Genomic DNA, 70,580 nt, shown 5'->3' with positions numbered 1-70,580 from the left:
GGATGTCTGTCTCAGGATCTGTGCCCAGTACCAGTCACACACCAGGGAATGATTTGGGCTGGAGGAGCCTTAAAGCTCATCCTGTTCCACCCCCTGCCATGGGCAGGGACACCTTCCACTATCCCAGGCTGCTCCAAGCCCCGTCCAACCTGGTCTTGGACACTTGCAGAGGGGAGAAGTTGCATGGGCTCAGAGTGACTGCGCTTCCAAACATCCATCACCTCTAACTGCACCTTCCCATGTATCAAATCCCACTTCTCCCAGTTCTGTGGTTTGCAGCTCTTCTCTGGGAACAGAGAAGACTTCCTGTTCGTCATCATCCAGAACAGATCAGAAATCCAGCTCTGGGATGATTTTGGGGGGTGTGGGCAGCCAGCCCCAAACCCTGCCACCCTTGCTCTCCCTAGCAGCAGTGGTGGGAGCCTTTCCTCTCCTCTACTCAGAAATTTTCACTTGCATTATCTCAGAAACCTCATCTGCACTCCCAAATGGTGTTTGGAAGCAGCCAGAGTTTAACGAGGGTTACAGGAGAGCCTGCCAAAATCGCTGCCTTAAGAAACCAGCCTGCAAAAGTGGAGCAAAACCAGCACAAAATCAAAAAAACTGCTCATTTACTAATTACGATAACAATCAAAGTCGGTCATTAAAAAAGCAGTTAAAGCTGCAAACAAACAAATGCTTGCACAGTTATCCCTAACAGCCTTTACAAGGCCCAAGTTCTCCAAAGCCGTGAAAATGAATAGCTCAGGATATCATAAATTTTATACTGCTCCCAGAGCATTCCAGTATTCCAGAAAATGCATCTCTCATCCCCCTCAGCAGCCCTGGCTCCCATGCAGACTGCAGCCATTCTCTCAGTGTAATTTTATAACGCACACAACTCAAAGCCTCTTTGTAAAAGAAACATAAAAATGATGCATGCGCATATTAAAGACTCGTATTTATCAGACTCCAATGTGAGTCCACGTCCGTGCTTAATGTGGCCATAAATCAGCAGCTCTCCCCGTTGAAGCACAGATGAAACCCTGGGATCAGGAGGAGCTATTTATGAGCGCTGGTGCCGCTAATCCGAGCGGCATTTGGAAAAATATTTGTTAAAAAGATTTCCGGTCAGAGCGAATGGCTGTGAGGATGCAAAGTGAAAGGAGAATAAAAATAAAGAATAAAAATAAAACCCCACCAATTAAAAAGAGCCAAGGACTTCTGGCTTGTGGTGGGTCAGGAGGGGGAAGTGTTTATTTCATATTTAATTAAAGCAGTGCCCTGAGTCTCTCGCGCTCCTCAGGTGGATGTTTGGGTCTTTGAGCAGTCTCCTTAAAGTCTGGACTATAGAAAACAAACTCTGTCAGAAGGGAGGTTAGAATGAGATGATCAGTAAGGTCTCTTCCAGCTCAAACCTTTCCGCGATTCTGTTAAAATATCATCAAAACTGCTTTTCATAGAATGCCAGGATGGTTTGGGTGGGAAAGGACCTTAAAGCTCATCCAGCTCCATGCCCTGCCATGGGCAAGGACATCTCCCACTAGCCCAGGCTGCTCCAACCTGGCCTTGGACATGTCCACAGATGGAACAGCCACAGCTTCTCTGGACACTCTGAGCCAGGACCTCCCCACCCTTTGCTCATGTTCAAAATTTGTATTTCTTATTTAAAATAAACCCACCAAAATAAACCATGTGAAAGTGCTGGATCTGCTGCTTCTCCACGGGGCAGAGATGCATCAGCCTTGGGCTGCCCTTTGCTACCACGAAGCCGCCTCCTGCTCCTCACAGTGGCCAAGAAGTGAGTGAGGAGAGAAGAGAATCCACATTTCCCTGGGGAAGAAGCACATCTCCCCTCACTCCTGTCCCAGCTGCAGGCCCAGGTTTAGTCTATTTGGGGGCTCACAATTAGTCTCCCAATCTCCCCTGCAGCCTCTTGCCGCTCATCTACGTGGCCAGGAACTCGTCAGTATTGAAATTGGTTCATGCATAGTTCCAATGCACTCCTTATTCTGAGCCTGCAACGCTCCAAATTCCTGCTCCTCTGAAATCAGTTCCAGTGCCACGGCCCAGCCATGCAATTTCAGAGAGAGATAAGATATAGATCTGCTGTACTCTGGTGATTCTCTCTCACAAGTGCACCTTGTCAGGCTATAATTTGATATTCTTTTACCATTCCTATGGGGGGGAGGGGGGGAAGCTCTTTAATTTAAAAAAACCCACCACATTTTACCCCTTTTGTTCACTAATGACACAAACAGTAAAATGTTCAGATTACATCAGGGAATGGAAAAGCCTCCTGTAGAAAAGACACTGACAAAAGCTTCATTTTCAGGTGAAATTGCACGAAGCTTCAGGCACCGCATCCTCCTGGTGATGTGGTTTTTTCTTCCCCTGCCTTTCATCCCCAAGCATCCCCGTGAATGTTAATCCACTTTACAATGGGACATTTAAAAGGACTGCAGAGAAATCAGGTTTGATCCGCTCTGATGTCTTCCAGAAATCTCCAAGCAATTTGCAGCTGTGAATAACACACGGGGAGCGTGGGGAGAGCAGGGCTGGCCCCTCGTATGCTGGCTCCAGCTGCAGCTCACATCCTGCAATAAAACTATTTCTGATCAGGATGCTTTGGGTAATGCAGCGATGTCTTTAATGCAGGGATGTGATTTATTTTTCCTAAAGCTGCTTGATGTTTTTTACACCTGCCTCAGTGACCATGAGAGGAAAAGGGACACAGGCAGGAATGGAGGGTGGAATGGTCTGGCATTGAAGAAGCACCAGGTTCAGCATGTGAGGATGCCCCACTTGAAGGACAGATTCTTCACACCTCCAGCACCTTCAAAGCCAGGAATGGGATGTCCAGAAGGGGTGTGTGACTCTTCACTGGAGCCAGGAGAGAACCCGCCCTCACTTAAAAAAGTGGAAATCAGAGAATCAGAGAATCATTGAATGCCAATAAAATCCCAGAATGGTTTGGGATTGGAACTGGGCCTTATAGACCAAATGGTTGGAAGGGACCCTAAAGACTATTTAGTTCCATCCCCTGCCACAGGACACCTTCCTCTAGTCTACATTGCTGCAAGCCCAATCCAAGCCGGCCTTGGACACTTCAGGGATGGGACATCCATGACTGAGCTTGGGCACCCTGCACCAGGGTCTTTTCAAACCGGCACAGGTAGGAAACAGCCTCCATGGCAATGGGGATCCTCAGGGCACCAGCCAAAGTGGAGCATTCCCAGGTTTCAGGTGTGGAGGAGGAATATTTAGGGTGGCCCTATCCCCCAGCATCGTGGGCAGCCTTTGGCATGGAATTCCCACACTTGCTCCCCTCGTGTGTTTGCAGAGGAGGGGATGTTGCAAACAGCAGATGGATGAGCAGCCAGAGAGATTTAAAATCTGGGATAGTAGATGTGGGGTCAGTGACAGATCTGGAGAAGAGCTCCCTGCACTGGGAGTGCAGAGGGGATGGTGGGGAAATGCTCCATGCCCAGCCCCAACACCACTCTGGCTGCACCTCCCTGGCATTTCTTGTCTTGTAAAATCATCGTGTGGAACCCTTTGTCCTTTGGCATCTGGCTATAAGGCAAACCACTGATTCCACTTCTGATCTACAGCTTATCCAAGAGTTTTCTTCAGCCACAGGATGGCCACAGGAACATGGGGCAGAGGTGCAATGTCCTGCTCATTGAGGAAATGTAGCCAGGAGCTGCTTGGACTCTTCCCAAAGCCTCTATGCAAGTTTGAACTGCATGGAATTTTGAATTCCCTCAACTGTCACAAGATTTCTTGTTCCTCATGTCAGACTCTACTTACCAGCATCACCCCGAGGATGTTTAGGACTGAAATAGAAGAGCTATAGCAGGATGTGCTGAATTGAGTCTGGACTGGCAGAGAGCTCCTTGAGGGACACCACCATCACTCTCCCAATCCAATGGGATCTCTGGTAACCTAGGCTCAGCTGTCCTTTGGAGAATGATTTCCATTCCCACCCCCCAGGCAGCACCTTATATCCAGGAAGGGACCAGAGGGGATGCAACAAAACTTCTTGAGTGATGTACAAACCCTCCTGAACCTCTGCACCTTGTTCCAGTCCAGGGTCTGGCTCTAATTAGGCTTTAAGAGACCAAGAGGTCATTTCCCTGTCCAGCCTGGAGAAAGGAGCATCCCAGGTTATCCAAGCAATATCTGCCTGCAAGGTCCCCCTGCCCCTGAGATGTGGGAGGATTGGCAGCTCAGGGCTAAAAGCAGCTTTTCTTCCCCATCTGGAGCTGGAGATTTAAACCTTATCAGTGCTGCTGAAGTTTTTAATGGATATCAATGGGGTAAAGTTCACAAACAAAGCGGGGATCGATGGGTGGGATAATACAGTATTGAACGGGGTGCTAGGAGCCGAGGCACCCCGCGGTGGATGACAGCACAGATCACATTCCCGCAGCACTCCTTACTGCTCACCCCGCGCCACGCTCCGGGGCCGAGCAGCTGGGCAGGGAGCTAATACAGTATTGAGCGGGGTGCTGGGAGGCGAGGCACCCAGCGGTGGATGACAGCACAGATCACATTCCCCCAGCACTCCTTACTGCTCACCCCGTGCCACGCTCCAGGGCCGAGCAGCTGGGCAGGGAGTGCATTCCAGAGCTCCAGGCTTTGCAAACACTGCAGCAGGCACTGCCTGATGGATCCGTTCTGCAGCGCTCCTCAGACGGGCTCTCCGTTGCTGTCGTCCCCCTTTCAGCCTTTGCGAAGCCTGTTTGTGGCTGGAATTTTCTCTCTGAAATGTTGACAGGGAGAAATGCTCTCTGCAGCTGCCTGGGCAAGGAGCATTTCCTTAACTGCACCAGGAATCCCAGAGTCTGAGGGCTGTGTGAGTGGTTTCCCAGCAGGATCACCTGAAGTTTGCCATACCAGACTGAAACCCCGGGATTTTTCTCTCAGGGTGCCTCTTCAAACAGAGTTTGGTTGGGGGTTCCCAAGAGAAGGGGGGCATCAGCAACAGCACTACTTTGATTGTGATAATACTGATCTCCCTGAAGTAACAGGCACAAGGACAGCAGGGTAAGAGCTGGACTTACCCCAGCCAGGTTTAGGATGGAATGAGAAGGTTTCTAACTACCCTTGAGGTGAGCCCTTCTGGAGAGCAAAACTCACTTTTGGTGTGGGTAGAGCACAGCAGGATCCTGCCCACGCTGGGGTGCAGCCCCCGTGGTCCAGCTGTGCTACAGAGACACAGAGGGACCACATTCCCAGTGACCCCATGCCCTGCTGCATCCCACACCCCCCAGCAGCACAGCAAGGCCGAGCTCAGCTCACAGCCCACCCCCAAAACACATGGCAGTGCACAATTCCCACCACCCATGGCTTAATGCCAGGGATTTTACACCTCATGGTCTGTGCAGGACTGCTGGGGAGGGGAGCCTGTCCCAGCTGCCATCACCCACCACTGCTTGTTCTCCAGAGAATTTCCTTTCCTATGGAAGCTGGGAGCAATTTGGTTTCCACACCTCTGAGAAGAAAGCTGCCCCCTCCACCCCGCCTGCTCCAGCCAGGGCTGCGCTATCCAATTGTTCTTTTTTGAAGAGCATTTGCTGTTTCCAAAGGTTTGAGTGAGCAGGAGGTGCTCGTTCAGTTACTCACTCTGTTAGACACGGATCTTAATGGATGGTATTGATTGGAAGAAACAAAGCAGCAGTTTTCTTTCTCTCTATCCAGGGATTTCTGGGCTCAGATGAGAGGAGTTCTCTGCCTTGTGCTCTAAACAACAAAATACCACATTACAAAGTCCCCAGGAGTCTCTCAGGGCAGCACAGCAGTGAGAGAGAGAAATGTGCAAGGTGTTAATGGGATAACAAATTAATAGGGAATGGGATTAAACAGGGACTCTGGCTGCTACCAGGGCTCCCTAGGTCTCTGGTGCCGAGCTCTATACCGTTCTTGGCACGTCAGCCTGGCCAACAGATGAACACAACAGGAACCCACCTGATTCCTGGGGCCACCGGGGTCCCCAAAGGCAGCTGGGACAGCAATGGCATCAGGAGCAGCCAGAAGACAATTTTAGGGGAAATCAGTGCCTGCAGTACCTGGAAAGGGAGTGAAATTCTGTCCTGCAGCACTGGAGAACAGGGATGGAGCAGCCGGCTTGGAAACAGTTCTAAAATCATTACCTGACTCTCTGTTGTCCCATGCAATTTTCACATCCATCTGCCAGTCATTTTGGAAGGTCAAGGACAAGGATATGTGCAAGTTTGGGGACCTGAGACTCACTGCTGCCTCTCTGCTTTGCTGTCACCCACAGACAGCTGGCCCTGGCCACTGAGGCTTCCTTTCCCAGCCATCCCCACCCAGACACTTGCCTAGATCAGCCATCACAGAGGTGACATTTGAACCCAAAACTGTTATCAGTGCCACCTCCCTGCCAAGAGAGCCTGAGTTCTATTTCCAGCTTCAGGATCTTGGATTGGCAGGGGCTCATTTCACCAAGAGAACAACCCATCCTTCTTTCATTGCCCTCAGGGTGCCACCCTGGCAACACTCCCTCTACCTCTCATAAAATATTGATCCCAGGCCTTTGGGATGAGTGAGAGAGCCCAATATCCCACCATCCACAGGGCTTCAGTCCCTGCTGGCATCAGGACAAACCCAAAAGGGGTTTTGCCAGTGGGAAAAGGGATGTGCCAAGGGGGGAAACACTTAACTATGACACTGACTTTTGGTGAGCCATGAGGTTCTGGGGGATAGCTGCCCCTCCCCAGCTCCTTGGCCATGGTGCTGCTGGGCTGAGGGTGGGGTGCTCTGCAAACCTTCATCCAGCATTCCCTGCCAATGCTCTAGCTCTCCCTGACATTGATGAGTTACCTCTTATCCCTGGGTTTTGCCTTTTGAAGGGCCCCCTGTCTTTCCTAGATCATGTTAACAAGACAACCATGGAGAGCCGTGGCCCTGGGGGTCTTCATTAGTTCTTCCCAGATTTATGTTCCCTGCCAGCTCCGTGCAGAGCTTTGGGCAGGGCTGCATAACGCCAGGGTCACCGGGAGATCCCAGAGGTCAGGACCTTGATCCTTTTATTCACAAATGGCAGGGGAGCTCTGCAGTCATCCCAGGGCTCCAGCTGGGAAATGCTGACGTGAGGAAGGGCACCTGCATGCCCACATTCCAGATCCACACAGTGACAGGAGGCACCGTGGGATGGAGCTCCAAGGGATCTGCAAGGCCAGGGATTTGCCAAGCCAGCCTTTGGTCCATCGGGAGAACGTGTGGAAGGTGGAGACCAAACACTCACTGCTCAGGGCTGTGAGATCAGCATGGCCTTCAGGTGGAGCCCAGGAGGGAGCCCCATTTCCATGGATCCCTCAGAAAATGAGATCCTGGGAAGGTTTTTCCACCGCTCTGCACAGGAGGTGAACATGAAGGGTGAGCCCCACTCCCTGTGGATTATACTCTGTGTTCCCAGAAGGAAACTAAGCTGGAGACCTGAGTGTGAGGTTCCACACCTGAGCCTGGACTCCTCCCACATCCAATCCACCCCTGAGTGGGTTCTCCCATCCATTGGATCCACACCTGAGCATGGGCTCCCACCCATCTGACCCACACCTACAAGCGCTGATCTGCAGAACTGGCTGCAATCCCAATTTTCCTTCCCCTCCCACTGCTTTTTCTTCCCGGAACAGGCAGTTTTGCACTGCTCACCTCACCCCATCCCCAGGGCCACCTGCAAGGATGGTGCATCCCGTCCCCTGCCTGCCCCAGCTGACCCCATCTCCGTGGGGCACCTCCAGCCCCATCCTGTTTTTCCCAGCTGCTGCTGACAGTGAATTTGCTCTTGGTTAGCAATGGAAACACCACCACCTTCAGGATTCCCCCACACCTTTCCTCTTCCTCCAGGGAAGCTCCCACACCTCCAGCACACTCAGCACCAGGTCTAGGGATGAGCAGGTTACCAGGAAAGCCACCCCACATCAAACACTCAGCTGGGAACTAAAATCCCAGCTGCATTCCAATGAATACAACTCCATTCACACCACTGGATCCACATTAATTTGGAGCAGCTGGGGCCATGCTTGTTCAAGACTCCTATGAAAAGAGCCTCTGCCTCCCAGCTCCTGCTCTCTTACAGCCCTAACCCATAATTTACTGAGTGAGAGATGACCTAAAGAAATTCCTGGGTAGCTGGAAAATGAGACAGAGAAAGGAACCATTTTATTGTATAGGCTACCACTGGCAAAGCAGTGCTTGCGCAGGTGCTAAAAAAAGGGAAGGGATCTGGGGAGCCACAATAAAACTGTATAAATTCCAGCATTCAGGAGGCATCATAATGGCTAATGATGGAAGGAAGGGGTGCAGTGGGTGGTGCCGCCCACATTTCCCTGAAACAGCATCCTTTGGCAATTCAGTATTTCAAAATTCCCATGAAGATTTATTAAAACTGACAAAGTTGTTCTGGGTTTGAGGAATAATGAGCTCCTCCAAGATTTTCTTTGTGAAAAATTATAGAAAACTGTGAGTCCCATCCATGGCTAAATCTGCTGCAATTAGCAGCAGAGTGAAATCCAGCAGCAGCTCTTTCCCTGTGGAGTGTCCTCAGAATTATGGGATCATCAAGGTTGGAAAAGACCTCTGAGATCATCAAGTCCAACCTTGTTTGCTTGATCTCCTCTGCTTTCCTTTGGATTAGAACATCCCTGGGAAATGGAAATGGCCTGGGTGGGGTTGGTTATCCCAGCAGAGTGACACACTGCTGCCTTGACTGGTGAATTCCTAAAGATTTCATGTGCCTTCCATACTTGAGGATGGAGCTGGAGTGACCAGATGTGATGCAAAGGGCAAAGAAGCAGCCCAAGGCATTCCTTTGGCCTTCCCCAAGTCCTTGTTTGATATTGACAGGAGCACTTTGTGCTTATGTAAGTTTGCTACATGCCAAAGGAATCCAAATGAAGGTGTTATTACTTAATGCAAACACCCTCCCTGCTGTTTCACGAGGTTTAAAAAGGTGATCAAGACTTATTAGGATTAAGGGCTCATTTTAGCTGAATTGATCAGATGGCATTTAGGTGTAATTTCAGCTAAAAATACAGGCAAGGGATAAGCAGATTTTATTTCTGTGTAAAATTGTCTCCTCCTCTCCCTGTGCCATGCACACACGGCTGTGTTTGCGCCTCCCTCAGCAGCTCTGCCTGCTTTGGGGGGACTGGGGCTTTTTGTGCCCTGGCATAAAAGGTTCTTTGGGCTGGCCCTGCAGGGAGGACAGCGCTGCCTGGATCCCATCTGATGGATTTAAACCACTTCCCTTCCCACAGCACCAAAGCTGATGGTCCAGAGCCACGTTCCTTGGACTGATTTAGCTTCCACCAGCGTCGCTTCACAGTTGCAATCACAGATTTCTTGGAGTCGGCACTGAAATGTGTCCAGGCAGTGAGAACCGGAGCTGGAAGATGAGGAGTGGGATGCTGTTTCACGGACCAGCACTGCCATCCCACGGACCAACATTGCCATCCCATGGTGCAGCAGCCTCCCTGCAGCCTCCGCAGTGATGCTCCACTCCCAGCTCGAGGTCGCCAGCTCCCAGCGCACGGGAGTGCTGCAGGAAATTCAGGAAAGCCGCGAAACTTCACTCCCAACCTCGGAGATGGAGAGATTTTCTCAGGATCAGCCTCAGGACAGGTTCTCCCGACACCCATCTGCATCCTCTGGCAGATCCTGATTTCCCATGGCGATCCCAACCCCGCCGTGGTCTCTGTGCCAGCCCCAGCTCTCCCCTCTCCCGAGTTCTGTTAATTCTCATTTTCTCTAGCTTTGCTAATAATTTCCCACGTGGCCCCATATCAAATGCTTTATTGAACTCCAGATAGATTAGATCTACCAAATTTCCCTTGTCTGGAAAACCAATTATCTTATCAAAGGAAGATGTCAGCACAGGCTGGCACAAACTGCTTTTGGTAAACCTAGGCACTTTATCTCATTTTTCTCAGTGCCTTAATTAATGTTTCCTTCAGAATTTGTCCTGCAGTCCCAGGTCTGACTACAAACGGGTTAACACATCCACAGCTGGATGCTCCTGCTTTTCATTCTCCTTATCTTCCTTACTTTCCCTATGATCCAGTGGCTCATAGGGCCTCAATCCGTGCTGCCTGACCCACAAAGCTCATTAGAAAGCTCTGCTGTCCTCCCTGCACACCATGTGTCCCTTCTCCCTGAATTCCTGGACAACCAGGGAATGGCCTGGTCCTGGCAGTTCCCCTTTCTGCCTGCATTTACTTTTTTTTTTCCCCTAAAGAAGCTTTCCAAGGCTCCTGACTCCCTCTCAGACTGAAACTGCACCTTTCTGCTGTCCTGACATTTTTATCCATCCCTCTCATCTCTCTTTTCTGGAGATCATGCAATCCCAGGGTGGTTTGGGTTGGAAGGAACCTAAAATTTATCCTGTTCCACCCCCTGCAAAGGGCAGGGACACCTTCCACTGTCCCAGGTTGCTCCAAGCCCTGTCCAACCTGGCCTTGGACACTTCCAGGGGATGGGGCAGCCACAGCTGCTCTCGACAGCTGTGCCAGGGCCTCAACACCCTCATTATAAATAATTTCTTCATTTCACCATCAATATCTGGAACCAGATTGTTGCTCATGGGAAGGTCTTCCCCCATCTCTGATGTCATGGACTCACAGAAGTTAGTGAGGCCAAGTTCCCCAGGAATTTTAGCCACCAAAAAACAATTTTAGGTTGGTTTTTTTTTTTGGTTTTTTAGTGTTTTTGTTTTTGTTTTTTTTTTAACAGATAAACACATTATGTGATTGAAATGAAGGCAGTGTAAAAAGCTGTTCGCCCACTTTGTCAGGACAGACCAAGGGTGTGCAGCTTAAATTATTCCATATTATTCCAAGGCAAAATCCTGAATTCTGGATATTCTGAGATTATTCTAGTGTGGCAGCAGAGCAATTTGCCATCCCACCAGGGCCAGAAATTGAAATTTTCCCTACCATTTGGAGTAAATGTCCCCTCCAGCTATCAATGGCTCCTTGCCCTCATAGCCTGGGAAGCTGAAGATGCTCACAGAGATCCTCTTTGCTGTTCCTCATGCCTAAAAAAAATCCTTGGAAATATGCAGCCTTCCCAGCAGTCTGCTAGTTTTGTTTTGGCAGATGCTCAAGCAAATGTTACTTTTTGGCATGGTGGGATCCCATCTTTTTGGAATCCATCTTATTGGCCTCGTGTCAAAACGTGCTGACAGCTCGGCTGGGCCTCTTGGAAAAATCTTGGGTTGCTCCCATTTTGTATTTTACAACCCCACGGCAGCTCTTGGATCATGGGGAAAGGGAGCTCAGGATGGAGCCCGATGGAGCCAGGGAGGGGGTTTAGGGGGATGCAGGGTGGGGAGAGACTCTGCTTCTACCACAAACCCTTCTGGGATGGCAGGGGACACCGAGCCACCCCTCCTGCCTTTGCTTCCCAGGCTCCAGTTCTTTGGAGGAAAGCCATCAGTCCCAGCCCATCCCCTGCATCCACTTGTTATCCAGATTTAACTTCCAAGTGCATGATTCCTGGTCAGCTGTTTCATCCCCTCTGCTCTTTGCAGCATTTCATGGCCAGGAGTCCAAGAGCAGCAGGGAAGGGCCCAGGAGCAGGGAAAGGCACACGGTGGCCACAGGGACAAACTGCTGTGATAAGGGCTTGGAGCAAACACTCCTGCTCCATCCCAGCCCTCATTCCCTGAGCTCTGCTCTCCTTCCCTTCCTCTGCACACAAGCAAAGCAAGCAGAGAGCAGGAGGCTCTGAGCACAGGCAGAGCTCCAAGAAACCAGAACAAACCTCACGAAAGCACCAGTCATGTGCCCCAAACTAAATTTGCCTGAAAAAAACAGCCTAATAGTGTCTTACACCAACTTATAATGACTTTCTTTCTGTTATGGTTGTTGCTGTTGTTCTAGTTAATACCTTCCTCAGTTAAAAACCCCCAAACATGACCCCGTGGCAGCCACGACAAAAATATCATTTGCTTGGATTATTCCTGAGGTGGTTCCTGTGCTGGAGGCAGTAAGTGCTTACAATCACTCAGTACATAATGGAGAAATTCATTCCAATAATAACAATAATAACAGCATTTATTATTTTTGAAATATGACTCGGATGAATTCATGAATATAGAAAGCTCTTGTTGCTGGCTGCTGATGGAGCTGAGCAGCATTTTCTGATGGAATTTTTTTGGAGATTTCTAATGCTGTTGCTCCAGATGTGCATCCGTCACCTCTCAGCATCTGACTCCTGGCCCCACTGGGTGTTTGGAGCACAGGGAGGACAGATCAACCTGGGACACCTCACCCTGCTCAGGGCCCTGTGCTGACAGTATCCCACAAAATCCACGGATTATTTGGGTGGGAAGGGACCTCAAAGCCCATCCAGTCCCATCCCCTATGGAGGCAGTAAGTGCTTACAATCACTCAGTACATAATGGAGAAATTCATTCCAATAATAACAATAATAACAGCATTTATTATTTTTGAAATATGACTCGGATGAATTCATGAATATAGAAAGCTCTTGTTGCTGGCTGCTGATGGAGCTGAGCAGCATTTTCTGATGGAATTTTTTTGGAGATTTCTAATGCTGTTGCTCCAGATGTGCATCCGTCACCTCTCAGCATCTGACTCCTGGCCCCACTGGGTGTTTGGAGCACAGGGAGGACAGATCAACCTGGGACACCTCACCCTGCTCAGGGCCCTGTGCTGACAGTATCCCACAAAATCCACGGATTATTTGGGTGGGAAGGGACCTCAAAGCCCATCTAGTCCCATCCCCTACCATGGCAGGGACACCTTCCACCATCCCAGGTTGCTCCAAGCTCTATCCAACCTCGCCCTGCACACTTCCAGGGGCAGCCACAGCTTCTCTGGGCACCCTGTGCCAGGGCTTCAGCACCCTCACAGGGATGGATTTCTTCTTAAAATCTGGTATTTACTATTATTTACAAATGCTTGTCATGTTATAAGAAACCCTTTTCTTATAGGCTAAACAACCCAATAATTCTGAGCTTTTCTCTCCCTTGTGTTTCTCTTTTCTAGGGGCTGGGAGCTCTGTGGGGTCCAGTAAAACCAGGCTTTGCTCTGGCCCACCCTGCCCACAAGCAGAAACCCTACAAATGTCTGATGAGCTCAGCTTGGAGGGTTTCTTTGCCTTGCAGAGACTTCAGGATTGGCACAACCCAGATCTCAGGGGCTCAAATAGAATCTGCAGCAGGTAAACTGGCAACTCAGAGGAAACAGATCTGTTTCTAATGGGAGGAGAAAATAAAAGTGGCTTTGCCTCGTGAGGCTCCCCAGTCAAATGGTGTTGCACTCTGATCTAGCAGCACAAAAAGCCCTGGTGCTGCAGAGGCAGATTTAGGAGCACCCCTGGCTGACCCAATTCCCTTTGTTCTGGAGGTGGGGAGAGAACTGGAAGGGCAAAAGAGAGACAATTTGTGGCTTGAGATAATGACAGTTCAATAGAGGAAGTAAAAGCTGTGCACAAGCAAACAAACCCAAGGAATTCATCCATGGATGAGGAGGCGTTCAGCCATTCCCAGGAAAGCCAGGCTCCATCACATGGACAGGGGAAGGGAAATGCCACCACTCCAAGGATCCCTCTCTTCCTCCTTCTTCCCCCAGCTGTGTGTGGCAAACACAGCCCCATCCCAGTTCCACTGAGGGAAATCAACTCTACCCCAGCCCAATCCAGCACAAAGATATCGCTTTACAACTGGCTGTAATTTGGCACAGATCAGCTCCTTGCATTCCTTCCTCTGATATTTTTCCCTCTGTGCATTCCTGGCCCTGCCTCCCTGTGAATTGACTGCCAAGCTCTCCTTTGGGAGATGTAACTCTGGGTCTGTTTAGATGAGCTTCTCTCCTTTTGTGTTCATCTGCATGTAAGCTCTAAGTGCTTTATTGTTTTCCGAGCACAGCTATTGATTTTTGGGAAAATAACTAAGAAAACATTAATTTATAACTTCCTTGTTGCTCAAAAGGAGCAAATTACTTTTCTACCATATCAGCATAAGTCTAAAAAATGACACAGGCTTTCAATAAATACCCAAAGGTATAAATGCCAGGAGCTAAGAGCAGTGAGGAGGATGGAAAACCAGAGAGGGTTTGTGGAATATTGGTCCTCAATAACCAACCTATGATCATGGAATTTCAGAATGGTTTGAGTGGAAAGGGACCTTAAAGCCACCCCCTGCCATGATCAGGGACACATCCCACTAGCCCAGGTTGCTCCAAGCCCTGTCCACCCTGGCTTTGGACACTTCCAGGGATCCAGGGCAGCCACAGCTGCTCTGGGCACCCTGTGCCAGGGCCTCAGCACCCTCATAGGGAAGAATTCCTTCCCAATATCCCAGCTAACCCTGCCCTCTGGCAGAAGGAAGCTGTTCCCCTTGTCCTGGCACTCCAGGCCCTTGTCCACAGTCTCTCTCCATGTTTCCTGTCAGTTCCTTCAGGCAGTGGAAGGCCACCATTAGGTCACCTGCGACCCTTCTTCTTGCCAGGCTGAACAATCCCAAATGGCCCAGCCTTTCCCCACGGGAGAGGTGCTCCTGGAAGTCCATCAGGATGTTTATTTAGGGTGTGCAAGGAGAGGTTGAGGGAGATGCTCAGAACAGCAGAGGAAAAGGGAATCTGGTCACTGTCTCTTCCTTTTTAAGAGTTTCTTGTTAAAGCTGAGCTAGGCTGGTTTGGGTGATGCCAAGAGTGTGTACAGAAATATAATGTTATTATATAATGATATTATAATATATATTATAATATTGATTTGTTTCATGGTGAGTGGCAATGTCTGCATGGGATTCTTGCCTTCAAGTCCTGGCTCCTCTTTTGAATCATCTTTTTGAATGGTACTTCTGCCAGTCCAGGCCCAGCAGATACTACAGATCCAGCCCTGGCTGGCTGGGCTCCTGGAGCAGACCCCAAGCAGCCACATCGGTGCTCCCCTGTTCTGGGAGGAGAAGCTGTGGCTGCCCCTGGAACCCTGCAAGGGTCTAAGGCCAGCCTGGACAGGGCTTGGAGCAGCCTGGGATAGTGGGAGTGTCCCTGCCCATGGCAGGGAGTGGAATGGGATGGGTTTTATGGTCCTTCCCACCCATCGCATTCCATGATCCTGTGATCCATGTCCCAGTGAACCCAACGTGAGCAGGCAGACCAAAGGTGGTGTGACACTTTCCCCGTGACTCTGGGGATTCTGCTATGGTGTTTGAGTCCCAGAGGTTGCTCTGAGTGTGTTGGATGTGGAGAAGGGAAGGAAAGCCTGACTTTGCCCCAGTCACATCCCTGGGAGCCGGGGCCTCCTTCTGCCTGTGTGACACTGAGGGGTGATTTCAGCCTACCCTGGCTGTGCCACCCAGCCCGTGGAGATGCAGGAGGTCCAGGCACAGGCTCTGCCTCCAGACTCCCGTTTTCTGTGGAAAACAGGCTCCCGTAGAGGGCAATGCAGAGCAGCAGCAGCATTGCAGCTGCTCCCTGTGGTTAGTGTTAGTGTGTGTGAGTATGAAGCACCCAGCGGCCTCAGCCCGAACACCAGCTGTGGACCAGCTGTGACCCTGCTTATTGTCTCCCCAGCAGAATTTTGGGGACCAAAACTGCCACACTGGGCTGGCAGGGCACCAGTGAGGCCATGGCAGTGGCATCTGGAGCAGGGAATGGGCAGAGCCTTGGTGGGATGCTCAGCCTGCAGCATCCAGGGGGTACAAAGAGATTGGCCTCAGCTCATCTGGAATTAAGGGGCATGATGAGGCTGCTCCAGGCTATAAGTTTCTGCTGGAGTACTCTCCATGGAAAAATCTCCTCCTAAATCTGTGGCAAGGGCATTAGGGCAATGGGGAGAACTGGGGCAGGATGGGGAAGTTTCCATGTTATGGATAAGATAAAAACTGGGCTGGAACTTTTAATATCAGCTGCTATCTCTGTCCTGGTGCTGCTGCATCCTCCAGGCTTAGCAGGCACTTCCCAGGGCTCTGGGAAGGGAGGGAGGAATGGACCACCATGTAATCATAGACTCATGTGGGTTGGAGGGCAGACCCTGGAGATCATCCATCTCCAGTGGGCAGGGATGCCATGGATCTGCTGGATGGGCAGATGGATGTGTTCACCCCCAGAGGAGCTGCCAGCGCTGGAGCTTCGTGCTGGCCACCCCAGTTCCCTGCAGGTCACCTGAAAGGATGGACCCGCTGGTGTTTGCCCAAGGGGAGGGTTCCTCACCGAGGGGTGTGCCGGCACACCTGGGCTCCTCACCCACGTCATTGCCCCAGGGATGTTTTTCAGAACTGGAGCCCTCCCGGCATTATTACCCGGGCTCTTATCAGCTGATTAAGCGCTGGGTATCTCGCTGCCTTTCCCGTGGGCACTGTTTGCTCTGCCTGCAGCAGCACAAGCAGCTCTGGCATCCTCCTCCAGCCCTCCCATGTAGCCGGGGGCAGGATCTCTGCACCCTGCCGAGGCTCAGGGGCTGTCCCGAGCAAACGGGAGCCCCCTGGAGTGTTCGTGGCTGATTTTGAAGAGCTGGCTGGTTTTTTAGTGCCATCACGGGCTGCAGGGGGGGATGCACTGAGAGAGGTTTTGGTGGTTTCTAAGCGCAGCTGGTGGAGAGAGGTGGGGATTTGGGTGGAAAATGGATGGAAAATGGGTGCGACACATGGTGATGCCAGCGCTTGTTGGCTGGACAAATCTTGCAGGTCTCCTAGTTTTCTGGATATACAACTTGGCCAAAAATAAGAAAAGAAAGGAAAAGGAGAAGGAGAGAAGAACCTAAAGAAGCTGCAAAGGACCTGATTGCTGCTGGTGGCTGGAGCCAGGAGCCACATGTCTGCTGGATGCTGTGGTGTCCTCACACATGCTGAGCAGCCCTGGCTCAGGGGGATGCACTGGGCACTTTTCTTGGATGCCACAGCTCCACCTCTCCTTACAAATTCTGCTGTCCCAGCACAGGATGGGCACTGGAGTTCACACCCCTTACACTCCAGAGCCAGGAAAGCTCTGGGGGAATCTTTCCAGTCTGAGGTGTGTCACCCAGTCCTGTTCCTGCCCCGCTCAAGGCATCCTGCTGGGGATGAGCAGAGGCTCTGAGGGATTGGGAACCTCCCCACATGCCTGGGTAGGATGTGCTGTTATTTGGGAAGGGTTTGTGTAGAAAACCCTGTTGTTGCTGTTGCAATGTATTTGCAAGGGTTAGGCAAGTGTTCACCAGCCAGCCTGCTCCTCAGTTTGTTATCAAAGCCTGAAGAATTTGTCAAAGCTACTGAAACATAAATTGTGCTAAATTAAGAAAGAAGAGGCTGAGAAACTGAATACCAAGACCACAAGGTCTAGCTAACAGAAGACTGTAAAACCCCTAGACTGTAACCAATCACATACTCTGAGAAATGCAGGCAGAAAACGAGGGAACAAGACAAAGACACAAATCAAGAAATGTGTACACTTAAAAGTTTGTAGAATCTATAAATATGTGTGTAAGGTAAACAATAAACAGCTTCTGCTCAATCATATTGGTTAGCTGTCCAAGAGTCCTGAATCTCCTGCATGTTTCCTCCCTTGGAAATATCCAGAGCACCAATCCCACTCAGCAAAGCTCTTCCTTGCCTTAGAACACCTTCCCTAGCTGTGGATGTGGATACAAAGAGAAAAGGTTAAATGAGCTGCAAGCCACCCCCAAAAGGTGCCTTTTCGCCGTCCCGCCCACCCTTTGTGAGGCCGGCAGAGCAGGGGACTCACCTTTGGCCCCGGGAGGACCTCGCACTGCCCACTGCTGGGAGAGCACGGCCCCGGCCGAGCCTTATCTGCGCACGCCGGCAGCGCAAACAGCAGAGCCATGAGGCTGCTCCGAGCCCTGCCAGGGCAGGACACGGCGAGGAGGCAGCGCAGCTCCTCGGGCTCTCCGGTGCCTGCGCATCGCTCCCAGCGGGGCTCCCCAGCAGCCTGCGCGCCGCGCCCGCTCCTGGCAGCCCGCAGGTGAGTTTGGCTCTGTCCCTGGACACGTTGAGTTGGAGAATGGGGAGGCAGGTGTGGCGCAGCACACTGAGAAGCCCCTTCCTTTGCTCAGGTCGGCTGCATTAATTAATCTGCCGTGAGCCCCACAGCTCCTCGCACAGGTTTTCCATTGGGAAGCGCTTTCCAAACGTGCCTGGTGTTAAATGTGACAAAGCTGGGGTTGGCGTGTGTGCACGTGCATAGGCTTGATTGCAGCTGTAATTTCCTTAGAGACTCAAAAATGAACACAGCGTGTGTTCTCGAGACGCTGTCTGTGTGGAAATCAGGGACTGGCCTGGGGTTATTCCCAGAAACAAGGTGGGTGCATCCCAAAGCAAATCCCACCGGCTCTCAGGGGAAAGCTACAGAGAGGGGGGAGGTCTCTGCTTTGAATCCCGAGGGATTCCAGGAGCTGTGGGGATGGGGATTCAGTGGCAGTGGGGTTTGGCAGGGGACTGTGAGATGTGCAGTATTTGCTCGTGGTGCTTGAACTGCAGTTTGTGATGCAGCACTCGCTTTGGAGAGCTTAAAACTGAAATGAGAAAACTGAAATGGGCTCAAGGGCTGGGCAAACTGCGAGCTGCAGGTGCTGGGATTATTAATTTACTTATTTATTTATTTATTTATTTATTAAAAATCCTTTTTAGTAAATGAGGAATTTTAGCTCTTGTTCAAGCTGAGCCTGAGTGCCCGAGTGCCTGCTGGGCTGGTGGTGCCCCGTGGGCTGTCCTGGGGTCATCCCTTTGTGTACCACAGGGACTGCAGGGGTGTGATGTGCAGGGGGTGTAGGGGCAGGACCCAGCAGCATCATTGCCCCTCTTTGGTGGCAAAATCCCACTGTATTCCCAGCGCCTGTGTCTCACAGCCACCTTGAGTAGTTATCACAGGCATCTGTAGTAATCTCCCTTGTAGTCTCCCAGCCGTCCTCATCCTGCACTTGAAACACGGAAATTGCCCCAAGAAAAGAAATCTCTTTACAAGATGGGCCATCAAGGCAGCAGCCGCATCCCCGGAATCATCCCACTCAGCAGGGTAATCTATTCAATGGCCGGGATTTATTTTTAACATTCAGCTCCGCAGTCCTTTTAACTCGAGCAGGGAAGGGAACATTTTGATAACAGCAGCCTCCAGGTCAAATGTGATGAGAATTCATAACTCGCCACACAGGGGTTTTGGAAAACCAACCAAGCAAAACAATTTCCCGGAATGAGCCGATGAAGATGCGTGTTTCTCTTCACAATGTCATGCACAGAGCAGGGAGGTGTTGGAGTGGCGCCTCATTCTCTGCCCACAATTTGCAAATAAAATGCCTCCCGGACTGTTTTAAATTTGAAGGACTGTTGCGAGCACGGCTTTGCTGGGCTGCTCATAAAGACTTGAGACATCGGATCTGTCGGCCATCAAAGGAGAAATATGAATCCAGTAATGGGAATGTCCTCGTGGTCCCAACTCTAATCACAGCAAAGCCAGGGGTTTCTGCTTCAGGGGAGTGGCATAAAGATTTAAAAAGGAACAGAAGGACTCCAGTCCCTGGCCAGCACTGGAGCAGCAGCAGGGATGATTTACAGGGGCATGGAGTTGCAGGACAGGGGGAACGGCTTTAACTCCCAGAGGTTAGATGGGGTATCGGGAAGGAATTCCTTCCTGTGAGGATGATGAGGACCTGGCCCAGGGTGCCCAGACATGGTGTGGCTGCCCCATCCCTGGAAGTGTCCAAGGCCAGCTTGGATGGAGCAACCTGGGGTAGTGGGAGCTGTCCCTGTCTGAAAGGCACAGGATCACCACTGGGTGCCCCCCAGGATTGGGATGACCCAGGTTAGATTGGAAGGATTCCCCTGAGCTTTTCCAGCTCTGGAGTCTAAGGGGTGTGAACTCCAGTGGCAGGGGGTTGGAACAAAATGAGCTCTAAGGTCCCTTCCAACCCAAACCTCTCTGGGCTAGAAAAAAAACAACAACCAGAATCCTGAAAATCTGGCCAAGCCAAGATTGTGACAGAGCTGCCAGGGAGCGACTTTTTCTTTCTGTTTTCCTTTCAAATGACCAGAGTAAATTGACTGCACCTGTCTGAGAACGAAGCACAGGTGGGAAAGGTGGGAGGAGATGTGGAGCTTGAGCACTGCAGTTTATTTTAATGTCAGTGATGGTGTCTCCTGAGCTCTGTGGGGCTGGGCTGGGCTGGGCTGGACATGTGTGTTCCACCTGAGCCCCACGGGGCAGCACAAGCTGCCTTATCTGCAGGCTCGGGAACGTGGCCTTTCCAAACCGCGGATATTTGCTCTCCATTCCCTGTCTTCCGCTCAAATTCCATATCTGCAGTGAGGCCCCAGGTGCTGCCACTCACAGCGGAGTGCAGGGACAATGAGAGAAACTGGCAATGGGGTTGGAAAAATTAACATAGAATATGGAATCCCAGAAAGGTTTGGGTTGGAGGAGAACTTAAAGCTCATCCAGTGCCACCCCTCCAATGGGCAGGGACACCTTCCACTAACCTAGCTTGCTGCATCATGGCCTTGAGCACTTCCAGGGATCCAGGGGCAGCCACAGCTTCTCTGGGCACCCTGTGCTAGGGCCTCCCCCGCTCACACCCAAAAATTTCTTCCCAAACTCCTGTGCTGTCCTGAGAACCCAGGATGTGATGAGAAACCCTGTGCAGCTGGAATGGAAAACAACAAAATCTGTTATGCAGCATGGGAAGCGGCACTGATGGGAACAGTAGCTGCTTTAATATTTAATTTGATGAGATACAGCTCTTGAGAAATGGATCAGGAGCTGCCACAGCTCCAAGCACAAGCTCAGCACTGGCAGGGAATTTCCATGGGGCTTGCTCCTCTCCAGACTTATCTGTATGCTGGAAGGGTGACATGGAATGAGGCTCATTAATTATCCCAGCACACAGAGCTGTGTTTCCTGCCATTCCCTTCAATCATTCAAGCACTGGGCACTTTCAGGGCCTCTTGGACTTTGGGTTGTCATTCCAGGTGTGTCCTCTCTGCTGGACCCTGGCTCCTGGTCCCTGCAGGACCACTCAGGTGCAACCAGGTGTGATTTCAGGAGGGAATTTCCTTGTGCCAGCAGACAGTGCAGTGCAGATCCCATTCCATCCTGCCTCTTACCAGCAGGAACTCCCCATGGCTGCATGGCCTCGTGTGCTGCTGGGATTGGGAGGGAGGAGCTGTGCCAGGCACAAGGTGGTCTCACCAAACATGTCCCTTCTTTGTCCTTTTAGGTAGATCCCACGCCTTTCCTGGGACTGAGCCTGAGCCAGCAGCAGAGCTGGTTTTCCCCCGTGCTCCATTCTCATACCTCAGAAATCCCTTTGCATGCTCCAGAAGGTTTGGGTGTCCTCACCAGGGAGCTGGGCTTTGCAGGAGTCCAACAGTCACCACCAGGGCAAGAAAAGGTGCTGGAAATGTAGATTTGTCAGGACTATAATCCAGGTAGGTTGTAATTCCTTCCTTGTATGAAACCATCCACTTTCTATCCTCATCTGCTTCTCTCTGGTCCATCACAAGACTCCGTCCCTGCAGGACTCAAATCCCTCTCATCCCTCACAGCTGAAGTGTCAGCAGAAGGGATGGACTGGGAAAAAGCCTGGGAAAAATGCTGATGTTTTAGCTCTGGGTGACACATCCCAAACTGAAATCCCAACCTTCCCCCTGTGACACTCACAGTCTCCTTGGGCAGCTAATTCCATGGGCACATTTGGCTCCACAGATTCCCTGGGACAAGCACATGTTGGAATGGCACTGCAGTACTTGGGAACAGTTTCCCACACCAGTCTGCCCCTTGGATGGTCTTGGGGCTCCTTGCCTTGCCATGGTGACCCTTCCCACCTGCTCTCTCTGGGTCCTTCCCTCTCTGCCAAGCCCATGCCTGCACCATGGGACAGAGTTGCCCATCCCTTCTCCAAGACCTCTCCTAGTTCCCCCTGTCTGGGTGGGGCCAAGGAGGTGAGACCCCAGATCTTCATCCTGGGGGGAAGAGCCCCCTGTACCCATAGAGGGATTGTCACCAGGCCTGTCACCAAGCTGCCTTCACCTTTCACTGTCCAAAGCCACGTCCCTCCATTTTTCAGTCCTGCTGAGCAATAACTGGCTCCTCCTTTTGCTGTTCCTTGTCTCTCCTTAGCACCCATGTCGGAGGCATGCCCCCAAACGCTCCAGGAAAGAAAGAATGTTGAGGAAAATCCAGATATGCCTCTGTTTCTGCTTTGTCTCGGGCATTTTGTACGAGATCTCCCTCTTGTCCAGCTGTGTCTTCTCCTACTTGCCCATGGCCCAGCACTACCTGACACCTGAGCAGGTGCTGAACCTTGGGAAAAGCATAATTTTCCTGGAGACGACGGAGCGCCTGGAGCCGCCCCCGCTGGTGTCATGCTCTGTGGAATCCGCTGCCCGGATTTACCAGGACAGGCCCATCATCCTCTTCATGAGGGGACTCAACAACGAGACAGCCTTGGACATGAACACCAGCTACGCAGCCTTCTCCCTCTTGTCTTCCATGAAGAATGTCTTCCTTTTCCCTCTCCAGATGGAAACCGTCTTCCAGGAGACCCCTCTGCTCCAGTGGTACAACCAGGTGAGTGTTAAAACAAGTGGAAAACAGGAAAAGAGTTATAACTAGGGGTGGGAAAAGGCTTTAAAAGGAATGAGGAATGCAGGACTGTGTGAAATTAGTGACTTTCATTGTTTTGGTTGGGAACAGATTCGTTCTGGCCGCGTTCTGCTGTGTATTCATCTCTCTGTATGGCATACGTGATTGGCCTTATCTGGAGAATCGGATTTTTTTGGCAAAGGAAACATCGGTAAAAATAGATTGCAGACGTGTTTTGAGCAAACAGCCTTAATAATCTTCCCCAACAGAAGCTGGTTGAACAAAATGTGCTGCCTGAGCACTTGATAGAGCTGCCTCACTCTGACGGAGCCCACAGCAGATAAGAGATAGGGGAGAGATTTCAGGTTCTATAGCAGCAACATGCAAAGCCAAGGTGGGATCTGGTGAGCTCCACCTTAGAAAAAGTTCCTTGGGCAAACTTCCCACAAGTAGCCTTGGTCAAACTGCTTGGGCAGGGCAGGCAGATTTCCTCCAAAGTCTTTCTTATCCTGAGAAAAAAATTACTCCAAATGCCAACAAATGCCAATGAAAAGACTCCAGCCTGGTTCAAAGAGCTGGGAGGGATCTGGGAGTGTGTTAAGTGGGTTGTGTCCCTCTGAAATAGCAGGGAATGACTCATGGTGGCATTGGGTTAACACTGTAGGTGCCATCAAACCACCTGGGAAATGTTCCTGCATTCCTAATGCTAACAAAGCACTGCTCTGCTCCAGCTCCTTATCTTATCCCAGTAAAACCCAATGGCTGGAGGCAGCCAGAGCTGTCAGTGACATTTGCAGCAGTGCAGGTGAGGGTTTATGGTGCCGTTTGCAGCCCCGTGGATGGGATGGATCCGTTCCCTGCCTGCGGCATCACATCCCACCTTTCCCACTCCGCAGGTCGTCCCGGAGCAGGAGAAGAACTGGGTGCACGTCAGCTCAGACGCCAGCAGACTGGCGCTCATCTGGAAGTATGGGGGCATCTACATGGACACAGATGTCATCTCCATCCGGCCCATCCCCCAGCAGAGCTTCCTGGCCGCCCAGAAATCGCGCTTCTCCAGCAACGGGATCTTCGGCTTCCCTGCCCGCCACAAGTTCATCTGGGACTGCATGGAGAACTTCGTTCTCAAGTACAACGGCAACATCTGGGGCAACCAGGGCCCCTTTTTGATGACCAGGATGCTCAAAACCCTCTGCAACCTGACAGATTTCCAAGGCACTGAGGACCACAGCTGCCAGAACATCTCCTTCCTCAATCCCCAGCGTTTCTACCCCATCCCATACCCAGCCTGGAGCCGGTACTACCAGGTGTGGGATAAAAGCCCCAATTTCAACCACTCCTACGCGCTGCACCTGTGGAACTTCATGAACCGCAACCGCAAGGTCGTGGTGGCCGGCAGCAACACCCTGGCTGAGAAACTCTACAAAACCTATTGCCCCAGCACCTACGAGGACCTGATCCAGAATGCCAAGCACAGGGATCTCCCAGGCCCTGAGGAGGTTGAGTGACATGGAGGAGAGGGGTGATCCTTCCAGCCAAACACAAATCCCACTTGGTCGGTGTCCGGCTTTGTAGGAGAAAGAAGGAACTTTCCATGATCACTGTTCCTATTCCCTCGGGATGCTGAGAATGGTGGTGGGTATCTATCAGACGTAGCCTCCAAGGACTCCTTTGCCTCAGTTCTGTTTCCTGATAGGTGCTCACGGACCAAGCCTTCCCAAATCTGACGGACTTTGAGCCTGTTCACAAGCTTCTCCAAGGCAAAAGTTCCTAAAGAGAGGGATGACCTCCCAGGAGAAATGTTGACTCTGCTTCTCTTGGAACTAGCGGCCGCTTCCCACATCAGAAAATTTGGAAGCACAACAGATTTTGGACTGAAGCCTCTGGGGCAAAAGAGGAGAAACCCAAACCAGCGTCTTTTCCTGGCGTTTTCCTCACATGGACTTTACACCCTACGTTTTTGAGAGGGACTTCAGTATGAGTGAAAATAAAAGAGTTCACAAACCACCACTCCTCTGAGCTCACTTCTCCCTGAAAAATGAGTCACATTGTCCAAAGGTTTGTGCTCCCACACTTTTACTTTGTGTTCTGCCAGGAAGTGGCTGCTCTGCCCCATCCTCCCAGGTCAATCCTGGCTGTAGAAAGTGTGCCTTGAAAGGGGATGCTGAGACACCAAGGAAGGATAGGGAGGGTCCTCCAGGTTCCCAAATCCTTCTTAAATAAATGGATTCCAAAGGACATGAGGTGGTCACCCATGTCCAGCTGTGCAAAAATCCCATTTAATCCCAACAGGGCTCCCAGTGAGCAATCCCCTTCCAGACACTCTCTTTCCCAGGAGAATGCCAATCCGCCCAGTTCCCTAAAGAGAAGCCCAGCTTGCAGGTCTCCACTGAGTCTCTCTGAACAGCTGGTTTTAACTCAGGAGCCGAAAGGTGGGGATCTGTCTCCGTCATCCAATGTTTGCCATGTGCACAATGCTATCTCTTGCAAACACAGCAGCTGCTGAGCCGGCTGCAGCTCAGAATTTGGGATTCAGCAGGAGAAGGGAGCCCTCTGCACACAGGGTTTGTGTGCTCCTCTGTTCAGGCAAGGAGCTCCTCCTTGCCCTGTGCTCCCCCAAAGTCATCCTAGTGTAAGGCCAGGTGGTGCCAAGCTGAGTGCTAGTCACTGTTGGAGCAGGAGCATGACACAAGGGAATATTTTCCTGTGTCCTCACCCCTCCTGTGCCCTCCAGGACATGCCTGTGGATAGAGATGGACCAACATCCAGGCAACTCTGGGAGCATCTGCTTTGCGGGTGTCTGCTCTCACCTCAGGACACCTTCCACTATCCCAGGGGGCTCCAAGCCCCATCCAGCCTGGCCTTGGACACTTCCAGGGATGCAGGGGCAGCCACAGCTGCTCTGGGCACCCTGTGCCAGGGCTTCACCTCCCTCACGGGGAAGAATTTCTTCCCAATATCCCATCTAAATCTACTCTCTGAGCATGGATGAGACTGTGCCCATGGCTACAAGAAACCCACAAGGCTGGACAGGGCTTGGAGCACCGTGGAATATGGGGGATGTCCCTGCCCATGGCAGGGGGTGGAACAGGATGGGCTTTAAGGTCCTCTTCAACCCAAACCAGTCTGGGATTCCATGATAAAATTATTGAGGGAAATAACACTAGAAATGACTGAAATTGTGTCCTGTCATGGCCAGTGAGAAGACCCAAAATTGTCAGCAGCAGACTTTGTACCTGGTGGCACATCTTCTGCCCTTGGAAAGACATCCCAACAGTGAATAAAAATCCATGGAGCTTCCCTGCCTGGTGAGGGGAAGAGGTGGCTGCAAACCCATTTTCCACATCCTCATCTTCTCGCTCCTTTTTTGCCTCAGCTCTCATCGTGGGCAGCAGCCCTAGGCCATGAACACCCAGGAAAAGAAGACAAGTGAAATAATAATAATGGGGGGAAAAAAGAGTCCTTGGCTCATTAAGAGCGTTTAAGCAGATGTTTAAATCTAAGCAGCCTTAAAATATTTGCTGAGTTTAGACTAAGCCTAATTTCAAGCCCCATTTCAAGCTCATCCTGTGATGTTTTACTCTATTTGACACTCATTAAACACAAACTATCACATGAATATTGTCAGCAGGAGTCACCCAACGGGGTGTCATCTATCAGAGCAACTAAATTCCAGTTGAGAGCATCTTTTCCTTGTCATCAGATCCCAGTGACACGTGGGGTGTGACAGGATGGCACCTGATGGCCAGGTGATTGTGTTTGGGAAGGAAAGGCCCTGAGCTGGTCCCTCTCAGGTATGGTCAGCTGAAGGGACACAGCCCTTGGGGAATCTCCATGCTCAATTTGCTCTTTTCTGCTCTGTTTTGAGTACATTTAATAATAATATTCTGCAAAGAGAGGATAAATTGCCAAAAATTACCAAAAAATTATCTGTGATGCCCAGTCTGTTTCTGTACAGATCCAACTGCTCTCAGCAAACAAAGCTGAAGGTAATGATGGCATTTTGAAGTGAATAAATTTGGAAGCTGATACATTTTTCATAACCTCCATCCCTTCAGAGCACAATCTCTTCTGTGTGTGCCTCTCTAACAGCCATGGAGTGCCTGCAGGGAGCTGGCTGTGCTTCCCCTCACATGGGCCATGGACTGGACACTTCCAGCCCTTCCACTGTCAGCACAGCTCACAAACCAAAATTGTCCCTTGGCATCAAAGCCAGATCCCAGAGGAATGAGACTTCCAAGAGATTTCCAGCAAGTTTCACAGCAAAGGGATGGCCTTGCCTCCTTCAAACAATGCTAATGGTTATCTGCATACAAAAAGGGAGCTCGGAGTTGCTGTGGATCCTTCATTGCAGTCCAGGGGAAGGAACAGGGGGGATTTCTGCTCCCTAATGCAGGCAGAAAATAAAATCAGTCCTAAACCAGATCTGGCTGCTGGCAAATACCCAAGGGGAGCATTGTGACCCCTTTGACATCCTACAGCCAGTGGCCTTGAGGTCAGAGGTTGTTCTCCAAGGGCTGGTGCCCTCCCCTAAGGGACAGTTGTGTCCATGTTTTCCATATAGGAAAAGCAGGTGCTGACCAGGACTTGCTTCCATGCTGGGGCCTCAGCTCCTTTTTGACCCTCTCAGGCCTTTCCTCCCTGCAGGGACCCAGGAGGTGACAAAAGTGGTGAAGATTAATCAGGTGGTGCCAGAGCTGGACCTTCCCTGTCCCCAGAGCACCAGGATGAAGCTGGCTTTGGGCTCAGGGAGTTGTGTGGATGGGGATGGGGTAGTGCTGGGCAGAGCTGCTGGGAGCACAGGGGGGATGAATCCCCTGGTCCCTTGGCTGGGCAGCTCCATGGCCAGCACTTCCCTGGGGAAGCTGCCCCAGGCGGCTGCTGGGCGCTGGCTGGGATTTTGGAAAAGCTGTGGGCAGGAATTAATCCAGTCAGGGGAGGAAGTTGCTCCTTCGTGAGGGATGTAGGCTGTGAGAGCAAGCAGTTCCTTGCTCTGGTACTGCTGGGACCCACCAAGGGGCAGAAGGGTCCCCCCAGCCCCTGCCCAGTCCTTGCTGGTGCCAGCACCCACCAGGGAGGAGGCCACCCTGACAGGGAAGATGCTGAAAGCCCTGCAGAGAAACCCAAACCTCCAGGGGCAGTGCCACCCCATCCAGGGGCAGTGCCACCCCATCCTGGAACAGTGCCACCCCATCCAGGAGCAGTGTCACCCCATCCCGGAGGAGTGTCACCCCCTCCAGGAGCAGTGCCACCCCATCCAGGGGCAGTACCACCCCATCCTAGAGCAGTGCCACCCCATCCAGGGGCAGTACCACCCCATCCTAGAGCAGTGTCACCCCATCCAGGAGCAGTGCCACCCCGTCCTGCAGCAGTGTCACCCCATCCAGGGGCAGTACCATCCCATCCTAGAGCAGTGCCACCCCATCCAGGAGCAGAGCCACCCCATCCAGGAGCAATCTCACCCCATCCAGGGGCAGTGCCACCCCATCCAGGAGCAATCTCACCCCATCCAGGGGCAGTGCCACCCCATCCAGGGGCAGTGTCACCCCGTCCAGGAGCAGTGCCACCCCATCCTAGAGCAGTGCCACCCCCTCCTGGAGCAGTGCCACCCCATCCAGGAGCAGTGTCACCCCATCCAGGAGGATGTGCTGGAAGAAGAGCTGGAGAGCCTGTGGGTCAACAGGGTACGTCTGTCCTTCCAGTGCCACCATCAATGAGCTGCTCCAGGGACACAATTACTGCTCCTAAGTGGATTTTTTTAATTGGGGGAGCAACCCAAACAGCAGTAAAAACCCACCCACCCATCTGGAAAAATCCCCCTCTGAGAGGCAGGTGGGATGGTGGGGGCAGAAGCACAGGGTCACACAGAGAATACACTTCCCTGCTCCCACTTCTGAGGCTGCTTTTCAGGATCTCTCCAGCAAATCTGCCTCTCCAGCAGCTGCCTTTCCTGGGCTAAATTACCCCGGGCTCCTTCTCCTGAGGGAAGGAGGGTGTGGCGGGCACGGCAGCCCCCGGCACGGGGATTTCAGGGGATCATTCACCATCCAAGCCTTGTTCATGCCGAGCATGTTAAGCAGCGGTTCCTGCGAGCGCTCCCGAGCTCCGGCAATGCAACACCACCACCTAGCACGGCTCGGAGCCGCTGCAGGACACGGGCAGCCCGGGATGCTCCAGCCGGCCCTGCTTCCCAGCAGGGCAGCGCTGCTGCGTCGCTGTTGCTGCATTTTTCTTCACAGGGAAAAGCCAGGCACAATTCTTCCCGAGGATTTCTGAGATTCACACTCTCTGAAGCTCCGAGAAAGGGAAAACACAACTCTTATCACTTGCTGTGCCTGTGCTGTGACAAAGTAGAACGCAATATGGAGATTTTTTTAATCCAAAGTGAGGATGTTTTGTTTCCTTAGCCTGTCAGGGCCAGGAGATGTGTGTGTGGTGTCAGACTGTCACAAGACAGTCACAAGGGAATCAGATGATGAGTGCAGCTCCTTGCAGTTGTGTGCAGAGTGAGTGCATGGCAGATTCAGTCTAGAGATGCAATGAATATAGTAGTATAGTATAATAAAGTAATTCATTAGCCTTCTGATATCCATGGAATCCTCCTCATCATTCTCTCTTCCTCACCAACGTCGGAGTTGCCTTTGATTTGCAATACTTCGGGTGCCAAAAGTGCAAAGAAAAATGCAGTGACTCAGTGGCTTTTCCCCTGAATGTTTCCTGGAGATGGTTTTAAGGAGCATTCCTGGGTTTGTTTCACTGCATGGCACGTCCCCCTTTCCCTGGAACATTATTTGGGAATGCTGAGGGGGTGTGGGAGGCAGCAGAGGTGCCCAAAGCCAGACCCACACCTCCCCTTCTCTTCTCATATTTTACATCCCCAGGACATTCCTGGTCACAAAACCCCCTCGAGCTGTAAATACCTCCCAAGAGAAAATGCTGCACATACCCCACAGCCTAAAAAATTCCCAAAAGGGACTCTTCAGCAGTCCTTCCCTAAAGCAAACATGGGCTGTACCTTTGGGCATGTATAGCTGGAAATGGTGGGTGTCAGGGATCTTCCTTGGGATTTGAACAGGGCTTGGAACTAGAAGGATGCTTTGAGAGATAGGTGGTACTGCTGAGGGTTTGTGCCTTGTCCTGGGGCATGACAATGCCAGGCCCATGTGCGTCAGGTTGTGAAGAGAATTTCCACTTGGACCTGCAAGACACTCCAGGCTCTGGTGAGGCATCAGCAGCAGCCCAAGGATCACAAATTCCCTGCTCTCCTCCACCTCAGGCGATGCCTTGTGAAGGCTGACCTAGAACAGAGGCTAGACAGAGTTAAAGAACAAAGTAGGGGTTTATTAAAAGGGCTCCATGGATCCACCTTGGGCAGCACAAGAGCCCAGCCAGGGCTACACACAAGATGAACCAAAATGGTCACAAAATGGGTCCACCAGTCACATGGTCTCTCACTTTTATAAGTTCTGCTCCATTTGCATATTGGAGTTCATTGTCCAATTCCAGCTTTAGCCCCTGCAGTCCCATCCTGCTTGTTTTCTCTCCTCAGTCCATGTTGTTTGTGTTCTTGGGCCTGGGATTTGGATCACTTGTCCTTGGTCCCCAGCTGGAGAAGGAATTGTTTTGTCTCCCTACTCGGTGCGAGAGCTCACCATCCCCTAATATGAAGGTCAGAAGTACACACTAAAGCAGCCCAGAATCTGAAAAATAGAAAAGCCAAAACCTGAGGCATCAGAGGGATGAGCTGGTCCAGCAGGGATGAGAAAAGCAGGCAGTGCAGGAGGCCCAGCAAAGCTTTGCCTCCACAGCTCTCCTTCATCCCAGGTGAGGGGACATCTTGTCCTCTAAACACAAGGACTGGGACACCTGTACCCACAGCCCTGGGATGCTGTGCCCTGACCCAGGGGGTGACGCCCCTGAAATGCCCAGAAAAGGGCACTTGGGCTGGTGCAATCTCTGCAGTTGCTCTCTGCATATTGATCCCATGTAGGCTGACCTGAAATATTCAGAAAAAAGCCCTGACTGCTCCCCAAAACCGAGCAGGGTGTAATACAGCTCTGGCAGTGCTTGCAAATCCCTTTTCCTACATAACCCCATGTCATGTGGGCCCACAGGCCTAGCAGGGATTTCCTGGGGATTCCCTTACTCTCTCCCAGCTCAAATCCCAAAGGCCCCCAGGTCCCTGGGAGGGTCACAGCCTCTGGGGACACCAGCTGTGGTAGAGCTGATCCCCAAAGCTGCTCCTTGGAGCACAGCCTGCCCCACAGCCCTCCTGGTACTCCCTGGAGCACCCTCCAGACCCCCAAAGCCAGAAACCCCCACTGAAGATTTGTTCCATGGTGGAAGTGAGTCCCACCAGGTCCTCTTGGTCTCCAGGCAGTGCCCTGGCCCTGGGTATTCCAAGTGCTGTCCAAACTCCTCTGGGAGTTCTCAGGTGGTGGGTGATGTGACATCCCAGAAGGGTTTGTTTCGAAAAGAGCTTTCCTGGAGACTCCCTGCCCATTTGGGATGACTCAAACAACAAACCAAAGCAATCTGAGGGCTTGTACCCACTGTGTGGGACTGGGGACAAACATGGAATTTCCCACTGTGGTTTCACTCCTTACTTCCTTCCCAGAACCTTGGGCAAGAAATTGTCTTGGGGTTTGGAAACAAAAGTAATAAAGGTATATAAAATAAAAACTTGGAGAAACTGTGAAAAAATGCAGAGAAGGAACAACTTGGGCTGAGAAGGAGGTGGCAGCAGAGAAGAAGAAGAAGAGCTCAAGAGCAGGTGAGAAAGAAGAGTGAGTTTTTTGCTCCAGGAGCAAGAGTAGGATTTAAGCTCAAGGGGAGATTTTAAGCTCAGGGGGAGGTTTTAAATTCAAGGGGAGGTTTTAAGCTCAAGGGAAGGTTTTAAGCTCAGGGGGAGGTTTTAAACTCAGGGGGAAGTTTTAAACTCAGGGGGAGGTTTTAAGCTCAAGGGAAGGTTTTAAGCTCAGGGATTGGTTTCAAGCTCAAGCAAAGCAATACTGAACACAGACAAGGCACAAGTGGGAATCGTTGGAGATCCCAGCAGCCAGGTGTGTGTGGTCAGTGGATGTGATGGACCTGAGCATGAGGAATGTGGGACTGGATCACAGCCACATCCACACTGGTCCTGGAAAATCCCCTGGATGCCAGGGCACACAGATCCCTGTGTGGGAAGCTCTGCCCTCTGTGTGAGCTCAGCAAGGCCCAAAACCAGCCAAGAAACTCCAGGTATCCCGTCCCAATCCACAGGGGTGCTTTTGGACAGCATTTACATTAAAATAATGAATAGAAAACTCACGTGGTACCTCCTTCCCAGCTCCTGCCCATCAGCAGGGCCACAGGGAAGAGTTTTGGGACAGGGAATTCAAACCTTCAGCTGCAGATGTGGCCCTTGGCCCTTCATCCAGCTGCACACATCTGTCCTTTCCCTAATGTTTGTCCATTCATTCTTTTTTCGGGGAAAAAAAAATCATTATTCGTGCAATTGGGAACAAAACAGTAACTGCCAGGGAATCAACTTGGGAAAAGCTCTTTGGAACAAATCTAGAGGTAATTGGAGTGATGTAATGATGAAATAATGGAATTACTAATAGAGGATTTAAAACAACCTCAATTTATGGGGTGAACTGGTGTAATTACAGGGGCGGCAGTGTCAGAATTAAATTACTTCTTACACAGAAAAAAAAAAAAAACTACAAAGATCTTACCCAAGGAAGGCCTGGCACAAACAATGGAAAGATTTATTTTTCCTTATTACAGTAAAAATTAAATTCCAGGCCTTCTTCTGGCAAATTCAAAATAAAAATGAGAATATGGGAACAATTTTCAAGCCATGGAATTCGAGGAATGGTCTCCCGGGTGGTGTCCTGATGCAATGATGGCGTTTGTCCCTCTTGGCTCTGATTTTTGGAATTGCTTTTTAGGATCTCTCCAGCAAATCTGCCTCTCCAAATCTGTCAGCAGTGACCTGGAGCCCTTCCCTGTGGATCAGTGATGCCGGGGAGGGGACACATGGTGGGGACAGGGAGGTGGCAGCGCTCTGCCAGCAGCCACTGGATGGTGCCACAGGACCAGGAACGAGCAGCAGCCGCTCTGCAGCTCCCCAAGGACTGCTCTGGGCTCTCCTTTTGGGAAGACCCCAGTGCCGGGGTTCTCCCCAGGCTGGGACCTGCCTGGTCAGTCACCGAGGAGGATAAATGACATTTCCTAGGTGTGATTTATCCTCTCCCTCCATCACACACCTGAGCAATAACAGGGGCTGATAGTGCCAGGAGCTCTGGAGCCTCAGCAGCTCTCCCTGGACATCCTTAGGGCGTAGGCACAGCCCCCTTCCCTTGGGATGTGGCATCCCACAGGCTCGGGGCAGCTCTCCACACTGGACACACTCCTGATTCTTTAGCAGCTTTCCTTCTCCTCATTTTCCTCTTTCTCCTCTTTCCTCACTCTCCTCTCTGCCAAAGCTCCAGGAGGTGATGGGAGAAGCCTCATTTTCTGCTGCAGGAGGAACCTGGCCTGAACTCACTTGGATAGAGACCCCAGCCCCAGCTGCCGTGTCCTCCCTCCTTTCCTTCTGGAATCAGTGGGAAATCCATCCCCAAGGATGACTCTGCACTGTGGACATGGCAATGTCAGCCTGACCCCTTCCAGAGCTCATCTGTGTAAATGAAGTTAATTTTCCTAATTCTGTCTGTATTTTGGACATTTCTAGCAGTGCATTTATGAACTTGGTCTCCACAAAGTATGAAATTTGGGAAGACATAATAGGAAAACTGGCACACAATTCCTCTTCTCTTTTCCAACCCACTCCACTTCTGGTTCAGACTCTTACCCTTCCTTATTTCCCACATTTCCAGGTGGGTTTTAACATTAGGAAGTAGGACACACCCAAGTGGCGCTGAGCAGAATGAGGGGAACAAAGTTAATTCCTCTTATTAAAGGGTTTGCTACTCTTCAACCCCAGACCTGAAAAACTTTTAAAAGAAGAATAAACAGCAGCCTCTGAAATATTGGGGGGGGGGGGGGGGGGGGAAGTTTTCTGCACAACTGTTCAGAAATAAGCAGGAAAACCCTTTTTACCTGTAAAAAGTTCCAGGTGGCAGTGAGAATTTGTTCCAGGGAGGGGCTGACAGGAAACCCTGGCTGGGCACGGGTGGTGTCACCATCCAAAACTAATGGGAGAACAAATTCCTGCCCCAAAGAGCAAGCAGGCAGGAAAAGGGCAGAAAGCAGGGGCTGTTCTGCCTCGTTGACGTGGCAAAGCTGGTGCCAAGGCAGGTGCCTGCTCCTTCAGCTGCCAGCAGGTACAAGAATCACTTTTCTGTTGGATTTCCCAGCAGTTTTCCTGCCTGAGGTGGTTTTGGTGAGCTTCAAACACCAAGTCCAAGTGATGGTGGAAAAGGGGAAAACTTCTAATTTTGGGAAAGTCCAGAAATAGCTGAGAGCCTTGTATTCTCAGGTGGCACTCATTCTCTGACCAGCGAGGGAGCTGAGATGTGGAAAAGGGGTTTTGTTCCACACTGGGAACCTCGAGCCAGCGTGTTCCACGGGAAGCTGGGATCAAATCCATGCTGCTGCTGTGCCCTGCCAGCCCAGGGTTTTTGGGTGGTGCAGGGTGATTGGTCAGGCTCAGCCCATAGGCTGAGAGACACATCCTTGTCCTTGCTGCTCAATCCCCAGAGGCTTTGCCTCCAAGTCCAAAAATCCCAGGGTTGGAAGGAGCTTAAAGCCCATCTTGTTCCACCACCAGGAACATCTTCCTCTAAAACAAGTTGCTCGAAGCCCTCTCCAACCTGGCTTAAAGCAACTCCCAAAGTTTTGTTAAGTGATGGATGGTGCAATCCTTGCATCCTGCTGGGATTTGGAGGAGCAGGGCCTGTCCCACACTCCAGGTTTTCCCAGCATGGTTTTCCCTCAGCCCTCACCCCTCTGCCCTGCCCTGGGTGTAACTCCATCCCTTCCAAACTGCTCCCCTTAAAATCCCACAGGTTTTTATTTGCCTCCTCCTAATTTTGTAAGTGTTTAGCTCAACACAGCACAGAGGGTTTCCCATGGTCTCCACCAACTGCTGCCACCTCATTTCTCCTGCCAGAAGTGACTCCTTTGGCTTCATCCTCTCTGGAGTCTCTGGGAACAGTAAAACAAGCCCAGAACCAGGAAGATAAAGATCTAGCCAATCAAAAGAAGGAGAAATCACTCAGATCAGTGGGTTTGTAGGTTTTGTTTTTGCCATTGATTTTTTTCTTCATGAGCTCCTGTTACTGGAAATACTTTTATAAATCATCAATATACAAGGGAATATCAGTAAATATTCAACCCACAGAACTAACAAGCCCTGAATGCAGCACAGCTCTCCCAAAGCTGAAAAAAAAATAAATAAAGGAAAATAAAAATCCTATCAAATTTATTCAGCTGGAATATCTCACCCAGAGAGCTATTCTCATAATACTTGGGGCAAGCACAGTGTCATAAATCTTAGTGCCATTAATCCATGGACTCATTCATCTCTGTTCAACTCTATAAAAGCAATAACCTTGTCACTATAGGGAGGACGATTGGGCTTTTAATTGCATATAGATTTCAGGAGAGTTCTTATCTCCTAGTCCAATTTGTAGCCCCAGTTTGTCCCTTGGTCAAACCCCATGCAAATCCAGCGTGCTCTCACACACTCCAGATGTTGCAGGGGCTTGGAAAGAGCCTGTTCAGAGTTGTTAGATGATGCACCCAGCCTTTGCAGGCTCAGCTTTATTAGACAGGCCTAGATTTAATTAGCTCGTCTGAACAGGAAATGCATTTTTCAGAGGATGATCAAATTTATGGAAACAAAATTCCAACAGCTGTTCATGAGTTCCCTGACTCATCTCCTTTGGTTTTACAAGTGCTACCAAATCCATCCCTTGCAGTTTATGGTCAACAAAAAAAAAATTTAAAAATTTTAAATGAAATTAAAAATTTAAAAGTTTAATTAAAATTAAAGACATTTTAAAATTTAAAAAATAAATTAAAATTTAAAATTTAAGTAAAAATGTATTTTAATGATTTCATTTTTTAAAACTGAAAATAATAAAATAATAATGAAAAGTAACTTTTTTAAAGGTGGGAGAAGGTTCTCTTCCCTCCCTCACCAGGAACAGCAGCTGGAAGCTGCTGGGAACTCACAGGGCCATGTGTTCTGCAATATCTGGGACCTGTTTTTTTCCAGGCTTTATTCAGTCAAGAAACTCCAGAGGCCCAAACCTCCTTGCTGCTGTGCCATTGGTCAAACCAGCAAGCTCAGATCAGCCCAGCAAATATGGAACTGCTCCTCCCAGCCCACAGCCAGGCAGGATGGATTTGGTCCAGTGCTGTGTGCTCCACACGTGCTGCTCCTCTCAGCAGCTCCAGCCCCATGTGATGGATCTCAGAGCCCAAATTCACGTCCTTGAGGGTGAAGGGTCTCCCTGCAATGCATGGCGTGGGGGGCAGAGGTTGTGTTTGGGGTGGGTGGCCCCAGGTTTGTCCCCAGGCAGCACCTGGGCAAGTCTCCCCTTCTCTTTGTTATGGATGTGTCTCAGGTGTTTGCGTCCTTCACATAACAGCACTGAGACATGATGAGCTGTCACCAAGACATTGGGTCATCCTCAGGGTGCTTCTGGATCTCTACATCCAAAAAATAATTATGGTATCACAATTATGTTATTTTAGCCTGCTGGGCTGCAGAGGAAAGCTTGGAAAAGGGAACTTTGGCCTCAGTAAAGACACAGAGATTTCCCAAGGAGATAATTTTGCTTTCAGGGCTTACAGGAGAAATCAGCTCAGCCAAAAAGGGGATACTTGGGTCTGTGTCCAAGACAAGGAATTGTAGAATCATGGAATGGTTTGGGTTGGAATGGATTTAAGGTTCATCTGGTCCCACCCCTGCCATGGGCAGGGGCACCTTCCACTATCCCAGGTCACTCCAAGCCCTGTCCAGCCTGGCCTTGGACACTCCCAGGGATCCAAGGGCAGCCACAGCTTCTCTGGGCACCCTGTGCCAGGGCCTCAGCACCCTCACAGCCAAGAATTTCTCTGTATATCCAACCTAAATCTCCCCTCTTTCAGTCTGAAGCCATTCCCCCTTGTCAGGTCACTCCAGTCCATGGCAAAAATCCTCTCTCCATGTCTCCTGTTGGCTCCTTCAGGCACTGGAAAGCCACAATGAGATCATCCCTGGTCTTTTCTCCAGGCTGAACAATCCCAGCTGTGCCAGCCTTTCCTCCCAGCAGAGCTGCTCCATGCCTCTGCTCACCCTGGTGCCTCCTCTGGACTCTCTCCAGCAGCTCCAAATCCAAACCCCGAGTTCTCCATGCAGCAGGAGCTGCAGTTCCGTGGCTGTGGCTGTGGATTCCCCCTGTGCTGTCATTCCCAGCAATGATGTTCACCATCCTCCGTGGTGCTGAGAACAAGATAAGGTCCCTTAGGGCCACAAACACAGGAGCAGCTGTAACACCAAGTGTAGTTACACCACAACCAGGCTCATAAATAAATGATTCTCTGCTCCGGAATGGGATTTTTTTCAGCAGAGTTCACTGCATTTAAATATTTCATCCTGCGAGTTTTCGGCCGAGGCAAGGAAATGAAAACTGATGCTGGAAGATTAGGAGCCCAGCGAGGGCAGGAATTCCTGGATACAGCTCTCTCTCAGTTCCCCATAAGGCTCCTGGCCCTAATCTTGTCATCTACACGCCTGCACACATCAAAGTGTGACCGAGAGATAGCCGGCTCGGGGACTTTGTCACATCATTTGTGTAGCAGAAAAATAAAATGTAACTTTCAAAGCTGTTTCCTTGGGAATTTTTTTTAGTTCTAACTCAGCCGTAAACCTGCATTTCAAATTTTTCTGGGTGTTTTCCTGCCTTTCGCTTTCCCCTGTGTACCTTTCCCTCGGCACCACTTATGTGTTTCCTATCTAAATTAAACATTCCTGGGCTTTTCAGCCCCTTTCCAGTGGAGCCTGAGAACATACCCGCAATTCTTCTGCCCTCCTAAGAACAATGAAGTGTTCAGAAGTGTTTAATCTCTACTCTGAAACTTGCTGCATTCTACTCCTCAGCAAGCTCAGGGTCCCACCAAGGATCTCTGATTCCATCGTCTCCCTGATTTGGGGTGCCCCAATAATTATTAATCTGATTGTCTGATATTTTCTCTCATGGTATGACTCATTATGTCTTATTAAGGAAATAAAACACCCCAATATTTTATTTTTTCCCTCAACCACCCGTCTGTGTCCATACTCCTCCCAAGAACGTGTAGAACACAAGCTGGGGAGCTTTGGCTGAGCAAAAAGGTTGGAGCTGTTGATTTTGACAAGAAGAGAACAACTGGAAACTGTGATTCTGGTCTTTAAGACTTTCTCTTTTTTTAATATTCACGTAAAAAAAAAAAAAAAAAAAGAAAACAACAACCAACAAAACAAGCAAAAAAAATCCAGCAGGCAAAAAAAAAGGCAGAAAAACTAAGTTTATACTGTGAGATACAAACCATGGAAAAGAGTAGCAATGTTTTTAAACTAGAACAGGATCTACCTCTGCAAAATAAATTCTTCTCCTTTAAAAACAAGTCCTTAAAACAAGTTCTTTGCTGGAACAAAAGGGAGGGTCAGTACTGACATCCCACAGGGATTTATCCCAGGTGGCCAACATCCAGCCTGAGCTGCTGGTGGCTGGAAGCTCTTCCCACCTCTCTGTGTGGTGGTTGTTCCCTCCAACCATCTGCCAGGTGTTCCCTCCTCCTCTTGTTGACCTTCCCCAGGATCTCCTGGACCTGTGCTGGGGATTTGGGTCCATGTGGTGGTGGAGAGGTGATGGTTATAGAAAGCTGAGGGTTATGGAAAGATGATGGTTATAGAAAGCTGAGGGATATGGGAAGATGGTGGTTATGGAAAGCTGAGAGCTATGGAAACTGAGGTTTATGGAGCACTGTTGGACATGGGGAGGAGGGGGATGCAGTTTGTGCTCACTGGGAGCACAGCCTGCCCCCTCTAATCCTCAGAGCCACCAGAGATGCCAGCTCAGCTGGTGGCAGCTTGACCTTTCAAAGGCCCAACTCTGCAAAAATGTTCAGCTGTAGACTCTGATCCCTCCAAGATGCCAAACACTTAGGGAACACCAACATTTCACCAAAATAATTTTGCCTGAACTGAATTCCTTCAGAGAACTTGTAATCCTGGTGTGGAGGAGTGGTACTCAAGCCCACTGCAGATGCCATTAAATGGTTATTTTAGAGGCTCTGGAACCCTTTTTTCTCTCTAACTTATCCCTTTTCTCTATTCATAGGCATTGTCTAGAGCTTTTTAGGATGTGTGCTGGTGCTAGGTGGGAGGACCTGCTAAGAGCTCACAGCTGTCTCTTCCCACAAAATTTCTGACACGTCTCCCTCTTCCCCCTTCAAATAAACTCCCTCTCTGGTGGATTGGCTGGAGGAGAAAACATTCCACTGTGGAGTTAATCTTCCCATCACTGGGGGTAGAATTACCACAGGGAAGTCCTGATGTCAGTATGGAGTTACACATCTAGTGCTCCCTGGGAGTCCTGCTCCAAAGGTAACTCTAATTAATTCTAAATGAGAAATTCTCCTGGCTCCATTAAAGATGACATCTGTGGGAACATTGGTGGCACAGAAGTTGGGAGCTATTAATGCAGGAATAACGATGGATTACGCACATTCCCTGGAGAGATCCAGAGAAATAAATACACTTTGCTATCACAGGCTCCAGCAAACATCTAAGTAACAGAAATCAGATTAAATATCAGAGCAGATCAGCGTTAGAGTACAGCCAGCAAAGCAAAGGTGGGACTGGGCAGAGAAGTCACCAGGGAGGAAAATGCCCTGACCACAGGCTTTGTTGGCTTTGGGCATAGCCAAGGGGACACAACAGAATTTACTTCAAATACACAGCGATTATCAAAGGGGAATTTTAACTATTTGAGCAATTAAGAAAGGGCACAAGGCACTGCTCCTGGATATCAGTTTATAGAGAAAATAGGAGCAAAATATTCTACTCTGAGAGCACCACAAGGCGTTACTTTGCTTACAGACCTCCTGGTGCTGTTAATACTAACGGGCAGTTGAGTAAAACTGATGTTCACAACAAAGATACAACCTCAGAGTAGAGAAAACCTGCTAGAAAACACAATCCTATTCACAGACTGCTTGGTTTGCTGCACTTTTTGCTTGTGAAGTTAAAAATCTCTGATAGCACAACTCAAGGCCAGAAGGTCTGCTAGACGTAGTCATATTTCGAAGGGTACGGGCGTCTCCCATCCTCACTTCTAGGAGCTTCTTCATATCCCACACCCTTCCTGGTCTTTGGGTCAGCTTCATACCCCGAGCCAACCTTGTAGGGCCCTGTCCTGTAGGAGATGTTCCGGCCCGAGGCATTGTAGGACACGGCTTTGTAGCTGGAAGAGACACAAGAGGAACATCAGCCTCTGGAGGGGCTGTGACTGCCCAGCACTGCACCCTGTGCTCATGCTGGGTTTTAGGGAACTTTGTGCTGTGCCATCACTTGGAGGCACTCAGAGAGCTCAGCCCACCATCCGTGGAAAGCTGCAAGTCCCTTTCAGGTTCTTTCATAAACTTACACTTTCTTTCCCTTAAGTAAACCATTTGTGGAGTGATGGACCCACCTGCAATAAGCAGATATGTTGGGGTACAAATTCCTGGTGATGTTACTCCATCCCTGGAAGTGTTCCAGGCCAGGCCAGACAAGGTTTGGATCTACCTGGTCTATGGAAGGTGTCCCTGTATACAGCAGGGGTGGAATGGAAAGGGCTTTGGGTCCCTCCCAAACCAAACTGCTCTGGAATTCTACAATCCCAAGTAAGTCATGGGTCAGCTGATGCCATTTACCCCTGCTAATGATCTGCTGTGCAGCCTGCAATTCATGGGTCTGAATCTACCAGCACAGTGCAAATGTCACATTTTGAGGTCGGTTCTCATGTCGTCTCTGTTCATGTGTGAGTCACAGGGTCAGGGAGGGCAAATGTTCACTTTGGACCCACAGAGGGAAACTCACTAGTCATGAACTTCAGGTAGTGGTGGCCTTGGCAGTGCTGTATTAATGGCTGGACTCTGATCTTAAAGGTCCTTTCCAGCCTAAAGGACTCTGTGTTTCCATCACCACGAGAGCTATTGTGACGGGGATGTCACACGTCCACACATCCTGGGCTGGCTGTGGGACAACCTGGGCACCCAGGTTTCCTGCAATACCTTCCCATGCCCACCCAGCCCAGCTTACCGGGATTCTTCTGGGATGAGCCCTTTGCAAGCAAGGCACATCATGATGCCTCCCACGAGAGCCAGGCCCCCTGCCACCCATCCAACAAAGAGGGCTGAGCCAAAGGTGTACCTGCAAAACAGGCGTGGCTGATCAAGGTGTGACAGGTCCTGTCTGCTGCTGCTGAGACACACTGAACACTGGCAGAGACTACTCCCCCTGGCCCTACAGTTGTACCCAGAAGTCCCCAGAAGTTCCCAGAAGTCCCACCTGCAGTCTGAAACCCAGTGGCCTCACTATCTCATTCTTGATCTTCAAGGACACAGACATCCCAGCCCATTTGCTGATCCCCAGCCCAGACTCTATCTTCTAAGAATAATCTTCCGAGCCCTGCAACCATCCAAATATACTTCCAGATATATACTTCCAAAAAATATACTTTGCCAATCCTTCAGCAGCAGCCCTGAGGGAGATTTCCACCATGTAGCACACAGAGCCAGCTGAGCACCCACCTGTTCTGGACGTTCTGCATTCCTTGGTACATGTTGGTGGTGGACATCCAGAAGTTTGTGACCAGCATGTTGGCAAACACGGACACTCCAGTGATGGCACACAGGCCTGAGAGGGGGCAGAAGGACAGACTGAGAGCCACACAGTGCAAGAAGTCACTTGAGGCCTCAGGGAAGCATCTGACACCTCTGGAAATGTGGGTGAGACACTGCTCTGTGGACTTCAGCACAAAGGGGGACCCACAATGTGTTACACTTTTCTTCCAGGTTTTCCTTGCATTTACTACCCAAAATCAGGAATACAGTATTGCACAACACACTCCCAATCAGAACAGCAGGAATCTTTCTCCTGGTGTGTTTTGTAACACAAATGAGTTTAACAAACAGGTCATTGTACAAAATACCCAGTAGTTAATTTTAAACATTTGTTTTACGGTGAAAAACATGGACCAAAAATTCCCTGACAGAATTTTTTTAATGGGAAAACACACTCTCTGTCACTTTAAAGAGGAGATGCCTTTGGTTCACAGCCTGTTTATCATCAGATGTGGAAGACCAGCCCCAGGAGGTGGGAACTTCTTCCATTCATCCAAACAGGGAATGTCTGGGATGGCCATCCCTGACAATCCTGGCAGCAATGTCAACCTTTGGTTTTCCTCAGCAGAGAAATTCACAGAATACTTGAACATGGAATCACAGACTGATTTGGGTTGGAAGGGACCTTAAAAATCAAGGTTAGATAGGAGCTAGGGTGTCCAGAAGAGCTGAAGTCCAGAACTTTTGGCAGAAAACCCTCACATGACAGTTCTGCTTTGTTCTTCCTTCCACGGTGTCCAAGGCCAGGTTGGATGGGGCTTGGAGCCCTGGTCCAGTGGAAGGTGTCCCTGCCCATGGCAGTGGTAGAACTGGATGATTTTTAAGGTCCTTCCAACCCAACCCATTCCATGACTCTTAAATGATAGATGTAAAATACAAAATTAAAGTTGTGTGGCAGAAGGCGGTTTCCTCTTTCCAGCTTATACTTTTTGAAATTGTGTTGAATGTCTCATATCCCAGCAAAAGTGAAGCATTGGGATTTGAAGGATTTTAAACAGGGACGTTCTCCTTCCCTTTATTAGGATATAGATTCCATTTGACTCTTATCTCAAAAATTATGTAGGAAAACATATAAGTGATGTTTTAAGCATTTGCTGTTTTGAGGATCTGGGCATTCCTGCAGCCTTATAGGGTGGTATTTAAAACCTAGAAACCAGGCTACAACAACCCTGGGAATCTTCCTGAAATTATTATGGATAAAGCCTGAAACTGAAAGAAATATTCTGCATAAATGAAGGCCATAATAATATATGGCAACAACATTTATAAAACAAATCAAGAGGTATACTTCCTTTTCCATCTGTGGAATATTTTTTCAGCCTTCCATGTTTTGTCCATGCAAACTTCTGGTTCCCAGAGATTCTTTTGTTCCCTAATCAGAGGTAAAAAACACTTGACCCCAGGAAATCGGAAGTGGGGCAAAGCCAATAACTGGGGGACAAAGACAATAACTTCAGAAATGCACTAAGACTTGCCCAGTTCTCAATTCCTGGGAAATGGAAAGCCTTCCACATGGAAGACATGACAGTTCCCACTTACCAGCAATGATGAACATGATGCCGGAGGTCAGGGTCATGTTGGCTTTGGCAGTGTCCTCCATGCTCCCAATCCGGATGCATTTCAGAGCAAAAATGCACACAAAGAGGCCGAGGAGTCCCAGGACAATCCCCACGATCATGAGGGCCCTCACAGCCTGGAACATAGCTGCAAAACAAACAGCAGGAGCCTCGCTGAGTGGCTGAAATGGGATTTGTCAGAGTCTGGGGGATTGTCAAAGATTGCCTCTGTTTGAAAATAGAAATATTAGAGAATAAAACCTTGGAAAATGGGCACTGGATCTACTCCATATTATCTGGGGCACCTCTGGAAGTATTTCTGTTTGACTTAGCTTCCCAAGGAGTTTGATAGTTTAGGCAGAATTTTTTTTAGAAATGTTCAGTAGCAGCAGTCATGAGATTCATGAAGAGTTAGTGATGAGCTGGGATAAGCATGGATTGTTCCATAACCACAGTGGCTGAGAGAGGACTTTTCTTTCCTCCCCAGTCAGCAATGGAAGCAGACAGCTCCACCCACCTATCCAGGATATTTCCAGCTACTGCATGACTCAAAATGCAGTTCTGTATATTCCTGCTTCCCAGTAAAGCACATGGAAAAGAGGAAAATCACCTTGACACAATATTACACAGGCAGAAAGAGAGGGCATCAAAGCTCTGGCAGCCAACTCCCTCACCATATCCTTCCCAGGGTTGTTTGGAACATCAGTCCTGGATAAATCTGTCCATGTTCATGAATAAAACATCCAAATACCCCCATCCTGAACTTGTGCAGCAGCATGCCATGAGCTGGGAATGCTGGTGGGTCATGCCTATGGGAGTTGAGGCCTGAAGGAGGCAAAAACCCTTCAGACTCCTCTTGGGTGGAATAGAAAAGTAAAAGGAGAAGCAAAGGGAAACTTGCACCTTCAAAACTGTAGAAGTAGTGGGGGAAAGAGTACTTGAATACCAAGGTGATTCTCTAATAAGGTGGCACATATCCCATCTTTTTCCAGACACTTCTCCCCACTTGTGCACAAGTCCCTGGCAGAGACAGGAAGGCGGCAGAGCCCTGGAAGGGTTGATGGGGAATATTTCAAGGGCTGTTGGGATTTGGTTGGGACGCTTTGCAGCCTCTCCTTACCCTGCCGCATGCTCCCACAGCCCCTGGGTCTGGTTTTGGTGCTCCACAAGCATGATTACCCCTCTTCAGGGAAGAGAAAGTGGTCTCATGATGAGTGAAATAGGTGGAAAACACATTCCACAGCCCCAGGGACTTCTCTGCCCTGTCTGTCACCCCTTTGCTGGGTGACCGCGGTGCCCAAGAGTACAGGGGAGCACAGAGCCCTTGCACATGTTGGGAGAAGGGTTTATAAACCCTTCCCAGGAGGTTGCTGAGTGCCTGGGTGGCTCTCCTGGCCTGTGGGGTGTCAGGAAGTGGAGCAGAACCGCGCTGGCCCCACGACACACAAGGAAGCAGGCAGGCTGCCATTCCACAGGCCGGGAATACACCACTTTCTCCCATCCAGCAGTCCCACTGCCTCAGCTCTTATGACTCAATTTGCCCTTATCAGCTGATAACGAGTGCTAACGAGCCAGGGATTTTCAATCTCCCATTCATCAGCCCCCAGGTAGGAGCTCATTAGTTATGATCCATCAGGGAATGGCGGATACGCCTTATCAGCCCTCAGAGGTTGTTCCGCAGCACCTGATGGGAAGCAGAAAGAGGAGGAAATTTCAATCTTCGTTTTTCTTTGCAACCACCAAAGTTTCTTTGCAAATGCTTTTGTTTCAGGGCAGGCAGGAGAGGCTGATAATCCAAGACATCATGATGGAAGCTCCATGTTCCCAAGACAGTGCTTCATTCCTGGGTGTGTCCTGCAGGTTCCTGGGTGTCATCACTGGGCTGTTTTCAACCCTTCAAGAAGTGACCCCAAACAAAGATCCCACAGAGAGTTTATTGGTTCTCAGGAGAGGTGTTCCCAGAGCCTTGGGTGCCTATGGAAGGACAAAACAGGCAGGGCCAAGCTAAGCAGCCAAGGATGCTCCACTTTTGCTGAAGCACTGTCGTAAATCTCCATTTAAAGGAGATGATGGAAAGGGGAGAGAGAGGAGCACAGCAGGACATGACAGAAAAAATGCCAGATAACCATCACCAGCCATTCCTGCCTCCATGAGATTGACCATCTCCACTAAGAGATGGAAAGGAGAAAGTTGTTTCTGCTGTGTCATGAAGACCTCTCCACTTGGCTCATGGGACTTGAAGTGGGAGCTGTTTGGAAAGGCAGCACTGCAGTTTCAAGGGAATTTTAGCATCCATTGAAAGTCCTTTGAAAAGAGCTGCTTTTCCAAAGGTGAATGACCTCTGCTTGGAGGAAGGAGTGGAAGGGCTTAGACAAACAAAGTGGGAGACTAAGGAAAAGTGATATCAGGAGCAGTAGGAAGCAAACAGCCCTGGAGTTACAAAACCTGCCTTTCACACACACTTTTTGCATGAGGGAGGATAACCTGGCTTCCACACATGGGCTGGTGTTCCATAACAAGGGAATAGCAAAAGCACCAACAGAAATAGCTTCTCCACCAAAATAAATGCCAGTGATGTGAAACCACAGCCTGCATCCCTGTTTTCCAGAGGCAAGGGAAACTGGATAGTTGTCTTCCTCCCTGGTGTGAGTGGCAAGAGGTGAGCGAGGTAGAACAACTTTAAGTCATTTAAATGACCATCACATGCACTTCTGTTGCTAGTACATAACAAAAAAGTAGAATCTGACTTTATGACCAGTAATGATTCATGTGCTATAGAAATTTTAGGAAAAGTACATCCAGCAGGCGGTTTAAGTTAAGCAAATTCCAGCAGGGACATTTTTTCTATATGTTTGAGGGAGTAAATCAATTAAATGGATTCATAAAGATAACTCTGACAGGATATCCCTAACAACAGAAATTGTCTGTGAGTGTTCTGCACATTTCTTCATTGCCATATTACTTAAGAATAACTGAAAAATAAAGTCTTGACTGGGATAAATTGACATCAAAATGATGGTCCCCGTTTCCTTATGGCTCATTTAAAACACAATCACCTGCCCAAAGCATTATGGAGAGATATAGTGGTCAACATTTTGTAGAGATAGTTGGATAAATCTAATTTTTAGTCTTAAAAAAAAATATTCCCATGGGAGAGGTGACTCTAAATATCAGGTTTGCTCTTGCAAAGGGGAAACAATTCACCTGGCAATCCTGAAGCTGGGCACACAGAGATATATTTATTCCATGGCACCCCTCAGAGAGTCACAGGTCCTCAGCAAAGGTTGAGAGTATCCCTGAGGATGACATCCCTGAGGATACAGGGCTGGAAACCACAACACACTTGGATCAACAGTTGCAAAAGGCCCGTGCACAGCAGTGCTTGCTTGGACCTTTTTGTGATCATGCACCAGGAGTGAGGAACGCTCCCAGGGCCAAATTTACTGCTGGGCTGGGAGCATTGGAATACCCTCACATGCAGTGGGGTGGGAAAAACAGCTCTTTTGGGAACACAAGCAAGAAAACAGGACAGCAATACGCCTCTGCACTCTGCTTCTGCAGGCACTAACACTGCCCAGGATGGGCAGTAGCTGAACACACCTTTTCCCTTCATGCCCTTCCTACCTGCACGTCTCATGGGCAGATTTTGGACAGCAATACGCCTCTGCACTCTGCTTCTGCAGGCACTAACACTGCCCAGGTGATGGGCAGTAGCTGAACACAACTTTTCCCTTCATGCCCTTCCTACCCGCACATCTCATGGGCAGATTTCTCCCATTCCAGTTCTATCTTTGGAAAAACAGTACATTTCAATTATTTCTATTATCCTATAACACTACACAATTGCATTGAGCCCTCTTCCTTGTATTTCCATTCCCAGGGACAATACCTGGTGGTTAAACATCCTCGTTCCCCTCACCTCAGTGGAGTTGCACTGATTTATGCCAGCAGTGGTGCTGAACCTGTGATGCTCACCCAGACATGCCCCACACGTACTCCAGGTTGTAACCCCCACCAATAACTCCCCCCACAAAAATCATTTTAGCAACAAATATGCTCCTATTTTTATGCTCATAACATAACACTGGAAATGTTATTCCCCACAAAGTGCTTTAAGATACCTGCTCCTTCTTTCAGATGCAGAGCTCCAGGAGAGCCCCTGGGTGACACCTGGAGTGTTTTTGCCCCTACCTGGCAGCCCGAGGATAGTGAAATACGGCCGACACTCCGTGAAGCCGGAGCTCTGCCGCACGCAGCTCCTCCACAGCCCCTGGTACTGGAACACAGCCGTGACCGGGTTGTCATACAGGTCCTGCGTGCTCCACGTGTCCATGGCTGTGGCCATGATGCTCCCCCCAACGCCCAGCAAGGAGACAAGGAACCCCATCACCTGGCAGATGGTGGTGGACATGGTGCGTCCCCGGAGAGCGGAGGCGGCACGGCCCCGAGGGAGCTGCAGTCCTAATGGAGCACCGGAGTCCTCTTGCCTGAGCCACCAGCAGTGCAGCTGCTCTTATCAGATGCTTTCCACTGAGCGCTGTTTGCTCAAAGTGTTTTTGCAAGATAGTCCAGTTTCACTCTCGCTGCCGGCGAGGTTTGTGCCGGCAGGGCTTGGAGATAGGAGCTTTTGTCCTTTAGAAGTGCTTGTCCTTCCACGTTTAAGCAGCCACACTCTATGGAGTGTTGGGTAACCCACTTGGGGCTTGGCCGGCCCCCTGAAACCCTTTGCTGCCCATTGGGCCTCTCCTGCCTGCTCGGCAGGGGCAAGGACCATGTCCCACGGGGAATTCAGCACCTGGCCCAGGCCACCACCTCCCCATCCCTCTGTTGATGAGACCAGACAATCTGTCCCCCATGGAGGTGTCCTCACAAGAGGCACAATGAAAGACAGGGCTCTGTCAGAGGATGTGGAGCCACCAGCCCAGCCCAGGGATGTGGCTGCTCCTTGCAGTGCCCTCAGACATCACTGAACTTCCACTGGATGCTGACCATGGCACAGCCACAGCACAAAGACAAGAGCCCCAAACTGATCCAGCAAAGCTCCTCCAGCCCTGTTCTCCACCCACCCACATCCCCACTGCCATCACGAGGACACACTGAAACCCTTCTGGGAGGGAGGAGAGCACAGGGAGCTCTGGGAAATGACCTTTCTGAGGGGGTGCTTCTCTGTGTCGACTGGAGGGATGGTCCTGGGAAAGGGATGGGGGATGTAGAAAGTGGAAAAATCATTATCACAGTGGAGAGGTGGGCTGGGCTCATGGGAGCAACATAAATCCACTGTGCCACTCTGCCAGTGGAGTCAGTGAGGTACGAGGACCTTCCAGGTCTTACACCCATCCATTCTCATCCAGTATCTCCCTCCAACTGATTTACTTCAGTCCTGACCTAGAAGAAAATTCCTACTTTAAGCTGTCCATACCACAGGCACCATCCACAACAGCACCTGGATGTGAAGCCATGTGAAAGCCACTAGGAAAAGAGGAAAGGCTTATTTATGTCCATGAGGAGCTACAGTGGGGTTATTACACCCTGGATATTGCTCAGGCCTTTTGGAGAACAACCATCCAGGACATCCCTTGGCTTGTGGGGCTCTGCTGGGGAAACCAGAGCACAATTCCATGTCTAGTGGCAATCACAGCCCTCTCAGGTCAGGCACAAGATGTCTTTACTTCTATCAGTTTTATTCAAATGTCATCATTTTCACTCACTTTGGCAAGTTTATATCACAGGAAGGGTCAGTTTTGACCTATCTAAAGTAGCCAGCAAAAATAATAAAGTGAAAGAAAACCATGGAAGGGAACCCTCAAGAACCAGAGATGGTAAAGAGCTGCTCATCCTCTGTGAATGATAAGGAATGATGAGGGAACTCCTCATTTTGGATAATGATTTGTGATAGATCAGTGCTGGAGAATACTTAGAAGCTGAGACAACTAGGGATGAGAAGGACCTAGAAGACAGAAGGACAAAAAGTGATAAAATGTGGTCACTTCTCCATCCCATCCCTTGTGGTCCCACAGCCAGAACTGTGTCCCAGTCTAGAAAATCTAGAACGTCAGGGTTTCATTGAAGCCCTGATGTTCCTCAGCAGCTCTCCAGGATGACTCCTGTCCTTTCCATGCCTCAGGACTCGACTTCTCGTTTCTGGCCATCTAGTGGTGAGAGTCCACATCCCTTTTTCTGGGCTGAACCTGGTCAGAACAAGTCAGAGGGAGTGATATTCCTGTGAGACATAACCCCAAGTATGTGCAAAAATGCACAGAGAAGTGAACCCATAGACTGGTCATAGCTAAAAATAACCCCTGGGGAGGAAAAGGGAAGGAAAGGGGGAGAATTAAATGGGTGAACATATTTTTTTCAGCTTTTTTTTTTTCCCCAAACACCTCTGCCACCTTTTAAATTATTGGTTTTTTCTGCTCAGTTGGACATCTGGGTGGTTGTAGGAATATCAATGGTGGTGGTCCTTCCATCCCTATATTCACATTTGCTTTGGTAGGAGGGGACACACCACTCCTTCCTCCAACCTGGCTGCTGGTTCTGGCCACATGCAGCAGGAGCTGCTCTTCAAACCAACAGGAAGCTTTTCTTCTCCTTGGCCAGTGTTTCACATCCCAAGTTCTGCTGATCCCCCCAACACCTCTTGGAAAGAGGGCATCCAGGGATGTCCCATGTCCAGTTCATGACCTCAGTAACCTTTCCCTGGGAATGGAATTTTCACCTGTGGATGGAGATGCTGTTTCTCATCATGGCTCTTACTCAGGGACATCAAAACCCCAGAGCAATGGTGGAGCAGTCAAAAACATCATCAAAATATCCAGCTGTGCAGGGAAGTCCAGGAGAATCAGCCTAGCTTTGGTTTGCAAGAGAAACCAACGCAAGGTTGGACATTCCCCACTCATGTGCTGTCTCCAAAAATGGAGCCAAGGAAGGAATTTTGCTGCTGATGGTCATGCTGCAGTCCTCAATTACAAGTTAAACACCCAGCTATCCTCAGCACTCCACATGTTATCAGATTTGAAGAATTATTGTGGTTAGGGGGGTTTCTGTTTTCTCATCCCTAAAAGTATTGGCTGAAGTGTCCTCCAGCCATCCCATTGCCGTGTCCCCTGCTCTGACTAGAACATACTTGAAAGAGTGGAAATTCAAAACTCCCACACCTTCCTCAGTGGATGCTTGAAGCAGAGTTCTGGAGACAAAATCCAAATTTGTTTCCTTCCCAGCCCTTCCCCAGCACATTTCCTTTGCCTTTCTCAAATATTCCGATTTTAAACTTACTTTTAATTGTTGTTTCTGAGCTGCCCATGATAGGGAAAAATACATTCAAACCATTTTCCCAGATAACAGAAGATCCCCTGGGAGTTGCACCTGAGCTGTTGGCTCAGAGCACAACCCAGGAAGGGGCTGGGTGAGAAGAAGGCTGTGGGGCAAGTCTACACATCTACACCACAACCTGATGCTCATCTGCAGCCACCCCATGGAGATGACCACAGCCAGGATTGGTTGAAGGATGGGAATCTCTCTCCAAGCAATCTGTGGATTGTCTCCAGCAGCTGAATGCTTGACCAGAGGGTTCCCCAATCCACATGGAAATGCTGAGCTGTGTCTGAGGAAAAGGAATGGCGAGGCTGCAGCTCACCAAGGAGCAGAGAACAGGGCTCCCACTGAGCACTGGGACAACTCTGGTGGTTTACCCAAATGAGGAAAAGAAGGGGGCTTTGTGGCCACTCCCTTGTGCCCCTTTATTCCAGCTCATAGTTGCTTTATCTCTCCAGGCGTTGACTCTGTGTTATCTCAAAACCGGTCCCTGGGCCCAGGCAGCTCCTGAATGTTATCACCGCCTCTCCCACAGAAATCACCTCCAGCTCATGTTTGCTCTCAAATTTGCAAACACAGCTCACACCCTGCCAGCTGCTCACACCTGTCCAGCCTGCTCAGGCCCAGACTAAGCAAACCCACCCTTCTCTTCCTGCCCCTCCATTGTCAGGACCACCTCAGGGTTCGTGAATGTGGTCCACAATAAGAAGGGCTGACTGGCATTTCTGGAATTCACTTAGGGAAGTGGGTCATGGAAGGAACCACATCCCGGCTCAGATCCGCACCACTGTGGGTGGTCCAGAGGGTGCTCTGAGGTCCCTCAGCAGAGCTGGGGTGCATGAGGCTGAACTTGCCTACACATCTATGAGCTGTAGCCCAGCCCCAAATCTCCACAGTCTTGCTCCTTCCTCTTCTGGCCCTCATCCCAAATCTCTTAGGATTTTTTTACCTAGTCTCTCATCCTTTCATGGTGCAAAGGCACGAAACAATAAATATGACGCACGTACCCAGCTCCCTGCCACCTCCTCCCACCCTGAATGTCACTGGGGTTCCTGAGACCTCTCCAAAGGCCTCCCATTGGCCCTTTCCCCACCCCTCCCTCAGCTCCAGCTGTGAGTGCAAACCCATCAGAGCCTCACACATGTCCTGGTAGGATATATCAAGTCTCCAGCCTACCTGGACCACCTAAACCCTTCTGCACCCAAAAGTTGATCTCAAAAGACTTTAAGCAGGTTATAGCAGTTGCCTGCAAATGTTTCAAAATTCAGAGCTGATCTGGCTGGTTGAAAGGATTTCAAGCAGCAAACAGACCTTGAAAGAGAGTTTGCCCTGACCATCACTGGTGGAGGATCATGACATGGCAATTAGCACTTCCCATCCTTACAAACTTTGGGCATGGAACAGTACCAGGGAGCATAGATGCTGTCACTTTGGCCAGCAGCTGTCTCCAAAATCAGGTTATTTGCTATGGTTATGCCACAAAATGGTTGTGGGTTTATGAAATGAAGAAAGCTTTGTCAGAGCATCGATGTACAAAGGAAAAATCCAGAGAAGCCAATGTTGATGCTTCCTAGGCACGAATTATCCTGGGGAAAATCTGTGCACCGATGCTACCTGCACCAGCCAAACTGAAATTTCTGGAAGGTCTGGGCAGTCGTGGTTGCATTCCCATGGTCTCTTTTCTCACTGAGCACTCTAAGAACATGGGCATTTTATCAGTTGGAGAAGTTGAACAAGCTGCTTTCAGATTGTCAAATTTTGCCATTGGAAAAGCAAGAAGATTCTCCTATTTCAAGCCAACAGCTCTTTGGTCCACAGCGGAGAGATATCTTGGCCCTTCTGAAGGGGTAAAAAGAACTTTGGACCAGAGGAAGAAATGTCTTTGGAAAAATTGCTGGAGAAGGCTCCCTGAAGAGGTGTGGAAAAAAGACACCGACACAGAAACCAGGGAAATCATTGCCCGTGCAATTGTAGTTTAGCAAAGTTGGGAGAAACTGCAAAATTCTGTTCTGAGCAGAAATCACCTCATGATCTCCACACAGGGTGAAACCACCAGCCTTGCTCAGCTCAGCTTTTGCTATTTATCCCATATTTGTATGCTCAGTTTCCAACTATGTCCTCCAGACCATCTCACGCCAAAGCAAGAAGGAAAAAATAACAGAAGAAAACAAAATCAGAACAAATGCGTCCAGTCCTCCAGTGCCACATTTCACCAGAGAGCAACCGTTTATAGCTGAGCAGCCAGAGCCATAAACTGCCTGGGTAATTTCTCCTTTCTATCTATTATCTTGATTTTTCCTCAATCTATTTGAAATTAAAATTCCCAACTAAATTGAAGATAGATGATGGGCAAGACAAGCTTAATCTTTGCTGTGGGAGCGAGGGATTGAGGTAAAAAAAACCTTGGAACCCAAAACTTCCTCGATGTGCTCGGGTCACCTCGCTGCTTTGCCAGAGTCCTATTATTTTTATTCACTCTGGCACTATTGTTCCCAATATAAATTGCCATTGTCAGGATAATAAATAGGGGTTGATAATGGAAATGCTGACAAACCATTAACTCTGGGGTAGTTTGTGAGGGGGGTTTCATGGGGATCAAGGTGCCGCACACCTGAAACAAATGTGGGGATAATGCACTTAAATAGTATCTGAACAAATTAATAATAGGATTTTTAACATAATTTTCCCCCTCCTCTGATTGGGGTGCCACCTTTGCTGGTGGTGGGTGGGAAGAAATACCCACAGGAGCAGCTGGATTCAGGAGACAGAGCCAATCCATAAAGCACAGCAGGACATGAGGCTTTGCTCCAGCTTCTCCAGAGACTAGAAGTGTCAGACAATCCATAACAGGACAAAAAACAGGAGCAGGGAGGGGGCTGTCTACAGAAGAACAAGCCCAGTTCATTAAAAAGAAAGGGAAAAATTCCACCTCATTTTGTAGGGCAGTGCTGATAGCACTGGTCACGAAAAGGATCATTTGGGACAAAGCACATAAATATTCATATTCCCTCACACAGAGCCCATACCATCACCCTGACGCCACTGAGGGTGAGTACAGCAACTTTGGGGGGCTCAGGCATCCACCACCTTTATTTTTTGTGGCTGTCCTTTATTCCTTGGGCTTTTTTATATCACTTTTTGTAGGTGACAGCAGTAAACCTGGCAAAAACAAGTGGGAATTCCACACTAAGATGAGGGCTTCATCAGAAAACCCCAATATTTAGGGTAGGATGCTCATATCCACAGAGGTCGTGAGATGGAGCTGAGGAATCATGGAAACACAGGACCCCAGGATGGTTTGGGTTGGAAGGGACTTTAGGGACCATCTTGTTTCACCCCCTTCTCTGGGCAGGGCCATGGGCACACCGATCTCCAGCAGCCCTTCTAAATGCAGGAAAATCCTGCTCATGACAAAAATCCATGCCCTCAACATTCCAATTTTAGAACATTAATACCCACCCAACAGACACCAGTCTGGAGGTTTTGGAATTGCAAAGAAACCATCCCTGGTTTTCTGCTTTCTGCTGTAGGGCTGAGGTCAGGTGTGAAAGAACAAAACCCCCCCAAATCTCAAGTATTCTGATTTCTTCAAAGATTAGAGTAGTTCCCAAGGCTGAACACTTGAAAAGGTTAATTGCTTCTTTTGTGGAGTTGCAGTTTTTGTCATTTTAAGCTTTTTGAGCAAAACAACTGAGGAAGAACTGTAAGAACTGGAAGAACTGCAGTGTCTTGTGGGAGCGTCTGTGTGGGGAGGGTTTGGTTTTCACACCTCAATTTACTTCTCGCATGGTAAATTTAATCACTTTCTAAAATCATTAAGGTTGGAAAAGACCTCTAAGATCAAGTCCAGCCATTAACCCAGTGAGTTTTACCTATCCTGCCCTTTGCTCTCTGAGTTTTCCCTTGGTGAAGCTGGGAAAACTCAGGGAGCTTTGCTGACTGGGAGAGCAGTGTGGGAATGCCAGCCCTACACAAACACCCTTCTTTGGATGCCATCCTTTAGCTGGACACCCAGCCAGGATCAGGCTCATGTCCTTCTAGGAAAACACATCTCTGTACCTGAAAGTCCAAGCAGGCATATTCCAAGCCACAGCTCCAGCAAGAGGATGATGGTCAGGGACATCTCCGCTGTGGGGAAGCTGCAGCACAGCCAATGCCAGAGAGCAGTTGGGAATGAGGACCCAGAGAGGAGCAACAAAAAAACACAGCTCAGGGGATGAAACACCTCTCCAGCTGGTGTCTGAGGCCACAGCCACACTGGGTTATACTGGTTTCATTTGTGCCTTCACTTGAGAGAAGCAATTTTTGTGCACAATGCCCCTTTTGTGTGTTTTGGAAATGCCATTTTGCAGAAGTTCTGCAGTGATTTCCTGATATAATTGGCTTCTCTCCTCCATTCTGGCTGTATCAAAGCACAGAGGCCAGATGGGTATATGAGTCTAAGTGCCTTTTTTCTCACTGTATTAAGGCAAGAAGAAACCCCAGATAATCCTGTTGTAACCTAATTGTTTGCACCCCGAGATACTCTGGGCACAACTGGGACAGGAATTATTCCCGTGGCAGAAAAAACTGGAACCAAAGGAGAATTAGGGAGAAATCCAGCCTGGTGGTGTTAGCCCAAATAGAAATACAGTGAGCTGAACTGTGACATATCCTCTTAGGAAAGGATCTTCTCCAGTGACAAGACTATTAGAGGCTTCTGGTGGGAAGCCACACACAGCCACACAGCTGGGGCAGGAATCTGAGCCAGAGCCACCTGCGGCACAGGGGATGAATTTCCCCATGGAGCAGCCTGGACAACGCCTCAGGACGCATAATTAGCTGTAATGAGTTTTGTTGAACCTCACCTTGGCCATGAGAGGGACTTTGCCTTGAGGTATCACCAAGGACCTGTTTTCCAAACAGGGTGAGTACCCGAGGTTCTTTCTGGCTGAAATTTGACTGAAAATCCCCCACTGCTCATGCAGAGATTGTGTCCCACACCCTCCCACCTCTTCCCTGGCGCCATCAGGCCCTACCTGGCAGTCCCAGGATGGTGAAGTAGCCGCGGCACTCGGTGAAGCCGGAGCTCTCCCGGACACAGGTGCGCCAGAGGCCCTGGTAGTTGAAGACAGCCGTCACTGGGTTGTTGTACAGGTCCTGGGTGCTCCACTGGTCCATGCACGTGGAGGCGATGATGCCTCCGATGCCCAGGGCGGACACCACGAAGCCCATGGACTGGCAGATTGTCACCGACATGGTGCCAGGCGCGCGGGAGCCACGTCCTGAGCGTGTACAAGCCTCCACAAGCTGGGTCTGGGGCAGGCAGCCAGGGCGCCAGGGACTTTTAGCTGGAGGCACTGCCTACGTCACGCCAGCAGCCAAGAGAGCACTGGGTGCACCACGCAAACCTCCCCTTGCCTTTATCTGTTTCGGTGAGATAATTTCCTCGCTCGGTACCAAGAGCCATTTGTTCGAGCTCGCTCTCTGTTTACCTTCTCCCTCCAGGCAGAGGCACGGCCGGACGGGACCAGCAGGTCCCTCTGGAGAGCTTCCACAGGAACACCAGGGCACTTCAGGAGACCAAGCACAGAGGGATTTAAATTGGATGAAACATAAAAATTATGGAGAGGCTAATCCATTCCTGGCAAGGATGATGCTTTTGAACCAAGTGGAGAGGTTCAGAGTGGATATTAAGAAAAACTCCTTCACGGAATGGGTTGTCAAGTGTTGGAGTAGGATGCCCAGGGAAGTGTGGAGTCCCCATCCATGGGGATTTCACAGATGTGTGGATGTGGCACTTGGGGACATGACTGACCTAGGAGTGCTAAGGGAACAGCTGAACTTGATGATCTTAGAGGGCTTTTCCAACCTAAATGATTCTATGATTTATTAGCATGGCTCCATGTGGCTCAACCAAAACATTTAAGCCAAGGTTAATGTATAAAAAAGGGAATCTTGTAGCATTGGGTGTTTGGCTACACCTCAGGAAGGTTGGGCTGGGAGCCTACAGGAAAGGCAGCACTTGCTGAGAGTGAAAGATGTGAACTTGCAGTTTGTTGTGGGAGGACCCGGGGGGAAACAAAGCTGCATATCCTTATTTATTATTGTTTTACACCCCTCATCCAAATAGGAATTTGGTCTTGTTTCCATGGACAATGGAAGATGGCAGAGCAGATCTGCTGTAAGACCAGAGCACCCTAAAGGACCTGGCCTTATTGCATAAAATGCCTCTCTGGGGTTTGCCCATTCTGCTCCAACCCTCACCACTTTCTTCCTAGCCATTTTCCACAGGTACCAACCCGTCTGTGGTTGGAGAAGAGCAGGGAATATGCAGGAGAAGAGGAGATGAGGAGCCCTGTTTCAGCAGTGCCAGATAACAGAGCGTATGGAGGGGTCAAGGAGGGACCTTCAGGAGAAGTGGAGCTCACCGTGGTGGAAGTGAAAGGTCAGGAGGAAGGGTGAAGGAGTGGACCTCTGTCACCTGGCTGAATTCACCCTTGCTCAAGGACCCTGTAGTCTCTTCCAGGTGCTTGGCCTCAATGCCTTGAGGACTTCACTGTAAAACTGCTTCTGAGGAAGATCCACCCTGTTGTGGCAGCAAAATCTCCCAGAGATTATTTTGGTCTTGCACCTTTTTGAGAGAACCAAGCAAGGGACGGTGGGAAGTCACCCATTCTGTTCCCGTGTCCAAAGCAGAGCAGCTCTACTCATGAAGCTCCGAGGGAAATGTCACTCCCAGTTAAGATTCCAGAAACTCAATTATCAATTCCAAAAATGTTGTGTCTAATACCAAAGTTTGTTACACATCATTCATTAAATTAATGCCCAATATTAAACACCAACCAGGGAAAAGACAACTCCAAACAGTCCTCAGGTTTAAATGGAACGCTACCCCATTTTCCAGTTTTTCCCCAAAAGAACAGGATTGGTGATTCACATACTTTCACAACTAACTCTCTCTCTCAGATATTTTTTGGTCCCAGTGACACCCAGTCCTGGTGCCACACCTCTCCCACTCCATGTTGGGGCTGTTCATTACTTTCAGTATCGGTCAACAGAACTTAATCACAGAAAGCTCTCCCAGTATCACGTAGTTAAATATAGAGCCTGAGTCCAGAGCACAAACACACTCCCTGTGTTTGTCACCACCGGGATCTCCTGGAGACGGAAAAGAGTCATGGCAGCCAACGATTGTGTTCAATACATTAACTCAAAGGATAGATTCAACTTGCATTCAATCAACTTGTAAGGTCTGGAAAAAGCATCTCCACTTGGTACATGTCGATCCCTGGGTGGGGAGTGATAAATACCTGAAAAGGGACAAATTTTGTCCAAATTATCACCCATTTATTTCAAAATGTGCCAATGTACAGCAGCCAGAAGAGTAGGGTCTTGGCGTGTGAGCAGCAGCATTCCCAACCAAAAATTTCCTCACCTTAACAAAAAGGACAGTTATCTCCTCTGGGAGGATCTCACAGTGAAAATAGCCAAGGACTGAACTTCTTCAACCACCTAAACTTGATGTGACCTGTGTAATTCCTCTCAGTTATCTCACACGACAGGGACACTGCAAGGATAAAGCCTTCCCTGGATGTTTTTCTGAAGAGTGACACTGAAAGTCCATCCAGCTGTGCCCACTGTCCGTCACCAATGCTGTGACTGCTTAAGTGGGAAATTATACCTGCTAAAAAGTAGAGTTTGTGCTGTTCTCTGGGATTTAAGTGATTTAGCCTCACTTTAGCCTTGCTGCTGCCCGTGGGAAGGGGACCCCTCCCGCAGAGCTGCCTGGAGCCACCAGCCCCTTCCCACCTGCGGGGTCTACTCTCCCTCTAACACATCTCCTCACCACTTCACCACCCCACTGAATCTCCTGCTTCCAGCACAGTGGAGAAGATTCTCTTGAATATGGGATTTGTCCGTGCCAAGGAGGACGCCTGGACTGCCTAATTATTTTATTCATAAGCCAGCCGTGTTTTCAAAGACATCTGGGTGACCTATCTAAAGCTAAGTGAATCCCTCACCCCGGAGGAGCCGTGCTCCTCCTGATCCCTCCGGGGAGCCGGGGTTGGGTGGCGGAGGAGCTGCCGGGGGAGTTCTGCGGAGCCGGACAATGAGGAACACATTGACAAAGTGTTCACATTATTGGCTGATGGGTCTGCATCAGTCACTCATTCACAAGCACAAGGTCTAAATTGCAGAACCAATTAACGGCACTAATAGCCCTTGCCTGAATTAATCTTTGAGACAAAAGAGGAGAGAAGTGGAAGAGCTATTAGCAAATCAAGCTGTACCATCCCTGCTTTATTGCAGGAATCTAAGTGTCTGTATTTGGCTATTATGAACTGACTGCAATTACAGCCCTCATTTAAAATGATTAAGTGGTTATAATTATTTTTCAATTAAAACTTAGATCTTCCATTTATACAACATTGCAGGCTTCAATTAAAGTCCTTTTTCCCTTTTTTTTCTTTTTTCTTTTTTTAAATTTTTTTTTTAGGAAAAAGTACCACTGTGCCAGAAGACTCTTGCATCTCTTCTGCCATTGAGAGCCAAGTAACATGGTAATAACACCTTTGTTTGCATCCCTCCTTCCCGGCCTCCTGCACTCCTGCGTGGCCAAGGAGATGAACTACCAGGCACAGTACCTACCACAGGTCAGGAAAAACGAGCTTGGAAAGCTCCACAAGCCTCAAATACCCCTGAAATCAGGTAAACCCACCTGGAACAGAGGCTTAACCACTCTCAGAGCTAAGTGGTGCAGTAGGAGTTATTTATAAAAGATCTGGGGAGCTGGAGGGTTCTCAGTTTGTCTGGGGCTTTTGGAAAGAGCAAAACCCCTGGAAAACAGAACTAGGAGGAGTGTGGCAGCAGATGAGCTCAGGAGAAGTTTCTGCCAAGCCTGCTTTTAAACATCTGAGGAGAGAAAAGACAAGATCTGTGTATGAATTTAAGCACAGGGAAAACTCTCTCTAGTTTTAATTTCAAAATGGCATTTCTATTTCTAACTATGCTTACACGAACAGGAAGAGAGAGGAGAGGAGAGGAGTGGAGAGGAGAGGAGAGGAGAGGAGAATTCAGAAAAAATGCCATGGTCCAGACAAAATGTACTTTTTTGTGATTTTCATTTTTTAGCAGCATGCCCCCAAAAAATTATTTATTATTTTCATTAGCTACATGAGGTTGAAGAGCTCTAATAGTGTTACTTGGCATTGGGTTCTGTCACCAAGTTTGACTTGACAGTGTCAGTCCTGAGGTGAGAAAGGCAGCTGCCATAAAAGAGCCAGACCATGCCAAAAAGTCACTCCTTCCAACATGATGTGATATCCTACACAAAATGGCACACCAGGAAATTTAGAGAGAGGATATTTTGCAGCTCTGCAAGGAGGGCTGGGTGGAGGGGGTGACTCAGAGGGGCAGGGTCAGACAGGACAGCCCAGGCAGCAATGTCACCCTGCTTGTCCCAACACATCACAACACCCACAGCTTCCTGCTCTCAGGGTCTTCAAGGAGCTACGAGCAGCACTTTCCCTGCACAAGCTCATGAGCTCCACCACGACAGCTCTTTGGACAAGTCCAAGCATGAGCAGCTTCTCAGGAAGGGTGAGCTTCACACAATCTCTCAACTGCTTCTCCCCTGCCTATCCCCAGGAGGAGCTGGGGGAAATGTGTGGGCAGGAGGAGCTTTTGTCCACAACAGAAAGCTCAGCAGAATCATGAATCACTGGTTGTTTCCCTGGTTTGCATTAAGGAGCAGCCACACCAGAAGTTTAGGGAAAGCCCTTTTTTTATCTAACCTCAACTCAACTCTGCAACCTTTCATGTTTCTACCAGAGACTTAAAACTGGCCCCTACTGAAGGGTGTCCAGCTCAGGTGCATTCAACAGGGGGTTCCAGGGGCTGCTGTACCCAGAAGTGGCACCTGGACACGTGCACAGACCTAGTCTGGAGGGCTTTGGCCAATGTGCCTTCTCTGGATCATGAAATCACAGAATGGTTTGGGTTGGAAGAAGCCCATCCAGTTTTACCCCCTGCCATGCCCAGGGGCACCTTCCACTACCTCAGGTTGCTCCAAGCCCCTCTAACCTGGCTCTGGACACTTCCAGGGATGAGGCAGCCACAGCTTCTCTGGGCAGGTTGTTCCAAGGTCTGTTGGTGTTTGGGAACAGGAGGTTTGGGAATAAATCAAGTCACTGGAGGGAGACAACCCAGACAGAGACATCTATGAACAGAGCCTAAAACCTGGCAAGAAAGAACAAGGACCAGGCTGCAGATCCAGGACCTTATGTCACTGACACCATTACAAGGTAAATTACCTGTGCAATTAACTGCAATTAAATACATCCCTGAGCAGCAGATCTCCTGGAGCAGCACTGTCCAAGGAAGAATGTAAGTACTGCCCAAACTCATGTGTGTATTTAGCTTTAACTTCATGGCTCCGAGTGGCAACCAGAGTGGTGTGACCCAAACAGTGGCAGTATCCTCGATGGAGCACAGGGGGATAGTCCCAGGGCCTTTCCATAAACTCCTGGTCCAGAAATGGATGCTCTTACTGCCAGCCAGCCTCATTTTTTTTCCTTCCTGGGTTTGGGTGGACAGGCGATTTCCACCTGAAATAATTTATTGATCACTTTATGTCATTTCTCCTCCCATATTTGTATGCAAATATCACTTTTGTTGTCGTGCTTCTGGGTGACACAGGAGTTACCCCTTCATCCCTGGAAGTGTTCCAGGACAGGTTGGACTTGGAGCAACCTGGTCTAGTGCAAGGTGCTTAGTGCAGGTGGTGAAGAATAAAAGGCTGTTTAAGGTCCCTTCTATCCCAAACTATTTGATGATTCTATAAAGTCACTCCATAAATCATATTCACTACTCTTGTATTTGTTACACAATTTCAACCCCATTAATAATAATAAACCAGACTACACTGGTTTATTATTATTATTATTATTATTATTATTATTATTATTATTATTATTATTATTATTATCCCTTTCTACAAACCCTCTTGTGCTGATAAATCACTGAGGGTGAATATTTAATTACTTAAAAGCCAAGAAAAGCAGAGGCTGAGGTTAAAAGTCAAGTGAAACTACAGAATCTTGTTGTGAGACACTCAGACTTCATCGACTTCATTGAAGGAGGACTTGCCTAGAAAAGTCCCATTTTACACACAGAAGGACTTCAGAGGTGATGTCACTCTGCTTCTCAAACATCCCAAGGCATTCTGATGTACTGAGTCCTGCCATCTTCATTCATTTTCATACTGGAAGAGTTTTCTGTTTGTGAGAGGTAGACAGGAAGAACTACATAAAATAAATAAATACATATTATATAAACTAAAATATATATATTTGATGTGCAGTGGTCACCCGACAAATCAAATTTACACAGTTTTGGGTGACAGAGCACTGATGTTTTTCAGCTTTTATGTATTGAAGAAATCACAAAAGGTTTTTCAATCCCAGGCTCTGGAATTTGTTGTTGGAAAGCTCTGAAGCACAGAGGCTGCAGGGAGTCCAGAGCTGGAGTGTTCTGGCTGCCACATCCAAGGCAGGAATAGAATTAAGACTGAACTGAGATCAGCTTATCACAGGGATGAGGTTGCCATTCAGTGGTTTCCAGAATACAAAATTATTTTTCCCACTGCTCACAGGAGACACCGTTCTGTGTCATGCAGATGTACTGGTGCTCTGCTTCTCCAAGATTTCCCAAAAACACAGCTTTTTCAACCTCTTGGCCACCACCAAAAAAACTCCACTTGAGCCCCACCAGCCCTCTCTGAGCTCAAATCCATTTGAGCCATCCCAGGACCAAGTCCTAATCTTCAGCCTTCTTGGAAAAACCTTCTCTATTCCCAAATCTCGCTTTGCAGCATGGATTCCCACCAAAGCAAGAAGTCTGAAGAGATTCCCTGGGAGGTGATTCCCAGAGGGAAACCAGAATGAGCACAGTGACATCCCAGCTCCTCTCACCTGTCTGCAAGATCCCAGCCTGCATCAGTGCTCCTGCTCAGCCAAGAGCTCCCCAGAGGAGCAGGAACGACCCCTGCAGCTCCATCCCACCCCTGGAATGCCACAGCCATGAGGTGACCTACTGGAATGCCATCACAAGCCAATCCCATCATTCTTACACATAGAAATCCATGTTAAACCTGCTCCAGCAGCAGCAGATCAATGTGGGGGGAGAGAGGGTGGTGATTTTTACCATCCAAAGCCCAAACAGATGGCAAATTCCTGTGTCAGGCTTTGTGGCCAGAATCGAAAGGCTCAGGCACATCTGTCACAAACAGCATTCCCAGCCTTTCGTTCCCAAGCCTTTGTTTCCTTCTCATTGCTTTCACACCAAGAGATTCCCCCTGGAAATTCAGGAATTGTGCTTGTACATAATACAGCCCTCAGCTTTCCCAGGACCTAAAGCCTGGCATTGAAGTGAACAATTGTGCGTCTCCAGTTGGTTTGGAAAGACAAAATTTACCCTGGCAAGACTCTCCTGTACTGGGGGGGCCAGAAAGAGCATGGGCAGTCCTCTAAATCATATTATTATTATTATTATTATTATTATTATTATTATTATTATTATTATTATTATTATTATTATTATTATTATTATTATTATTATTTTCTTGTGTTTCCTTCTTACTCCCAAGAAAACCTGTGTGGCCGAGACTGAAGGCCCCTCAAGGTGCCTTTCAGTAAGTTTTACAGGGCTCTGCATAGAGGGAAAAACAAACAAGGAGGGGTTTTAATGACTCAGATTTTAGGATGAATAAAAGAGGGAAGATGCAGCATGTGAAGAATGAGGGTGGATGTTCCTGCAAGGCTCCAGCAAAGTCCACTGGGGACAAGGGGCCAGCAATCAGCTCTTCCATCATTCCCTGTCTGAGTCAGGATTTATTTTCCTCTCTAGGTCAGCTTTCCCCACAGTCCAGGAATTCCAAAGCCATGGTTGTATTTGTGGTGCAAGAGAAGGAAAAGTCCTGGCCCAGAAAGAAAAGAAGTCCCCAGCCCATTAGGGGTTGTGCCTGCAGATCCTTTGCATTGCATATTTTCACTTTTAAAAATCAATAGTTTTTTGGTTTTGGGGTGGTTTTTTTGGGGTTTTTTTGGGGGTTTTTTTGTTTTTTTTTTTTTGTTTGTTTGTTTGTTTGTTTGTTTGTTTGTTTGCTTTTTTTTCCCCTAAAATCTTCCATTGATGTTCTGTGTAAGTAGAAAAGAAATTCATAAAGGAAAGTGTAGTTCCACTGTCAAAAAATCCATTTTCCCCTTGTTTTTGTCCAGTCTGTATCCTTTGTTGCTGACTGTTGCTCCTTCAAGAAAAGCAGGGATATATATATATATTTTTTATTTAAATAAAATGTTAGATTTCCTATTTATAAAATTCCTCAACTCAGTTTTTTCGAGTAAGTTTTTCTGGAAAGTCAACCAAAGTGGGGTTGGCACGTAATTCCAGAGAGGAAATGTGTTTGTGCAATCCCCTTAATGCAAGGCTGCCTGAACCCCCATTTCAGAGCCTTAGGGTGTTTAATACACACTCTGTGTTGATTTTTCAGAAAAAAAAAAAAAAAAAAAAAAAAAAAAAACAAACCCAGGAATGTCAAATTATTTTATTTGTATCAGACAAACTTCCCTCCTCAGGTGGGAATTTCAAGATTGGTGCATCCTGTTCTCCTCCCAAGTACCTTCTCCCACCTCCTCCTCTTCACTGGGCAAACCAGGGTAAAACTCCAGAGTCCCTCCTGGGTTTTCCTATTCTTTTCTCCCTATTTTCCTCTTTTTCTCCTAAATTCTTTTTTCAAGTGGTTGAACCACTAAAAACCTTGACATCCAAAGTCATGACAATGTTTCTCCTGCAGGGATCACTTTGACAAAAAAACCCTAGAAATATTGTCACTGGCCATATCCAGAGTATTTCCAGGGTTCTGTGGGTATCTGTGGGTTGCAAAGCAACCCACAAATATTTGAGGAATTAATTTCCCCCTAGGCTAGGCTGAAGGAGGAGATTCTGCAGACCCTGAGGATGGGATGTGACCAGAGCCTCTCATTTTGTCGCTTTGTCACTGTGTGGGAGCAGCCTGACCCTGCATGGGATGTCTGGCAGGTGTTGGCTTTAAATTGATCCAAATAAAAGACATCTTTGGGCTGTGACCTGAATACACAAAGATTTAAAATTATTCTGTCTCATTGGGAATTGCACAATCCGTGGAGGTTTCATGACGTGCAGGAGTGATGGGAACATACCAAGCCAAGGTGGGAAAAAAAGGACATTTTATGGTGGAGAAGAGAGCACAGATTAACCCTGCAGATCCAAACTCCGGAGGAACTTCCCCAACAAAAAAATTTTGCAAAACCATCAGTTTGGGAGGGTAAAAGCACCAAGTGTTTGAGTGCATGAGGCAGGGAGGCGCCAGCAGCAGCCCCAGCCCTAAGAGCAGGCCAAGAGCAGGCCAAGAGGGGGACAAGAGTGACATGTGGCCCTTGTGGGTGCCTTTCCGCCCAGGACATTCCATGATCCTGTGATCTGTTCCCTATGATTCTATGATTCTGTGATTTTTGGATCTTCCTGAACCCAAAAAAACCGCTCACCTAAAATGAGGGCGGCGGTGCTGCCACAGGATGGCAGCAGAAACTCAGCGATGCAGCACCAGCCGGCATCCTCACCCTGCCCCATGGACTCCCTCTATTATGGGCAGTAAATTGAATCATTTTATTGTCTGGAGGAAATTTCTGCGGTTTTCCAGCCAGACCCCTGCTCTGGCGTTCGGAGAAGATGGCACAAAGATAAGGGTGCCCACACAGCCGGGCACCCCCGAGGGCACAGTGCAGGCCTGGGGTTAATTGGTGTGAGAACTCTGCTGCTGCTTCTGAGACACTGCACAACCACTGAACACTGATTAAAAAATAAATATATTTCTGAAAAGGCTGTTAGTCCACCTTCCTCCTCCTCCTCCTCATCACTGCTCCCTCCCCTCAAACTCTGCTTAGCCAAGCTTTACATACTTAGGCTTTCCAGCCCATTTCAGGTGCCTTGTTGCTCTTCTCCCTCTTCCCTCCTTTTTATTGACTTGTCAGGCTGAGCTGTCGCCAGTGGCCGTGGGCTGGGCAGCCCTGAACGCACAGCCAGGCACTGGGAAAGGAAAACACCCTCCAGCCGTGGCAGGGACCACTCCATCCATGTCTGATCTGCATTTTCCGTGTGCTTCACCACACAGGAGTGGCTGGGGCTGTGCCAGGAGTGCAGGGATGTCACAGACTTCAAATCGCTGCTGCTGCCTCTGCCCTGTCTCTCTGCCTGTTCTCTCTAATAGCAATTCATTTTTACCTTTAAAAGGCAAATATTAGGGATTTACACAGGCAAATAAGGTTGGTAATCATAGCACTCTAACTGTTCCAGTTTTTGTTTTTTTGTTTTTTTTTTTTATTTCCATGTTTTGGAGACCTTGATCAACTGTCAGTGTTTGGAAAAAGAAATAACATAAATTATGCATACAGATATCCCATGATCATGGAATCATTGAATGGTTTGGTTGGAAAGGACCTTAAAGCCCATCCAGTTCCACACCATCCAGTTCCACACACATGGATAGGGACACCTTCCACTATCCCAAGTTGCTCTAAGCCCCATTCAACCTGGCCTGGAGCCCTTCCAGGGATCCAGGGGCAGCCACAGCTTCTCTGGGCACCCTGTGCCAGGGCCTCACCATCCTCACAGAGAAGAATTTCCTAATGTTAAATCTCACCCTATTCTCTTCCTGTTTAAGGCCATGGCCAGTCTCTAAACAAATATCCAGCCAGAAATGTGGTTTATTTGATATTTTAATAAAATCTAACTTCTCCGCAGCATTGCCAAAAGCAAGCCATGTGCTTTTCCAGGTTTGGAATTTTTAGTCAAAGACTTTCAGCAGCCCCACTCGGGCCTCTGATGTTCCACCTGGGTGCAGAAGGAGACAACTCCATGAATCCAGTCCTGCCTTCTCTATGACATCCTCTTTTAAAACTAACCACTTCCCTCTGGCTGTGTCCAAGTCTCCAGGTCCCACTCCCAGAGATTTGCAGAACTGCACAGGAAACATGGGAATGGCAAAAGAGACTGGTACAAAGCTACCATTCCCATTTCCCCCAGAGGCTCTGGGTTTACCTGTGAAATTCTGGTTATCCAGATTTTACATCCAGAGCTGACAAAATTCCCAGACTAACTTTTCCCTTCCCATTTCAATGCCTGCAGGTGCAGAGGCTGGGAAGGAGATGGTATTCAGAATCAAATAAGTTGTTTGGGCATTTTTTCCCCTCAGCAGAGGAGTGCTGCTTCCTCCCCTCCTGGGTGAAACTTTCCCCTTTGAATTGTTTTTCTCACCTCCTTTTCCTGTTCGAGTCTTCGACTTACAGGGAGAATTTAGTTTCAAGAATTTGCTACAGGTTTTGTAAAGAGACCAAGGAAATTCTTGGACCAGGAGGAGCAAAGCAGTGTGAAGCAAACCATGGATTTCTCCAGACTGTGTGACAGCATCATGCTCTGGACACACCTGGATGACACCCCACCTCAGGGCTGGGGACCACAAATGAGTCTGGAAAAGGGGAATACAGCAGCAAGAGCTGCTGGTTGGTCAGGTAGAGTGGCTGGAAAAAAAGCCCATTTCCATTGTGACCACTCCAAACCATCCCACCCAGTGGGGTTGGGTAGAGCTGGAGGAGAGTTGAGGAAAATTACTGGGATGTAGCAGCATTGCTGACCCCCTTGGAAAGAATAAATGCCTCAATATTTGAGAACTGGGGGAAGGAATGAACTCCTGGCAGCTCCAGTGAGTCCAGCCCCTTGCCCACAGAGGTCACTGGGTGCACCCCTGCCCAGACCCACTATTGACACCAAATGTCATTCCATGTGTCAGAGGCATCACCACACCCCTGGGAGCTGCTAGGTTTTCCACATCCCCCTTAAGAAAGTCCATCACATGTAGTCTAAGCCCATTTCTGTTCACCAGGAGTCCATATGTGCCTTTAACCAACATTATCATCAGCAGAAAGGTCTACAGAGGAAAGGATGTAGAGACTCAGTGAGCCATGTCCCTGAAAAGAGCCGTCCTGGGGTGATCCCTTTGATTTGGCCCTGAGAAATCCCATCAAAAGCTGCACTAAATTGCTGGCTCATAGGAAAATAGAAGTCATTTCATCCAGGCTTTGGGGAGATACATCCCCCCTTCTGTACAGCATCTAGCAAGGCTACAACTTAATTGTTGTTTTGTAGATGAATGTGATATCTTCCCAATATTTTTGCCAGTGGTGGGTACTTTGAGCTTCTTTTACTTGCAGGATACAAAACCAAGCAACATCATATCACTACCCAGTTACCAAGGTAACTGGAGAGAAAGATAGAAGCGTCTGGGGTTGCACACTTTGTGATCTCCCTTCATTAGCTCATTTCTTGACATCAGCTGCTTTCCCAGCTCCATTTCTCCCTCTGCCCGCAAACCACACAAGAACTGTGAATCCAAGTCTCTGCTGAGGCAGGTGAGAGTGCCAAGAGGCAGATAAACTGTTCGTGGGTTATTTGCCACTGGATCTTTGTTCTAGGGGGGCATTTGTGCCCCTTGAAAGGGGGATGATTGTGTCACAAAGAAGGAACTGGCAGTGCAGTTGTGGTCACTCTGCCTCAGTGGCCCCAGGTGTTGGGTTTCATACTCAAAACACCTCTGCGTCCAGAGGGCAAGCCATGATGTCCAGCCTTCCCCCACACCTGGCATTAATTCACTCTTGGGCTCATGGAAATGGTCCAGCTGTCAACTGGGATTAACTCCTCCAGGATCACAGTGTCACTGTCACTGCACTGAAAGGATGGTGTGCTAATGACAGTGCCAGAGGAAAATCCAGCTGGGAATAGACCTGATAAACGTACAGTAACAGCAACAGCTCCCTAAAAGCAGGGTTCAAATAGCACCCAGGTGATTAAAATACAACACGTTCAGGAGCACTGAAAGGGAGTCTCAAATGCTCCTCACAATTTAAGAACAAGGTTCCTCACAGAGTTTTATAACTCATTTGATGCCTCAGTGTCAAGAGAAGCTGGTAAGTTTCTAGGAAGAGATTCTTCCCTGTGAGGGTGGTGAGGCCCTGACACAGGGTGCCCAGAGAAGCTGTGGCTGCCCCTGGATCCCTGGAATGTCCAAGGCTAGGTTGATGGAGCTTGGAGCAGCCTGGGATAGTGGGAAGTGTCCTTTCCCATGGCAGGGGGTGAGACTGGATGGGCTTTAAGGTCTCTTCCAACTCAAACCATGCTGGGATTCTGTGGCCATCCTTGTTACGGAGGGCCACCCTCCACACACCCTCTCTGGTTTTCCATCCTGGTCCTTGTCCTTAACTCCTGGCATTCATAACTTGAATCACACCCAGGTAGACATCACCAAGGCTGTGCATGCACGGAGCTGAACAACCACTGTGTCACACCAGCACCTGGTCACACGTGTCCCAGGCAGTGCAGAAACCTTGGGCAGGTGCTGATGAAAAAGACATTCCTACTGCAGTGGAAGCCATCAGGGAATGGGGGACAAGGGAGATGGAGATCCTTACCTGGAGACTCCCAGCTGGCACCTGAGCTCCCACCCAAGTGCCTGAGGATGGAAGAACAGCTCCAGCCTTTGTCACCTGCTGGAGTGCAAAGGGTTCTGGAGCTTAATTCCTCATCCTTACCTGTGCAAGTCCCACTCAGCACCCTGGCTGCACAGTCTGGCTGGGGTTGGTGTCACAGGCCAGGCAGTGCTCTCAAAGGGACATTATTTACACACCATGGGCTGCAGGAGCTGCTGAGACAAAGATTCCCTTGCCTGGCTCCACAACCCACCAGACATACTACATAAAAAATTCACACTGAAAACAGCCAGCTACAGACAAATCAAGCTCAAGATGTCTCTGCCTTCCCTGTTTGCTCTCTCCAATCCCAAAGACACTGACAAATGTAGGAAATTTGAGGCACAGGTCTTGGGTGCCTAGCACAACCACCCGTGCTCACACCCCTTTACAGCCAGGAGTTTCCACCTCACTGTAGCCTCTGGGGAGGGGGATGAATCACCACCCTGAGGACACTGACTCCCTGCCAGCTCAATATTCCTTGGGTGTCCCCCTCGTTTCAGTCACCCTCGGCAGATTCCAGCTTCGTGCTGCCTCCTCAGTTACACCCTGATGCTCCCAGAGCCCAGGAAGGATGTGCAAGCCAGTAAGGACTATGCCACAAACATGGAGACACATCCCATGGAAAGAAGGGAGTGGCAGCTGAGGAGCGAAAATATGTGCAACCTTCTCAGTGCCCAGGGACAAGAGGCAATGGGAAACTGATGGCTGGGAAGTTCAACCTGGACAGGAGGAAGAACCGCTTTCCTGTGCAGTGACCAAGCACTGAAGAGATCCCAGAGAGGGTGTGGAGTCTCCCTCACTGAAGATACTCCAGACCTTTCTGAACACAATCTGTGCCCTGTGGTCTGGGATGACCCTGCTGGAGCAGGGAGGTGGCAGCAGGTGACCACTGTGGTCTCTTCCAGCCGGGCCCATTGTGAGATTCTGTGAATATTTCTGGAATAACAGGTTTGGTTTACCCCAGCAGCATCTCCTGGGGGTGGCAGCAAAGTGTTCACTTATGTTTGCTGGCTTCAGGGTTTGGCTGAGTGTTCCTTTTTGGTAGGGTTGGTCTGGGTTGGGGACATGCAGCAGAAGCCAGCTCCATGCCTGTGACACTGCTATTCCTCAAAGATAAGGCCAGGGGACAAGTCAGGTAATACAGGGACCATCTGTCCTGCTCCCTCTAGGAGATACCTGAGGCGTGCTGGGGGGAAGGACATGGAAAAGCTGGGAATGGGATAGTCCTGTTACCCCTTTGTTAATACCAGAAAATGTGTGTCATTGCTGAGCTCATACCTTGTGTGTCAGAGCACACTGCCCATGGGGAAGAAGATGATTCCTGGCCTGCTTTCCAACTTCTTTCTTTTAATAATGCTGTTTGTCTCCCGAGCCATGCATTCCTGCTGTTCCATCTTTCCCTTTGAGAGCAAAAACAAGGACAGGTCACTTGCCTTTTTGTACAAGGAACTCTCTGGACACCTCCGAGAGGAGGAGAGGTAGCAAAGGAAACCAACCACACAAAACAAAGTGAGGGAACATTTTTAATTGGAAGTGTTTTGTTTTCGCCAGGATTTTAACTTTGGAGAGAGCCTCACAAATACTCTCTCAGGGTCCTCTGCTGAAGGGCTTTATTCTGCCGCAGGCGCCTTTCATGGTGCAGCACAATAGCTTTTGTTTCAGAAGTGTGGGGCAATGAGGACCTTGAATGCCAGAGGTCTGTATTATATCCATAACGGTAG

At 49.1% G+C, this 70,580-nt stretch overlaps 2 protein-coding genes across 3 annotated transcripts; one reads left to right on the top strand and one right to left on the bottom strand.

Annotated features, from left to right (window-relative positions):
• Positions 1-21,203: 21,203 nt before the first annotated feature.
• Positions 21,204-24,052, top strand: A4GNT (alpha-1,4-N-acetylglucosaminyltransferase). The gene is made up of 3 exons (XM_041416190.1): positions 21,204-21,388; positions 22,080-22,529; positions 23,441-24,052. Exons 1-3 carry the CDS (start codon positions 21,272-21,274, stop codon positions 24,050-24,052), a joined length of 1,179 nt encoding a protein of 392 aa, XP_041272124.1. The 5' UTR covers positions 21,204-21,271.
• A 15,740-nt stretch (positions 24,053-39,792) lies between these two features.
• On the bottom strand, positions 39,793-55,498 carry CLDN18 (claudin 18). 2 transcript variants are annotated; one of them, XM_041416365.1, is made up of 5 exons: positions 55,279-55,498; positions 42,933-43,097; positions 41,301-41,406; positions 40,810-40,920; positions 39,793-39,970 (listed from the first exon to the last, which is right to left on the bottom strand). In XM_041416365.1, exons 1-5 carry the CDS (start codon positions 55,496-55,498, stop codon positions 39,793-39,795), a joined length of 780 nt encoding a protein of 259 aa, XP_041272299.1. The 2 variants fall into 2 exon arrangements, with proteins under 2 accessions (XP_041272299.1, XP_041272298.1); XM_041416364.1 differs by lacking the exon at positions 55,279-55,498 and adding an exon at positions 47,141-47,360.
• Positions 55,499-70,580: the final 15,082 nt, after the last annotated feature.

Source organism: Onychostruthus taczanowskii, unplaced genomic scaffold (assembly GCF_017590055.1).
Source record: "Onychostruthus taczanowskii isolate IOZ18803 unplaced genomic scaffold, ASM1759005v1 scaffold51, whole genome shotgun sequence".
NCBI lineage: Eukaryota > Metazoa > Chordata > Aves > Passeriformes > Passeridae > Onychostruthus > Onychostruthus taczanowskii.
The sequence above is the reverse complement of the archived record's forward strand: the minus strand, read 5'-3'. Positions and strand labels throughout refer to the sequence as shown.

What these genes read in the sequence shown, in the direction of transcription:
- CLDN18 (XM_041416365.1), bottom strand. Translation starts at nt 55,498, where the DNA reads ATGTCGGTGACAATCTGCCAGTCCATGGGCTTCGTGGTGTCCGCCCTG. An exon ending in CACCATCCTGGGACTGCCAG is followed by an intron (nt 43,098 to 55,278) that starts GTAGGGCCTGAT and finishes TTTGTTTTGCAG; the next exon opens with CTATGTTCCAGGCTGTGAGG. An exon ending in CATCATGTTCATCATTGCTG is followed by an intron (nt 41,407 to 42,932) that starts GTAAGTGGGAAC and finishes GCCCCCTCTCAG; the next exon opens with GCCTGTGTGCCATCACTGGA.
- A4GNT (XM_041416190.1), top strand. Translation starts at nt 21,272, where the DNA reads ATGCTCCAGAAGGTTTGGGTGTCCTCACCAGGGAGCTGGGCTTTGCAG. An exon ending in TTGTCAGGACTATAATCCAG is followed by an intron (nt 21,389 to 22,079) that starts GTAGGTTGTAAT and finishes GTCTCTCCTTAG; the next exon opens with CACCCATGTCGGAGGCATGC. An exon ending in TGCTCCAGTGGTACAACCAG is followed by an intron (nt 22,530 to 23,440) that starts GTGAGTGTTAAA and finishes CCCACTCCGCAG; the next exon opens with GTCGTCCCGGAGCAGGAGAA.